This window comes from Taudactylus pleione, unplaced genomic scaffold, assembly GCF_031769625.1.
Source record: "Taudactylus pleione unplaced genomic scaffold, aTauple2 ptg000460l, whole genome shotgun sequence".
Classification (NCBI taxonomy): domain Eukaryota; kingdom Metazoa; phylum Chordata; class Amphibia; order Anura; family Myobatrachidae; genus Taudactylus; species Taudactylus pleione.
Genome location: NW_028284862.1, coordinates 1,443,890 through 1,515,978, shown reverse-complemented (window position 1 = coordinate 1,515,978; position 72,089 = coordinate 1,443,890). Strand labels below are relative to the sequence as shown.

Genomic DNA, 72,089 nt, shown 5'->3' with positions numbered 1-72,089 from the left:
CTTCGTAGAAACAAAGATAACAAAGGTAAGTTCTTACCATATCTCTTGTTTTAAAAAAATAAGGTTCCTGTTGTACAGTATAAGTGGTTGGAGATAGAATTCCAAGAACCCTTTATACTGACTGATAGTGAGTCCCGAGACGAGATTGTCAGTCCACCCGGGGGATGGGTTGGGGGGGGGGGGGGGTACAAGGTTTTTGTGAATCTTGGGCAGTGAGCACAGAAGAGGGACCACAGGATGTTCTATTGTAAGCGCTGACTTGGGGTTTTTCAGTAATGTACCTCAATTGAACTGCTTCATGGAGAATATCGTCCAGCTCTTGCCTGTATGTCCATGCCGGATCAGATGGCAGGCATTTGTATACATTGGGGTCATTGTCTGTATATTTCACTACTGTACGCAATGGTGTCTTGTAGGACGATAGCCCCACCCTTATCTGCGGGACGTATCACAATCTAATGATCTCCACTGAGTGATTTCTAGGCATGTTGGTGACACATTGGTAGATTAGGAAGATGGTCATAAAAATTATGGGATGCATTTAGCTCTTCTTAATACACAATACGGGAGAAACAGCTAATTGAAGAATTTGAGGATTGGGGTTCAAAAAATTATTTCTTTTTAACAGGACACTCTGGTGAAACCCCTGATAACATCATGTACATCAAAGTGTTCCTTTCATTTTACATTTCTATTGAATTTCCACCAATCTACTTTCCAATTAAATGCTTTGAATATATTTGTGGGTACAAAGATAAACCATAATGTAATAGGTCAGTCTCAGCCAGAGTGAGGACAGATTTACTACTAGCTTTTCTTTCTGTAGGATCTTTTCCTCCGATTCTGGCCCCCAGGTCTCGTATGTTGCCTCTTCCTATGCCACGAGTGGTAACCCCTAAAGGGAGCTTCTGCGAGTAGATGAAATAACCCCTATCAGCGACCAGGATACTATTCCATCTTGAAACATCAGTCTCAACTGTTTTGCAGTTTATTACACACAACCTAATTTATGGACATCTATGGTGTGATTTCTTTGCATGTGTGGATGGTATGGGTTTCTTCTGACATTTAGTGAAGATGTCATTACAATATCCCCATTACATATATATTCGCTGATAAAAATACGGATGTGTTCAATACTTTACCCGCTGTGTGTGTGTATATATATATATATATATATATATATGTGTATATATATATATACATACATACATACACACACACACACACACACACACGTGCATAAATATTGGGTCATTGACATAACTGTCATATTTTGGCCTCTAGTCACCACCACAATGGCTTTGAAATGAAACAAACAAGATGTGCTTTACCTGCAGACTTTCAGATTTAATTTGAGGGTAATTACATCCAATTCAGGTGAACGGTGTAGGAATTACAACGATTTCTATATGTTCCTCCCACTTTTTAAGGGGCCAAAAGTAATGGGACAAACTAAACAATCCTAAATCTAACTTTCACTTTTTAATACTTTGTTGCAAATCCTTTGCAGGCAATTACAGCCTGAAGTCTGGAACGCATAGACATCACCAGACGCTGGGTTTCATCCCTGGTGATGCTCTGCCAGGCCTCTACTGCAAATGTCTTCAGTTCCTGCTTGTTCTTGGGGCATTTTCCCTTCAGTTTTGTCTTCATCAAGTGAAATGCATGCTCAATCCGATTCAGGTCAGGGGATTGACTTGGCCATTGCATAACATTCCACTTTTTAGCCTTAAAAAACTCTTTGGTTGCTTTTGCAGTATGCTTCGGGTCATTGTCCATCCGCACTGTGAAGCGCCGTCCAATGAGTTCTGAAGCATTTGACTGAATATGAGCATATAATATTACCCGAAACACTTCAGAATTCATTCTGCTGCTTTTGTCAGCAGTCACATCATCAATAAATACAAGGGAACCAGTTCCATTGGCAGCCATACATGCCCACACAATGACACTACCACCACCATGCTTCACTGATGAGGTGGTATGTTTTGGATCATGAGCAGTTCCTTTCCTACTCCATACTCTTCTCTTCCCATCACTCTGGTACAAGTTGATCTTTGTCTCATCTGTCCATAGGATGTTGTTCCAGAACTGTAATGGCTTTTTTAGATGTTGTTTGGCAAACTCTAATCTGGTCTTCCTGTTTTTGTGGCTCACCACTGGTTTACATCTTGTGGTGAACCCTCTATATTCACTCTTGTGAAGTCTTCTCTTGATTGTTGACTTTGACACATATACACCTACCTCCTGGAGAGTGTTCTTGATTTGGCCAACTGTTGTGAAGGGGTTTTTCTTCACCAGGGAAATAATTCTTCTGTCATCCACCACAGTTGTTTTCCGTGGTCTTCCGAGTCTTTTGGTGTTGCTGAGCTCTCTGTTTGGAACATTCTTAAAAAGAAAGAACGCACCACTTGATTTGGCCACACCTAATGTTTTTGCTATCTCTCTGATGGGTTTGTTTGGATTTCTCAGCCTAATGATGGCTTGCTTCACTGATAGTGACAGCTCTTTGGATCTCATATTGAGAGTCGACAGCAACTGATTCCAAATGCAAATGTCACACCTAGCATCAACTCCAGACCTTTTACCTGCTTAATTGATAATGAAATAACGAGGGAATAGCCCACACCTGTCCATGAAATAGCTTTTGAGTTGATAGTCCCATTACTTTTGGCCCCTTAAAAAGTGGGAGGCACATATAGAAACCGTTGTAATTTCTACACCGTTCACCTGATTTGGATGTAATTACCCTCAAATTAAATCTGAAAGTCTGCAGGTAAATCACATCTTGTTTGTTTCATTTCAAAGCCATTGTGGTGGTGAATAGAGGCCAAAATATGAAAATTCTGTCAATGTCCCAATATTTATGGACCTGACTGTATGTGTGTGTTACTTTTCCCTGTACAGGTTTATGTTGTACATACACACATATATATATATATATGTGTGTGTGTTTATATAAGGTGTATATAGAACATAAATACAGTCTGTATATAAGGTGTATATAATACATAAATGCATTCTGTGTGTATAAGGTGTATATAGAACATAAATGCATTCTGTGTGTATAAGGTGTATATAATACATAAATACATTTTGTGTATAAGGTGTATATAGAACATAAATGCATTCTGTGTGTATAAGGTGTATATAGAACATAAATGCATTCTGTGTATATAAGGTATATATAGAACATAAATACATTTTGTGTATATAGAACATAAATTCATTCTGTGTATAAGGTGTATATAATACATAAATACATTCTGTGTATATAAGGTGTATATAATACATAAATGCATTCTGTGTGTATAAGGTGTATATAATACATAAATGCATTCTGTGTGTATAAGGTGTATATAATACATAAATGCATTCTGTGTGTATAAGGTGTATATAATACATAAATACATTCTGTGTATATAAGGTGTATATAATACATAAATGCAGGCTGTGTGTATAAGGTGTATATAATACATAAATGCGTTCTGTGTGTATAAGGTGTATATAATACATAAATGCATTCTGTGTGTATAAGGTGTATATAATACATAAATGCAGGCTGTGTGTATAAGGTGTATATAATACATAATGTATTCTGTGTGTATAAGGTGTATATAATACATAATGTATTCTGTGTGTATAAGGTGTATATAATACATAAATGCAGTCTGTGTGTATAAGGTGTATATAATACATAAATACATTCTGTGTGTATAAGGTGTATATAGTACATAAATGCATTCTGTGTGTATAAGGTGTATATAATACATAAATGCGTTCTGTGTGTATAAGGTGTATATAATACATAAATGCATTCTGTGTGTATAAGGTGTATATAATACATAAATACATTCTGTGTGTATAAGGTGTATATAATACATAAATGCAGTCTGTGTGTATAAGGTGTATATAATACATAAATGCATTCTGTGTGTATAAGGTGTATATAATACATAAATGCGTTCTGTGAGTATAAGGTGTATATAATACATAAATGCATTCTGTGTGTATAAGGTGTATATAGTACATAAATGCATTCTGTGTGTATAAGGTGTATATAGTACATAAATGCATTCTGTGTGTATAAGGTGTATATAATACATAAATGCATTCTGTGTGTATAAGGTGTATATAGTACATAAATGCATTCTGTGTGTATAAGGTGTATATAATACATAAATGCATTCTGTGTGTATAAGGTGTATATAATACATAAATGCATTCTGTGTGTATAAGGTGTATATAATACATAAATGCATTCTGTGTGTATAAGGTGTATATAATACATAAATGCATTCTGTGTGTATAAGGTGTATATAATACATAAATGCGTTCTGTGAGTATAAGGTGTATATAATACATAAATGCATTCTGTGTGTATAAGGTGTATATAATACATAAATGCATTCTGTATATATAGAACATAAATGCATTCTGTGTGTATAAGGTGTATATAATACATAAATGCATTCTGTGTGTATAAGGTGTATATAATACATAAATGCAGTCTGTGTGTATAAGGTGTATATAATACATAAATGCAGTCTGTGTGTATAAGGTGTATATAATACATAAATGCATTCTGTATATATAGAACATAAATGCATTCTGTGTGTATAAGGTGTATATAATACATAAATACATTCTGTGTATATAAGGTGTATATAATACATAAATGCATTCTGTGTGTATAAGGTGTATATAATACATAAATACATTCTGTGTATATAAGGTGTATATAATACATAAATGCATTCTGTGTGTATAAGGTGTATATAATACATAAATGCATTCTGTGTGTATAAGGTGTATATAATACATAAATGCATTCTGTGTGTATAAGGTGTATATAATACATAAATGCAGGCTCTGTGTATATAAGGTGTATATAGAACATAAATGTAGTCTGTGTGTATATAATACATAAATGCATTCTGTGTGTATAAGGTGTATATAATACATAAATGCATTCTGTGTGTATAAGGTGTATATAATACATAAATGCAGGCTCTGTGTATATAAGGTGTATATAGAACATAAATGTAGTCTGTGTGTATATAATACATAAATACATTCTGTGTGTAGAAGGTGTATATAGAACGTAAATGCATTCTGTGTGTATAAGGTGTATATAGAACGTAAATGCATTCTGTCTGTATATTTGGGTCCCATACACAATACATTTCATTATGATATACAAATATTGCAAAACACTGAATATTCCAATATACAAAATACCCCTGATCCCCAGCATTTTGGATATGGGAGACTCATCCTGTATCACATTCTGTGTGTATAAGGTGTATATAGTACATAAATGCATTCTGTGTGTATAAGGTGTATATAGTACATAAATGCATTCTGTGTGTATAAGGTATATATAGTACATAAATGCATTCTGTGTGTATAAGGTGTATATAATACATAAATGCATTCTGTGTGTATAAGGTGTATATAATACATAAATGCATTCTGTGTGTATAAGGTGTATATAATACATAAATGCATTCTGTGTGTATAAGGTGTATATAATACATAAATGCATTCTGTGTGTATAAGGTGTATATAATACATAAATGCGTTCTGTGAGTATAAGGTGTATATAATACATAAATGCATTCTGTGTGTATAAGGTGTATATAATACATAAATGCATTCTGTATATATAGAACATAAATGCATTCTGTGTGTATAAGGTGTATATAATACATAAATGCATTCTGTGTGTATAAGGTGTATATAATACATAAATGCAGTCTGTGTGTATAAGGTGTATATAATACATAAATGCAGTCTGTGTGTATAAGGTGTATATAATACATAAATGCATTCTGTATATATAGAACATAAATGCATTCTGTGTGTATAAGGTGTATATAATACATAAATACATTCTGTGTATATAAGGTGTATATAATACATAAATGCATTCTGTGTGTATAAGGTGTATATAATACATAAATGCATTCTGTGTGTATAAGGTGTATATAATACATAAATGCATTCTGTGTGTATAAGGTGTATATAATACATAAATGCAGGCTCTGTGTATATAAGGTGTATATAGAACATAAATGTAGTCTGTGTGTATATAATACATAAATGCATTCTGTGTGTATAAGGTGTATATAATACATAAATGCATTCTGTGTGTATAAGGTGTATATAATACATAAATGCAGGCTCTGTGTATATAAGGTGTATATAGAACATAAATGTAGTCTGTGTGTATATAATACATAAATACATTCTGTGTGTAGAAGGTGTATATAGAACGTAAATGCATTCTGTGTGTATAAGGTGTATATAGAACGTAAATGCATTCTGTCTGTATATTTGGGTCCCATACACAATACATTTCATTATGATATACAAATATTGCAAAACACTGAATATTCCAATATACAAAATACCCCTGATCCCCAGCATTTTGGATATGGGAGACTCATCCTGTATCACATTCTGTGTGTAGTCACTGATACGGTTTGGCTGTTGTTCCTGAGAGTGTCCGGTTCCCTTTACGTTTTCATCCCTCTGCCATATTCGTGTAAGTTCCTCCTATGAGGCCGGTCTTGGTAGTGATCGTCTTCTGCTCGAGCTTTTGTTATTCTCTCCGTAGGGGACACACAGGGATTATGCTGGGGTATAGGCTGATGTAGAGGAGTCCAGGCACCAACAAGTTAAGCTTTTTCTCCCAGCAGCCCCGGCTTCTCCTCCCCTATACCCCAGTGGGCAGCGCTAAATGTCCTATTGGACGCCCACTCTGCCACTCCACCAACCCCCTGTGCTGGAGGCTGCAGCACTAGCGAGTGGGTCAGTGTCTTCAGCCGACCCCAGCACACAGCAGGGACCCACAGCCAGACAGTGGCTCCCCGCTTGCAGAGAACCACGTCGCAGCTGTCACCGCCGGTGTGGGAGACCACCAGCGGTGCTGAGATCGGCCAGGCCGGCTGGTGCCTCTGCTAGACCACCAGGGCACCTGGGGGATCTTGTACAGCAGGGGGAAGTTGGCTCTCCCCATTAGCTCCTCCCCGCTCCCTTGGAGCATTCCCTCATTGATGGATTCTCTCCTCGCTCTCCACTCCCACACTAAGATGCTGAGCGGCCATTTTTACCTGTGCCTTCTTCAGTTAGTCTCCGGTGAGCAGTAAAGAGCTCCCTGCCTGCCCTCCTTCCTGCCTGCCTGCCTTCCCTCCTTCCTGCCTGCCTGCCTTCCCTCCTGCCTGCCTGCCATCCCGCCTGCCTGCCTTTCCTCCTTCCTGCCTGCCTTCCCTCCTTCCTGCCTCCCTGCCTGCCTTCCCTCCTTCCTGCCTCCCTGCCTTTCCTCCTGCCTTCCTTCCCTCCTTCCTGCCTCCCTGCCTGCCTTCCCTCCTTCCTGCCTCCCTGCCTGCCTTCCCTCCTACTTACCTGCCTTCCCTCCTACTTACCTGCCTTCGCTCCTTCCTGCCTGCCTTCCCTCCTTCCTGCCTGCCTTCCCTCCTTCCTGCCTGCCTTCCCTCCTTCCTTCCTGCCTTCCCTCCTGCCTGCCTTCCCTCCTTCCTTCCTGCCTGTCTGCCTTCCCTCCTTCCTTCCCTCCTTCCTGCCTGCCTGCCTTCCCTCCTGCTTGCCTGTCTGCCTTCCCTCCTTCCTGCCTGATTTCCCCTGTACATGTACCCCAGTACTTTCTCCTCAGGCTCCGGACCACCATGGGCTCTGTGTCCGGTGATTCGCAGCCAGATTGTCAGTCAGCCGTGACTTCCACCTGGAGCCGGCCTGGGCTACCTCTCACACACAGGTATTGTGGCATTTGGCTAATAGACTGGAATCCCTAGGGTCCGGTAGTACAGGGGCACAGTTGTATCATCTCTGGGCAGCATACTGCCTTAGACCCTCCATGCCATGGATGCAGTCCTTCTTGCATTTAGCGCTGGTATCTGCATCTTTCCAGCACCGCACTAAAGTCACAGACCCTCCAGACAAGATGGTTCTATGCTCCTGTCCGGTTATGATTAGGACTCATGAGAACCTTGTGCCCAATGTTTCAGATGCTGAGATCTCCTCTATCCCGGAGGACTTTCTACCTGCAGATAGATGTAGCTGTCCTAATTATGGCGGTTGTGGTGGTTACGGCTGTCCTCCATTATCAAACCAGGTCCCTGAGGTTAGCGCTCCGGTTTCTTCTTCAGGGTCCATATACAGTAGATAACATAAGTATTGAACACATCGACATTTTTCTCAGTAAATATATTTATAATGGGGCTATTGCAATAAATTTTCTTCTTCGGGTCCACAGGGATACCATGGGGGGGATATTATGGTTGGAGACCAGGCACCAAGCAGTTAAAGCTTCTGCTCCCAGGATGCCTCGGGTCCTACTCCATATATACCCCGCCCCTGGCCATAGGACTCAGTTGTTGGCTTGGTGCGGCAGGATGAAGACGCAGCTGTGTAACGGGAACGCTCAGGCACACCTAAGCTTTTATTTATGTGTTATTTTATTTTCTATGTGTTTGGGTTGGCAGCACTGAGCGTCTGAATTAGAACGTATATACTGCGACTGCATCTACCTCTGCCGGGCCCAACATCAGTAACTGGGCTGGTGATTCCGGCGGGTCGCGGCTTAGCTTGCTAGCAGTCCTCCTGCGACCTGGACCACAACAGGATGCACGGAGAGGTCAGGTAAGGCGATTCCTCGCTTACGGGGAATCGCACGCGGCAGTCCTTGCATTTGGTGTCAGACGCACCAGAAGCCGCTGCAGTCAGGGCCGGGATTGTCTGCGTTCTCATTACACCAGCCGGGGCCTTATCGTCTCACGCCGGGGACCAGCAGCAGATGCTTCTGCCACGAGGCCAGTGTACCCGGCTGGTTAGCGCAGCTTAGGGGAGGTAGGTGCTCCACCGGCCACTCCAACCCAGACACAGGACCTAAGGGTTTTGCACACCTGTTTTGCTCTGTATACCCTCCACGTGTAATGAGACGCTCACGGTCCACGCTCAGTGCGCCCTGTAAGTGTTGGTCTCAGGAGGGTTTTGGGTCCGTCGCTCCAGGGCTCACTACAAGACGGGGCGGCTGTCGATATTGACAGCTTGCCCCTTTATGTGGGCGGGGAGGGGGGTTGGCTGGACAAACGTAGGCGTTCCTGAAGGAACGCCTGCCATTTGTGGGCGGCCCTACTGACATCACCAGTGATGTCAGTAGTTAGCTTCCAGGTCTATTAGAGCAGGAAGCTCACTGGGGCTTGCGGCAGATGAGGTCCTACCACAGGTCTTGTCTCAAGCCCAATGGCAGAGACCATCGCGACCATCACTTGGCCGCTCGTAAAAGCTGTGGGTGGTCACCCACAGCTTAGCGAGCGGCCAAGAGGCCGGCTCCAATTAATAAAAAAAAAAAACGCCCAGATTCAGAGCTAGCGCTCTTCAAGAGCGTCCGGCTCTGAATCATATCCTACCATTCCTGGTGTTTGTGTAGTGCAGAGGTTCTCAAACTCGGTCCACAGGACCCCACACAGTTCACTTTTCCCAGGTCACCCAGCAGGTGCACAGGTGTGTTCATTACTCACTGACATGTTTGAAAAGCACTGTTTAGGGTCCTGAGGGCCGAGTTTGAGAACCTGTGTAGTTGATTTAGAGCCGATTGTTATTATATTACATATGCAGTGTATGTGACTGCTAGCTGCTGTAATGACACTGGACCTGATTCAGACCCGCTCGCAAGCGCTATGCGCTCTCAAGCGGGTCGATGGTTGTGCAGTGCGCATGCACGCCGAGCATGCGAGATCACTCGCTCTGGTGCTCGCATCCAGAAGGGGCGACTGTCGATGTTGATCGACAGCTCGCCCCATTTGGTAGGCTGGTCAGGGTGGCTGGCTTGCCAAACGGAGGCGTTCTATTAGAGCCAGAAGCTCACTGGGGCTTGCAGGAACGAGACCCTACCACATGGGTCTCGTTGCAAGCCTGATTGTCGCGACCATCACCTGCCGCTCGCAAAAGCTGTGGGTGGTCACCCACAGCTATGCGAGCGACCAGGAGGCCGGTTTTAAAAAAACATGCTGCCGCCCTGATTCAGAGCAAGCTCTCGCTTTTTGCGAGCGGCTGTGAATCAGGCCCACTGTCTGTTATATCTGTCTGTTATATCTGTCTGTCAGTATATCACTGTTTTCTCTCCATCCTCTTAGGGTGGAGGTTTCTCTGAGTACTTCACATTCATTAGATTGTGTGAAGGCTGTCACATAACATTGCGTTTATTACCTTTACTGACCATGTGTAAATATCAAGGTATACAGGAGGGAGAGCAGGGAGCCGCCTGTGCTGGTTATATATAAGTCATGTACGGCCTATGTGTCCTCTCAGACAGCACACAAACCATCCGTTACATCCTGTTATATAGAGTCACCTCACCAGTCCGGGTTACCTGTCCCTGTACAGGAGCCATCTTGGGTCTCCTCTCTGTCCCAGGTAATGAAGCAGTGTGTGGATGGTATGGCTGCTCCCACGCTGCCTCCTTGGATGGGGTGTACACAGCATGCTATGTAAGTCACGTACGGCCTATGTGTCCCCTCAGGATGTAACGGATGGTTTGTGTGTTATATAGAGTCACCTCACCATTCCGGGTTACGTGTCCCTGGGTGTGTGTGTATGTATAGTTGTATGTATGTATATGTGTGTGTGTGTGTGTGTGTGTATATATGTATATATGCCACAAATTATTAAAAATATTGTATAAAATTACCTGCAGGCTTTGTATATATAATACATAAATACATTCTGTGTGTATATTTGGGTCCTATTCCCAAGATATTTAATTATGGTATTCAAATATTCCAAAATATCCGATATCCAAAATAGCCCTGGTGCCAAGCGTTTTGGATATGGGAGACTCAACCTGTATATGTATGTGTGATATATATATATAATAATATAGCCGATCTCTCTCCTTTCCCCACTACTCTAGGTAGGTACAGTATGTAAATAATGGAATATTGCCGCGTCTCAGGGAAACGCCGCGTCCCGTATCATTGCTCTGATGCAGTGAGGGAGGACATGGGAATCACTATTATTTGGCTTTGCATGAGTGCAGACCCCCCTGGCAGTGTACCCTTGCTGTACTCTATTAGGGAGGCACTGAGCTAACATAGGCCAAGATCAGGCAGCTGGCCTGGCGACGATTGCAACGCCCATGGGAAACAGACCATTTACACACCTCCCTCACTGGCTTTCATCAATCTGAGTCTGCTCTCAGCCATCTCCGCTACATCGGGGGGATTAGAGCAGGCGCTCTGTTGGCAAGGCTTCATTATAGTCGTACCCTGGCGTCTGCCAGCTGTCAGGGGATCTCTGTATGACACATGCGGTAACACTACATCGGGGGGATTAGAGCAGGCGCTCTGTTGGCAAGGCTTCATTATAGCCGTACCCTGGTGTCTGCCAGCTGTCAGGGGATCTCTGTATGACACATGCGGTAACGCTACATGGGGGGGATTAGAGCAGGCGCTCTGTTGGCAAGGCTTCATTATAGCCGTACCCTGGCATCTGCCAGCTGTCAGGGGATCTCTGTATCACACATGCGGTAACGCTACATCGGGGGGATTAGAGCAGGCGCTCTGTTGGCAAGGCTTCATTATAGCCGTACCCTGGTGTCTGCCAGCTGTCAGGGGATCTCTGTATGACGCATGCAGTAACACTACATCGGGGGGATTAGAGCAGGCGCTCTGTTGGCAAGGCTTCATTATAGCCGTACCCTGGTGTCTGCCAGCTGTCGGGATCTCTGTATGACGCATGCGGTAACGCTACATCGGGGGGATTAGAGCAGGCGCTCTGTTGGCAAGGCTTCATTATAGCCGTACCCTGGCGCCTGCCAGCTGTCAGGGGATCTCTGTATGATGCATGTGGTAACGGTTACATCGCAGCTCCCCTTAGCATCGCCCTACGTACATTTTCCTGACACTATTTATGTAATACGCCATATCTATGTACCCCTGCATTGCGTTCTCAGGGACAGGGGTAGATACAGCATCACTCCGGCACGCCATATCAGGGGCCGACGTTACTGCATATTTATGCCGATGCCGCAAATGATAGGCCGTTCCCTGCGGTGTGCTAGTAGTCGCACCATCAAGCGGACATCGACTGCACCACCGGACATTACAGGTTCTGAGAATGGCCGTCGGTGCCAGTGGAACTGCCCCTTCTGACGCAGTTCCTGGCACAGATGAGCCACACCGCCTAGGAACACACATCCGGAATGGCGTTTATCTCCATGTAGTTCTGATCTGCGGTAACTATGGGAACGCATGCGCCCACCTCTTTATCAGGCACTTGGTATGTTTGACTTGGATGCAGACAGACACTATGGGAACCTCCGGTTCTCTTACACCTCCTACCCTCACGGCTGCTGAACTCTCCTCTTGCCAGAGCTTCAGGAGATTGCCCCTGGATGATGGAGCTGATCATTAACTGGACCTGCAGGCTTTATTACCCCATGGCAGTGGTTCCCAACCTCGGTCCTCCTGGGCAAAATAACCAGTCCTGGTTTTGGTGATACCCATGCTAAAGCACGGATGGTTTAATCAAAATAGCTGCGGTACTAATTAAGTTGCCTCTGCTCAAGTATGGCTATCCTTAAAACCTGGACTGTGAGGACCGTGGTTGGGAACCCCTGCACCATGGGGTCCTTGCGGAATACAGTCAAAATGCAGATGGACGGGAAGCCATCTGACTAAATCCCGGCATCTAAATACTGACGCGTGACTAAAGACGGCAGGGGGGAGGGTTAGGTTTAGGCACCCCTGGGGGGGAAGTCAGGGTTAGGCACCATCAGGGGGAGGTTAGGGTTAGGCACCATCAGGGGGAGGTTAGGGTTAGGCACCCCTGGGGGGGAAGTTAGGGTTAGGTACCCCTGGGGGGAAGTTAGGGTTAGGCACCACCGGGGGGAGGTTAGGGTTAGGCACCCCTGTGGGGAATTTAGGGTTAGGCACCCCTGTGGGGAATTTAGGGTTAGGCACCACTAAGGGAGGGTTAGGGTATTTTGCAGGCCCAGTCGGGATCTTCAGCATTTGGGCATGTGGCGTCAGGATTTAGTCAGACTGCTTCCCGACCGTCGGCATTTCATACCCAACCCGGTCCTTCCCTGTTGTGGGGACACTGGTCATTTAAACCAGGTGAAAGAAGTCGGTGGTCAGACTACAGCTGTCCCATTAAAGCTGTCATTGCCTCACTTCAGCTTCTGCAAGGTCACATCCATAAAATGAGCTGAGCACATTGTGGGTTTCATGTCAGTAGGTCTAGGGCAGGTTTTCTCCCGGCCAGTAGAGCTTATGTAAGAACTGCTCACGTGTTTGTCCTCTCCAAAATGCCTCCACATAAATGAGAATGTGCCACTACTGTAGCACCAGTGATGGCTGCTGCCCCCTCTCCCCGTGCATTATACTAACTCAGCACAACAAGCCGTAATACCGTGTGTCCCTAGCAGGCTAAAAGACGTCTCTACCTCACTGACCCGTCTCCCGGGTCTATATACATTTGCTAAGGTATTATGCAGAGTTCTGTAAGGGGATCAGTCCTAGTATAAGGTCCGTCCTCTAGTCCTGCTGCAGCCAACAGTGTCCCCGCCATGGTCTCTTCCAACAGGACAGTGCGGCTTCTCTTGATGCCTTCCCCATGGTTTATGTTCCCCATGTTAGCGTTCTGGAATGGGCAGCGCCTTCACACCAGTGTCCTCTTTCCTTGCTCATGGAGGAAAGTCTCGCCCAAGATAAGGGTATGTGGTAGCCTTGGCACTATGGCGGCTCCTGCCTTGACTGTTTGCCATAATGGGTAAGTGGGTTCTGTCATGCAGGAAAGTGGTTTTGTGTATACAATGAACTGGAAGCTTAGAAAACTGTAAACTCGCCAACACTAGTAGGGCTATGGACGTGAACTCGCCCTGGTCCCCAGCACATTGCACGTAAGTAGCGTGGCTAAGAATAAGACAGGCGCTGCAGACTGGGTGATGAGAAGAACAGGTGGTGCCACTGGCCAGGACGGACAGCGGCAGAATAAATTAGATGAGGACAGGAGAGTGCTGCAGGTGGTGGGGAAGCAAAGAGCTAAATGAAGCTCCACAATGCAGCCTCTCCCAGCTTACCGGAAGGTGGCCTCTGCCACCGGTAATTCACCCCAAACCACCAGCTGTTGGGCATTAGGCCCATGGGTGCACCGTGCAATAGTGCTGCTAGGTGGCTGAACTGTAAAATCCATTAAAGGGTATTATAGCCCCATCTAGTGACGGAATGTGGCATAACTGCAACTAGCTTCTAGTGGAAACCAGCCCTACCCCTGGAAAAGTGTATATATATGTATATGTGTGTGTGTGTATATGTATATATAATTATAGGGACATAAGGAAATGCAGCACTAGCCTGGCTTATAGGACAGAGCATAAGCTTAGCAGGGATGTGACACTATCATTTCTGGATATGGAATGGTGAAGGTGGAGAGAGCCAGATATACACAGATAGGTGACATCGGGATACGTACAGCTGTCACAGCACCGAGGAGGAGACGCAGCCCTCGCCATCTCTGGGAGCTGGATCGCTGCGCTCTGTATTGGACCTGCGCTTTCAGCCATTTGTTACAGAATAAATCTCAGAGCATGAACTTGGCCACATGGGAAAGACTATTGTAGTCACAATATGTATCTTATGTAGCTATTTACGGAGCCTGAAGTTAGTTTACAATTTTAGAGGGGAATTATACAGGGAATCACAATATCTCCAATAATAATAAACCATCTGTTATTTGCACCCTCTTGAACGAAGTCGGAAGTAAAATTACTTTCTAATGAGAAGTCCCAAGTGTGATGTAAGTGGTAATTTATACGCGAGAGGTTCACTGATCTACTGCTTGATTTTTTGGGACAGAGGATTCTTCTACCAGAAGATAAGATTGTGGCACTACAGTATCATGTGTGCAGTCTTCTCTGCAAGCAAAGAGTGTCAGTACACTTGGCAATGCAGGTGCTTGGCTCCATGGTATCCACATTCGACATGGTGGCTTATGCCCTGTTCCACTCCAGGTCCATGCAGACTTGGATTCTGGCTCATTGGGATGGTCAGTATCATCAGATAAAGTCTCAGATGATCTGCATCTCACCAGAAGTTTGGCTCTCCCTTGCTTGGTGGCTGGAGACATCATGGATCGTCCGTTATGGGTCCTGGATTGGGTTCTCCTCACCACACATGCAAGTCTACGAGGATGGGGAGCAGTGACAGGTCATCACACCTTTCAGGGAAGGTGGACGGTTCAGTAAAGTCTCCTACCAATAAATATCTTGGAGATTTGTGCAGTGCACAGAGCACTTATACTGGTGCGGACCTCCTACAAGGCAGGCCTGTCCAGATTCAGTCTGACAATGTGACAGCAGTGGCCTACCTCACTCATCAGGGAGGCACACGAAGTCTGGCAGCCATGAAGCTGTGGGCAGAATGCCATCTCTGCAATATTCATCCCAGGTGTTCTCAACTGGGAAACGAACTTCCTAAGTCGCCAGGACATACACGCCGGAGAATGTGCGCTTCTTTTTGATGTCTTTCAACTGCTGGTGGACAAGTGGAGAGTACTGGACGTAGAACTCATGGCATCACAATCACAAAGTACCCAGGTACGGGTCCAGAACAAGGGACCCCTCAGCCGCCTTTGTGGATGCTCTGACGGTGAGATGGGCATACCTGTTTCTTCCAATCTCCCTACTCTCAAGGGTCATCAGAAAGTTCAAGCAGGAAGGTGGCAGGATAATACTAATAGCCCCAGCCTGGCCCAGGAGGCATTGGTTCTCCGACCTGACTTGTCCATCCATAGACAGTCCACTTCCACTCCCTCTACGGCCGGATCTGCTAGTGCAGGGTCCTTGCTTATATCATGATTTGCCTTGGCTGGCTTTGACGGCATGGCTGTTGCGGCCAAGGGTTTTTCGTCCTCTGTGATTCAGACAATGTTGAGGGCAAGGAAGCCTGCTTCTGCCCGCATCTATCACAGAATTTGGCATTCATTTTATCTTTGGTGTGCTCACAGAAAATATGACCCTAAGATTTTCAAGGTCTCAAGAATACTTTCTTTTCTTCAGGTGGGATTAGACTTAGGTCTTCGCCTGGCAACCTTGAGAGTTCAGGTTTCTGCATTGTCAGTTTTGTTCCAAAACAGAATTGCCCCTCTGCCGGATGTTAGAACAGGGGGTTTTCCGGCTGCAACCTCCATTTGTCCCTCCGGTGGCACCATGAGATTTGACTTTGGTTCTCAGGGCATTGCAGGCGGCTCCCTTTGAACCTTTGAATATGGTGGACGTAATATGGTTGACAGCGAAGACACTTTTTCTCCTCGCTATCGCCTCAGCTCGTAGAGTTTCTGACTTGGCAGCTCTGTCCTGTTGCTCTCCATATTTGATTTTCCATCAAAATAGAGCTGTCCTCCATACTAAGGCGGGTTACCATCCAAAGGTGGTTTCCCATTTCCATATGAATGAGGAGGTTGTAGTTCCACTTCCCTGGATGTGTTTTGAGCCCTTCGTATCTATGTAGATCGTACCGGCTCCATCAGGAAATCAGATTCGCTCTTTGCGTTATAACGAGGCTGGCCAGCAAACAAGCAGACTTTGGCTCGCTGGCTGCATATGACTATTTCTCAGGTCTATCCACAGGCTGATCTCCCTGTCCCAAAAAAGATGACCGCACATTCTACTCAGTCTGTGGGACCATTGTGGGCGGTTAGACATGGCGCCTCGGCTGAACAGCTGTGCAAGGCAGCCACTTGGTTTTCTATCAATACTTTTATGAAATTCTATGCATTTGATACTTTTGCCTCCCAGGATGCTTCCTTTGGGCGGCAGGTTCTCCTCTCTGCGCAGGAGCTTCCCCACCCCTAGGGAACTGCTTTAGGACATCCCCAAGGTAGATTCTGTGGACCCTGAATAAGAAAATTAGAGTTATGATATAACCTAAATTAGATAACTCCTTTTCTTCAACGTCCATAGGGTCCACAGAGCACCCATCCTGACGCACCTGGCCTCAGTTGGGATCGGTTCTTTGGCCTTTTCATATCACTGATTCCCTCTTCGTATGTTGACTGTTTCTTGTGTGCGTTGTACTTCCTTCTTCACTCTGTCTCTTGCCATTAGGCTTGTTTACAAACAATGTCTGTGGCTGGGGGCGGGGTCTATAGGGAGGAGGACCGATGCATGCTGGGAGCTGTTTGGTGCAATGGATCGTTTCCACTACATACCCCAATGTAGATCCTATGGACAGCGAAGGAAAAGAGTTATCTAAGGTATGTTATACCATAACTCTGATTTTCCCAAGTAATCCCATCTGTCTATTACTACACGTACTTGGGTAGAGACACTGATATAAACCAGGCGCACCACTTACCGGGAGGGTGGATACATTATAGACACCAAGGTGATTGGTAACCTGGAGCCCCTTAAGAGGTTAAATGGGGAGGGGGGTTACATATGCTGACATTAGGAGGGAGATTTATCATAGCTTGGAGAGAGAAAGTACCAGCCAATCAGCTCCCAACTGTCATATTTTTGAAAAATGACAGAGGAGCTGATTGGCTGGGACTGATCTTTCTCCATTTTATCTCGCTCCATGAGAATAGACCCCAAAGTGCCAACCAACCAGCTCCTGTCATTTTTCAAACACAGCCTGTAACATGACGGGAGCTGATTGGTTGGAACTTATATTTCTCCATTTTCTCTCTCCAAGGCTTAGTGAATAGACCCCTTTATCTATCTCCAAGCTTTGATACATCCCCCCTCATGTTACATGTCAGACAGGGGGATCTCTGGGTGCGGCGTCAGACAGGACCCGCACATTTGTACACGTGTGATATAAACGCCGATGTTACAAATCACTGGATTCATTGCTGAAATTACTTTTATTAGCAGAATGGACAAAACTTAGTAAATGAAAGGACAGAAGAGAAAAGTGATCTACTTATATTTCTATGATACAGTTCCCCCTATAAAGACATAGGGAGCGGTGAGGTCCCCACTGTTACCGGGAAGCCACAAGTCCCTCCCGGCCTCGGTACCAGGTAAGTTTTGCCTGGAAGTTGGTGTTGCAATCTGAAGCTCCTGTCTCTAGATGATTTGATCTCACTGCAGAACCCAACTGGATCCAAGGTCAGGACAACTCCAATGTAGGTTCCAGACCCATGGGTGGGGTGGCATCTGTAGAGGTAGGAAGCCCACCATTGTATCAATGAGGGTGGGGAATCCAGATATAATTACACTGAGGGTCCCAGAATAACTGACTAAATAGAAACTGTGCATAGGTGCTTGGTGAGGCAGTGGTCAGTGAGGAGGTGCTTAGCTGACTCGGTGAGGATGTGCTTAGCTGACTCGGTGAAGAGGTGCTTAGCTGACCCTGTTAGAAGGTTCTCAGCAATCAGCCTCTCTCAGCTTCAGGCTTCGTGCTTTGGAAATCATGCTTTATTATGGCTGAAATCACTGCTGTAAACATGGTACCATGTGTTCAGGGAGCCAGCTCTACACTTTGTGGGGTCTTCACAATCTACATAGCTGCAGCTGGACTAAAGTATTAACTGGGTGAGAGGTACAGGAAGCAGGAGGGTCTGAGGTACATGTAGGGGTAAGGAGAGTTCTTGTGAGTTCATTTTCTGGCTAAAACAGAAAGAGAGAGAGATCAAACACTGATAGGATTATACCCAGCACCTGCACACGCTCCCTGCACTCCTGTAATAGTGATAGGTCTAACACTGATGATAGGATTATACCCAGCACCTGCACACGCTCCCTGCACTCCTGTAATAGTGATAGGTCTAACACTGATAGGATTATACCCAGCACCTGCACACGCTCCCTGCACTCCTGTAATAGTGATAGGTCTAACACTGATAGGATTATACCCAGCACCTGCACACGCTCCCTGCACTCCTGTAATAGTGATAGGTCTAACACTGATAGGATTATACCCAGCACCTGCACACGCTCCCTGCACTCCTATAATAGTGATAGGCCAGACACTGGTAGGATTATACCCAGTACCTACCCACGCTCCCTGCACTCCTGCAGTAGTGATAGGCCAGACACTAGTAGGATTATACCCGGCACCTGCACACGCTCCCTGCACTCCTGTAATAGTGATAGGTCTAACACTGATGGAATTATACCCAGCACCTGCACACGCTCCCTGCACTCATCTAATAGTGATAGGCCAGACACTGGTAGGATTATACCCAGCACCTGCACACGCTCCCTGCACTCCTGTAATAGTGATAGGCCAGACACTAGTAGGATTATACCCAGCACCTGCACATGCTCCCTGCACTCCTGTAATAGCGATAGCCCAGACACTGGTAGGATTATACCCAGCACCTGCACACGCTCCCTGCACTCCTGTAATAGTGATAGGTCTAACACTGATGGGATTATACCCAGCACCAACACACGCTCCCTACACTCCTGTAATAGTGATAGGCCAGACACTGGTAGGATTATACCCAGCACCTGCACACGCTCCCTACACTCCTGTAATAGTGATAGGCCAGACACTGGTAGGATTATACCCAGCACCTACCCACGCTCCCTACACTCCTGTAATAGTGATAGGTCTAACACTGATGGGATTATACCCAGCACCTGCACACGCTCCCTGCACTCCTGTAATAGTGATAGGCCAGACACTGATAGGATTATACCCAGCACCTGCACACGTTCCCTGCACTCCTGTAATAGTGATAGGCCAGACACTGGTAGGATTATACCCAGCACCTGCACATGCTCCCTGCACTCCTGTAATAGTGATAGGTCTAACACTGATAGGATTATACCCAGCACCTGCACAAGCTTCCGGCACTCCTGTAATAGTGATAGCCCAGACACTGATGGGATTATACCCAGCACCTGCACACGCTCCCTGCACTCCTGTAATAGTGATAGGCCTGACACTGGTAGGATTATACCCAGCACACGCTGCCTGTGCTCCTGTAATAGTGATAGGTCTAACACTGATAGGATTATACCCAGCACCTGCACACGCTTCCTGCACTCCTGTAATAGTGATAGCCCAGACACTGATAGGATTATACCCAGCACCTGCACATGTTCCCTGCACTCCTGTAATAGTGATAGGCCTGACACTGGCAGGATTATACCCAGCACCTACCCACGCTCCCTGCACTACTGTAATAGTGATAGCCCAGACACTGGTAGGATTATACCCAGCACCTGCACACGCTCCCTGCACTCCTCTAATAGTGATAGGTCTAACACTGATAGGATTATAAACAGCACCTGCACACGCTCCCTACACTCCTGTAATAGTGATAGGTCTAACACTGATAGGATTATACCCAGCACCTGCACACGCTCCCTGCACTCCTGTAATAGTGATAGGTCTAACACTAGTAGGATTATACCCAGCACCTGCACACGCTCCCTGCACTCCTGTAATAGTGATAGCCCAGACACTGATGGGATTATACCCAGCACCTGCACACGCTCCCTGCACTCCTGTAATAGTGATAGGTCTAACACTAGTAGGATTATACCCAGCACCTGCAAACGCTCCCTGCACTCCTGTAATAGTGATAGGTATAACACTGATAGGATTATAACCAGCACCTGCACACGCTCCCTACACTCCTGTAATAGTGATAGGACTGAGACTGATAGGATTATAACCAGCACCTACACACGCTCCCTGCACTCCTGTAATAGTGATAGGTCTAACACTGATGGGATTATACCCAGCACCTGCACACGCTCCCTGCACTCCTCTAATAGTGATAGGCCAGACACTGGTAGGATTATACCCAGCACCTGCACACGCTCCCTGCACTCCTGTAATAGTGATAGGTCAAACACTGATGGGATTATACCCAGCACCTGCGCACGCTCCCTGCACTCCTCTAATAGTGATAGGCCAGACACTAGTAGGATTATACCCAGCACCTGCAGACGCTCCCTACACTCCTGTAATAGTGATAGCCCAGACACTGGTAGGATTATACCCAGCACCTACCCACGCTCCCTGCACTCCTGTAATAGTGATAGGTCTAACACTGATTGGATTATACCCAGCAACTGCACACATTCCCTGCACTCCTGTAATAGTGATAGGTCTAACACTGATGGGATTATACCCAGCACCTGCACACGCTCCCTGCACTCCTGTAATAGTGATAGGTCTAACACTGATGGGATTATACCCAGCACCTACCCACGCTCCCTGCACTCCTGTAATAGTGATAGCCAAGACACTGGTAGGATTATACCCAGAACCTACCCACGCTCCCTGCACTCCTGTAATAGTGATAGGTCTAACACAAGTAGGATTATACCCAGCACCTGCACACGCTCCCTGCACTCCTGTAATAGTGATAGGTCTAACACTGATAGGACTATACCCAGCACCTGCACACGCTTCCGGCACTCCAGTAATAGTGATAGCCCAGACACTGATGGGATTATACCCAGCACCTGCACACGCTCCCTGCACTCCTGTAATAGTGATAGGCCTGACACTGGTAGGATTATACCCAGCACCTACCCACGCTCCCTGCACTCCTCTAATAGTGATAGCCCAGACACTGATAGGATTATACCCAGCACCTGCACACGCTCCCTGCACTACTGTAATACTGATAGCCCAGACACTGGTAGGATTATACCCAGCACCTGCACAAGCTCCCTGCACTCCTCTAATAGTGATAGGTCTAACACTGATGGGATTATACCCAGCACCTGCACACGCTCCCTGCACTCCTGTAATAGTGATAGGTCTAACACTAGTAGGATTATACCCAGCACCTGCACACGCTCCCTGCACTCCTGTAATAGTGATAGGTCTAACACTGATAGGAATTTAACCAGCACCTGCACACGCTCCCTGCACTCCTGTAATAGTGATAGGCCTGACACTGGTAGGATTATAACCAGCACCTGCACACGCTTCCTGCTCTCCTGTAATAGTGATAGCCCAGACACTGATAGGATTATACCCAGCACCTGCACATGCTCCCTGCACTCCTGTAATAGTGATAGGTCTAACACTGATTGGATTATACCCAGCACCTGCACACATTCCCTGCACTCCTGTAATAGTGATAGGTCTAACACTGATGGGATTATACCCAGCACCTGCACACACTCCCTGCACTCCTGTAATAGTGATAGGTCTAACACTGATGGGATTATACCCAGCACCTACCCACGCTCCCTGCACTCCTCTAATAGTGATAGGTCTAACACTGATTGGATTATACCCAGCACCTGCAGACGCTCCCTACACTCCTGTAATAGTGATAGCCCAGACACTGGTAGGATTATACCCAGCACCTACCCACGCTCCCTGCACTCCTGTAATAGTGATAGGTCTAACACTAGTAGGATTATACCCAGCACCTGCACACGCTCCCTGCACTCCTGTAATAGTGATAGGTCTAACACTGATAGGATTATACCCATCACCTGCACACGCTCCCTGCACTCCTGTAATAGTGATAGGTCTAACACTGATGGGATTATACCCAGCACCTACCCACGCTCCCTGCACTCCTGTATTAGTGATAGGTCTAACACTGATGGGATTATACCCAGCACCTGCACACGCTCCCTACACTCCTGTAATAGTGATAGGCCAGACACTGGTAGGATTATACCCAGCACCTGCAAACGTTCCCTGCACTCCTGTAATAGTGATAGGCCAGACACTGGTAGGATTATACCCAGCACCTGCACATGCTCCCTGCACTCCTGTAATAGTGATAGGTCTAACACTGATAGGATTATACCCAGCACCTGCACACGCTTCCGGCACTCCTGTAATAGTGATAGGTCTAACACTAGTAGGATTATACCCAGCACCTGCACACGCTCCCTGCACTCCTGTAATAGTGATAGGTCTAACACTGATAGGATTATACCCAGCACCTGCACACGCTTCTGGCACTCCAGTAATAGTGATAGCCCAGACACTGATGGGATTATACCCAGCACCTGCACGCGCTCCCTGCACTCCTGTAATAGTGATAGGTCTAACACTAGTAGGATTATACCCAGCACCTGCACACGCTCCCTGCACTCCTGTAATAGTGATAGGTCTAACACTGATGGGAATATACCCAGCACCTACCCACGCTCCCTGCACTCCTGTATTAGTGATAGGTCTAACACTGATGGGATTATACCCAGCACCTGCAGACGTTCCCTGCACTCCTGTAATAGTGATAGGCCAGACACTGGTAGGATTATACCCAGCACCTGCACATGCTTCCTGCACTCCTGTAATAGTGATAGGTCTAACTCTGATAGGATTATACCCAGCACCTGCACACGCTTCCGGCACTCCTGTAATAGTGATAGGTCTAACACTAGTAGGATTATACCCAGCACCTGCACACGCTCCCTGCACTCCTGTAATAGTGATAGGTCTAACACTGATAGGATTATACCCAGCACCTGCACACGCTTCCGGCACTCCTGTAATAGTGATAGCCCAGACACTGATGGGATTATACCCAGCACCTGCACACGCTCCCTGCACTCCTGTAATAGTGATAGGCCTGACACTGGTAGGATTATACCCAGCACACGCTGCCTGTGCTCCTGTAATAGTGATAGGTCTAACACTGATAGGATAATACCCAGCACCTGCACACGCTTCCTGCACTCCTGTAATAGTGATAGCCCAGACACTGATAGGATTATACCCAGCACCTGCACACGCTCCCTGCACTACTGTAATAGTGATAGCCCAGACACTGATAGGATTATACCCAGCACCTGCACACGCTCCCTGCACTACTGTAATAGTGATAGGTCTAACACTGATGGGATTATACCCAGCACCTACCCACGCTCCCTGCACTCCTGTAATAGTGATAGGTCTAACACTGATGGGATTATACCCAGCACCTGCAGACGCTCCCTACACTCCTGTAATAGTGATAGCCCAGACACTGGTAGGATTATACCCAGCACCTACCCACGCTCCCTGCACTCCTGTAATAGTGGTAGGTCTAACACTAGTAGGATTATACCCAGCACCTGCACACGCTCCCTGCACTCCTGTAATAGTGATAGATCTAACACTGATGGGAATATACCCAGCACCTACCCATGCTCCCTGCACTCCTGTATTAGTGATAGGTCTAACACTGATGGGATTATACCCAGCACCTGCAGACGTTCCCTGCACTCCTCTAATAGTGATAGGCCAGACACTGGTAGGATTATACCCAGCACCTGCACATGCTTCCTGCACTCCTGTAACAGTGATAGGTCTAACTCTGATAGGATTATACCCAGCACCTGCACACGCTTCCGGCACTCCTGTAATAGTGATAGGTCTAACACTAGTAGGATTATACCCAGCACCTGCACATGCTCCCTGCACTCCTGTAATAGTGATAGGTCTAACACTGATAGGATTATACCCAGCACACGCTGCCTGTGCTCCTGTAATAGTGATAGGTCTAACACTGATAGGATAATACCCAGCACCTGCACACGCTTCCTGCACTCCTGTAATAGTGATAGGCCAGACACTGGTAGGATTATACCCAGCACCTACCCACGCTCCCTGCACTCCTCTAATAGTGATAGCCCAGACACTGATAGGATTATACCCAGCACCTGCACACGCTCCCTGCACTACTGTAATAGTGATAGGTCTAACACTGATAGGATTATAACCAGCACCTGCACACGCTCCCTGCACTCCTGTAATAGTGATAGGCCTGACACTGGTAGGATTATAACCAGCACCTGCACACGCTCCCTGCACTCCTGTAATAGTGATAGGCCTGACACTGGTAGGATTATAACCAGCACCTGCACACTCTCCTTGCACTCCTGTAATAGTGATAGGTCTAACACTGATGGGATTATACCCAGCACCTACCCACGATCCCTGCACTCCTGTATTAGTGATAGGTCTAACACTGATGGGATTATACCCAGCACCTGCACACGCTCCCTACACTCCTGTAATAGTGATAGGCCAGACACTGATGGCATTATACCCAGCACATGCACACGCTCCCTGCACTCCTGTAATAGTGATAGGTCTAACACTGGTAGGATTATACCCAGCACACGCTCCCTGAACTCCTGTAATAGTGATAGGCCTAACACTGATAGGATTATACCCAGCACCTGCACACGCTCCCTGCACTCCTCTAATAGTGATAGGACTAACACTGATGGGATTATACCCAGCACCTGCACACGCTCCCTGCACTCCTGTAATAGTGATAGGTCTAACACTGGTAGGATTATACCCAGCACCTGCACACGCTCCCTGCACTCCTGTAATTGTGATAGGACTAACACTGATGGGATTATACCCAGCACCTGCACATGCTCCCTGCACTCCTGTAATAGTGATAGGACTAACACTGATGGGATTATACCCAGCACCTGCACACGCTCCCTGCACTCCTGTAATAGTGATAGGCCAGACACTGGTAGGATTATACCCAGCACCTACCCACGCTCCCTGCACTCCTCTAATAGTGATAGGTCTAATACTGGTAGGATTATACCCAGCACACGCTCCCTGCACTCCTCTAATAGTGATAGGTCTAACACTGGTAGGATTATACCCAGCACACGCTCCCTGCACTCCTCTAATAGTGATAGGTCTAACACTGGTAGTATACCCATCACCTACACACGGTCCCTACACTCTTGTAATAGTGATAGGTCTAACACTGATAGGATTATACCCAGTACCTGCACACGCTCCCTACACTCCTGTAATAGTGATAGGTCTAACACTGGTAGGATTATACCCAGCACCTACACACGCTCCCTGCACTCCTGTAATAGTGATAGGCCAGACAGTAGTAGGATTATACCCAGCACCTGCACACGCTCCCTGCGCTCCTGTAATAGTGATAGGCCAGACACTGGTAGGATTATACCCAGCACCTGCACACGCTCCCTGCGCTCCTTTAATAGTGATAGGCCTAACACTGATGGGATTATACCCAGCACCTACACAAGCTCCCTGCACTCCTGTAATAGTGATAGGCTTGACACTGGTAGGATTTTACCCAGCACACGCTCCCTGTGCTCCTGTAATAGTGATAGTCCTGACACTGGTAGGATTATACCCAGCACCTGCACATGCTCCCTGCACTCCTGTAATAGTGATAGGTCTAACACTGATGGGATTGTCTCCTCCAGTCCTGTAATAATGATGGGCCAGACACTGGTAGGATTATACCCAGCACCTGCACATGCTCCCTGCACTCCTGTAATAGTGATAGGCCAGACACTGGTAGGATTATACCCAGCACCTACCCACGCTCCCTGCACACCTCTAATAGTGATAGGTCTAACACTGGTAGGATTATACCCAGCACACGCTCCCTGCACTCCTCTAATAGTGATAGGTCTAACACTGGTTGTATACTCAGCACCTGCACACGCTCCCTGCACTCCTGTAATAGTGATAGGCCTGACACTGGAAGGATTATAACCAGCACCTGCACACGCTCCCTGCACTCCTGTAATAGTGATAGGTCTAACACTGATGGGATTTTACCCAGCACATGCTCCCTTCACTCCTGTAATAGTGATAGCCCAGACAGTGGTAGGATTATACCCAGTACCTGCACACGCTCCCTACACTCCTGTAATAGTGATAGGTCTAACACTGGTAGGATTATACCAAGCACCTACACACGGTCCCTGCACTCCTGTAATAGTGATAGGCCAGACAGTGGTAGGATTATACCCAGCACCTGCACACGCTCCCTGCGCTCCTGTAATAGTGATAGGCCAGACACTGGTAGGATTATACCCAGCACCTGCATACGCTCCCTGCGCTCCTTTAATAGTGATGGGATTATACCCACCACCTACACAAGCTCCCTGCACTCCTGTAATAGTGATAGGCTTGACACTGGTAGGATTTTACCCAGCACACGCTCCCTGTGCTCCTGTAATAGTGATAGGCCTGACACTGGTAGGATTATACCCAGCACCTGCACATGCTCCCTGCACTCCTGTAATAGTGATAGGTCTAACACCGATGGGATTGTGTCCTCCAGTCCTGTAATAATGATGGGCCAGACACTGGTAGGATTATACCCAGCACCTGCACATGCTCCCTGCACTCCTGTAATAGTGATAGGTCTAACACTGGTAGGATTATACCCTGCACCTGCACACGCTTCCTGCACTCCTCTAATAGTGATAGGTCTAACACTGGTAGGATTATACCCAGCACCTGCACACGCTCCCTGCACTCCTCTAATAGTGATAGGTCTAACACTGATAGGATTATACCCAGCACCTGCACACGCTCCCTGCACTCCTGTAATAGTGATAGGTCTAACACTGATGGGATTATACCCAGCACCTGCACACGCTCCCTACACTCCTGTAATAGTGATAGGCCAGACACTGGTAGGATTATACCCAGCACCTGCAAACGTTCCCTGCACTCCTGTAATAGTGATAGGCCAGACACTGGTAGGATTATACCCAGCACCTGCACATGCTTCCTACACTCCTGTAATAGTGATAGGTCTAACACTGATAGGATTATACCCAGCACCTGCACACGCTTCCGGCACTCCTGTAATAGTGATAGGTCTAACACTAGTAGGATTATACCCAGCACCTGCACACGCTCCCTGCACTCCTGTAATAGTGATAGCCCAGACACTGATGGGATTATACCCAGCACCTGCACACATTCCCTGCACTCCTGTAATAGTGATAGGTCTAACACTGATGGGATTATACCCAGCACCTGCACACGCTTCCGGCACTCCTGTAATAGTGATAGCCCAGACACTGATGGGATTATACCCAGCACCTGCACACGCTCCCTGCACTCCTGTAATAGTGATAGGCCTGACACTGGAAGGATTATACCCAGCACACGCTGCCTGTGCTCCTGTAATAGTGATAGGTCTAACACTGATAGGATTATACCCAGCACCTGCACACGCTTCCTGCACTCCTGTAATAGTGATAGCCCAGACACTGATAGGATTATACCCAGCACCTGCACACGTTCCCTGCACTCCTGTAATAGTGATAGGCCAGACACTGGTAGGATTATACCCAGCACCTACCCACGCTCCCTGCACTCCTCTAATAGTGATAGCCCAGACACTGATAGGATTATACCCAGCACCTGCACACGCTCCCTGCACTACTGTAATAGTGATAGGTCTAACACTGATAGGATTATAACCAGCACCTGCACACGCTCCCTGCACTCCTGTAATAGTGATAGGCCTGACACTGGTAGGATTATAACCAGCACCTGCACACGCTCCCTGCACTCCTGTAATAGTGATAGCCCAGACACTGATAGGATTATACCCAGCACCTGCACACGCTCCCTACACTCCTGTAATAGTGATAGCCCAGACAGTGGTAGGATTATACCCAGTACCTGCACACGCTCCCTACAGTCCTGTAATAGTGATAGGTCTAACACTGGTAGGATTATACCCAGCACCTACACACGCTCCCTGCACTCCTGTAATAGTGATAGGTCTAACACTGATGGGATTATACCCAGCACCTGCACACATTCCCTGCACTCCTGTAATAGTGATAGGTCTAACACTGATGGGATTATACCCAGCACCTGCACACGCTCCCTGCACTCCTGTAATAGTGATAGGTCTAACACTGATGGGATTATACCTAGCACCTGCACACGCTCCCTACACTCCTGTAATAGTGATAGGTCTAACACTGATGGCATTATACCCAGCACCTGCACTCGCTCCCTGCACTCCTGTAATAGTGATAGGTCTAACACTGGTAGGATTATACCCAGCACACGCTCCCTGCACTCCTGTAATAGTGATAGGCATAACACTGATAGGATTATACCCAGCACCTGCACACGCTCTCTGCACTCCTCTAATAGTGATAGGCCAGACACTGGAAGGATTATACCCAGCATCTGCACATGCTCCCTACACTCCTGTAATAGTGATAGGTCTAACACTGGTAGGATTATACCCAGCACCTGCACACGCTCCCTGCACTCCTGTAATAGTGATAGGTCTAACACTGGTAGGATTATACCCAGCACCTGCACACGCTCCCTTCCCTCCTGTAATAGTGATAGGACTAACACTGATGGGATTATACCCAGCACCTGCACACGCTCCCTGCACTCCTGTAATAGTGATAGGACTAACACTGATGGGATTATACCCAGCAGCTGCACACGCTCCCTGCACTCCTGTAATAGTGATAGGACTAACACTGATGGGATTATACCCAGCACCTGCACACGCTCCCTGCACTCCTGTAATAGTGATTGGCCAGACACTGGTAGGATTATACCCAGCACCTACCCACGCTCCCTGCACTCCTGTATTAGTGATAGGTCTAACACTGGTAGGATTATACCCAGCACACGCTCCCTGCACTCCTCTAATAGTGATAGGTCTAACACTGGTAGGATTATACCCAGCACACGCTCCCTGCAAACCTCTAATAGTGATAGGTCTAACACTGGTAGGATTATACCCTGCACCTACACACGCTCCCTGCACTCCTGTAATAGTGATAGGCCAGACAGTAGTAGGATTATACCCAGCACCTGCACACGCTCCCTGCGCTCCTGTAATAGTGATAGGCTAGACACTGGTAGGATTATACCCAGCACCTGCACACGCTCCCTGCGCTCCTTTAATAGTGATAGGCCTAACACTGATGGGATTATACCCAGCACCTACACAAGCTCCCTGCACTCCTGTAATAGTGATAGGCTTGACACTGGTAGGATTTTACCCAGCACACGCTCCCTGTGCTCCTGTAATAGGGATAGGCCTGACACTGGTAGGATTATACCCAGCACCTGCACATGCTCCCTGCACTCCTGTAATAGTGATAGGTCTAACACTGATGGGATTGTCTCCTCCAGTCCTGTAATAATGATGGGCCAGACACTGGTAGCATTATACCCAGCACCTGCACATGCTCCCTGCACTCCTGTAATAGTGATAGGACTAACACTGATGGGATTATACCCAGCACCTGCACACGCTCCCTGCACTCCTGTAATAGTGATAGGCCAGACACTGGTAGGATTATACCCAGCACATACCCACGCTCCCTGCACTCCTCTAATAGTGATAGGTCTAACACTGGTAGGATTATACCCAGCACACGCTCCCTGCACTCCTCTAATAGTGATAGGTCTAACACTGGTAGGATTATACCCAGCACACGCTCCCTGCACTCCTCTAATAGTGATAGGTCTAACACTGGTAGTATACCCAGCACCTACACACGTTCCCTGCACTCCTGTAATAGTGATAGGTCTAACACTGATGGGATTTTACCCAGCACATGCTCCCTTCACTCCTGTAATAGTGATAGGTCTAACACTGGTAGGATTATACCCAGCACCTACACACGATCCCTGCACTCCTGTAATAGTGATAGGCCAGACAGTGGTAGGATTATACCCAGCACCTGCACACGCTCCCTGCGCTCCTGTAATAGTGATAGGCCAGACACTGGTAGGATTATACCCAGCACCTGCACACGCTCCCTGCGCTCCTTTAATAGTGATAGGCCTAACACTGATGGCATTATACCCACCACCTACACAAGCTCCCTGCACTCCTGTAATAGTGATAGGCTTGACACTGGTAGGATTTTACCCAGCACACGCTCCCTGTGCTCCTGTAATAGTGATAGGCCTGACACTGGTAGGATTATACCCAGCACCTGCACATGCTCCCTGGACTCCTGTAATAGTGATAGGTCTAACACTGATGGGATTGTCTCCTCCAGTCCTGTAATAATGATGGGCCAGACACTGGTAGGATTATACCCAGCACCTGCACATGCTCCCTGCACTCCTGTAACAGTGATAGGTCTAACACTGGTAGGATTATACCCAGCACCTGCACACGCTCCCTGCGCTCCTCTAATAGTGATAGGTCTAACACTGGTAGGATTATACCCAGCACCTGCACTCCTCTAATAGTGATAGGTCTAACACTGGTAGGATTATACCCAGCACCTGCACACGCTCCCTGCGCTCCTGTAATAGTGATAGGTCTAACACTGATGGGATTACACCCAGCACCTGCACACGCTCCCTGCGCTCCTGTAATAGTGATAGGTCTAACACTGATGGGATTATACCCAGCACCTGCACACGCTCCCTGCGCTCCTGTAATAGTGATAGGTCTAACACTGATGGGATTGTCTCCTCCACTCCTGTAATAATGATGGCCCAGTCACTGGTAGTATCATACCCAGCACCTAGACATGTTCCCTGCACTCCTGTAATAGTGATAGGCCAGACACTGGTAGGATTATACCCAGCACCTGCACACGCTCCCTGCACTACTGTAATAGTGATAGGTCTAACACTGATAGGATTATAACCAGCACCTGCACACGCTCCCTGCACTCCTGTAATAGTGATAGGCCTGACACTGGTAGGATTATAACCAGCACCTGCACACGCTCCCTGCACTCCTGTAATAGTGATAGCCCAGACACTGATAGGATTATACCCAGCACCTGCACACGCTCCCTACACTCCTGTAATAGTGATAGCCCAGACAGTGGTAGGATTATACCCAGTACCTGCACACGCTCCCTACAGTCCTGTAATAGTGATAGGTCTAACACTGGTAGGATTATACCCAGCACCTACACACGCTCCCTGCACTCCTGTAATAGTGATAGGTCTAACACTGATGGGATTATACCCAGCACCTGCACACATTCCCTGCACTCCTGTAATAGTGATAGGTCTAACACTGATGGGATTATACCCAGCACCTGCACACGCTCCCTGCACTCCTGTAATAGTGATAGGTCTAACACTGATGGGATTATACCTAGCACCTGCACACGCTCCCTACACTCCTGTAATAGTGATAGGTCTAACACTGATGGCATTATACCCAGCACCTGCACTCGCTCCCTGCACTCCTGTAATAGTGATAGGTCTAACACTGGTAGGATTATACCCAGCACACGCTCCCTGCACTCCTGTAATAGTGATAGGCATAACACTGATAGGATTATACCCAGCACCTGCACACGCTCTCTGCACTCCTCTAATAGTGATAGGCCAGACACTGGAAGGATTATACCCAGCATCTGCACATGCTCCCTACACTCCTGTAATAGTGATAGGTCTAACACTGGTAGGATTATACCCAGCACCTGCACACGCTCCCTGCACTCCTGTAATAGTGATAGGTCTAACACTGGTAGGATTATACCCAGCACCTGCACACGCTCCCTTCCCTCCTGTAATAGTGATAGGACTAACACTGATGGGATTATACCCAGCACCTGCACACGCTCCCTGCACTCCTGTAATAGTGATAGGACTAACACTGATGGGATTATACCCAGCAGCTGCACACGCTCCCTGCACTCCTGTAATAGTGATAGGACTAACACTGATGGGATTATACCCAGCACCTGCACACGCTCCCTGCACTCCTGTAATAGTGATTGGCCAGACACTGGTAGGATTATACCCAGCACCTACCCACGCTCCCTGCACTCCTGTATTAGTGATAGGTCTAACACTGGTAGGATTATACCCAGCACACGCTCCCTGCACTCCTCTAATAGTGATAGGTCTAACACTGGTAGGATTATACCCAGCACACGCTCCCTGCAAACCTCTAATAGTGATAGGTCTAACACTGGTAGGATTATACCCTGCACCTACACACGCTCCCTGCACTCCTGTAATAGTGATAGGCCAGACAGTAGTAGGATTATACCCAGCACCTGCACACGCTCCCTGCGCTCCTGTAATAGTGATAGGCTAGACACTGGTAGGATTATACCCAGCACCTGCACACGCTCCCTGCGCTCCTTTAATAGTGATAGGCCTAACACTGATGGGATTATACCCAGCACCTACACAAGCTCCCTGCACTCCTGTAATAGTGATAGGCTTGACACTGGTAGGATTTTACCCAGCACACGCTCCCTGTGCTCCTGTAATAGGGATAGGCCTGACACTGGTAGGATTATACCCAGCACCTGCACATGCTCCCTGCACTCCTGTAATAGTGATAGGTCTAACACTGATGGGATTGTCTCCTCCAGTCCTGTAATAATGATGGGCCAGACACTGGTAGCATTATACCCAGCACCTGCACATGCTCCCTGCACTCCTGTAATAGTGATAGGACTAACACTGATGGGATTATACCCAGCACCTGCACACGCTCCCTGCACTCCTGTAATAGTGATAGGCCAGACACTGGTAGGATTATACCCAGCACATACCCACGCTCCCTGCACTCCTCTAATAGTGATAGGTCTAACACTGGTAGGATTATACCCAGCACACGCTCCCTGCACTCCTCTAATAGTGATAGGTCTAACACTGGTAGGATTATACCCAGCACACGCTCCCTGCACTCCTCTAATAGTGATAGGTCTAACACTGGTAGTATACCCAGCACCTACACACGTTCCCTGCACTCCTGTAATAGTGATAGGTCTAACACTGATGGGATTTTACCCAGCACATGCTCCCTTCACTCCTGTAATAGTGATAGGTCTAACACTGGTAGGATTATACCCAGCACCTACACACGATCCCTGCACTCCTGTAATAGTGATAGGCCAGACAGTGGTAGGATTATACCCAGCACCTGCACACGCTCCCTGCGCTCCTGTAATAGTGATAGGCCAGACACTGGTAGGATTATACCCAGCACCTGCACACGCTCCCTGCGCTCCTTTAATAGTGATAGGCCTAACACTGATGGCATTATACCCACCACCTACACAAGCTCCCTGCACTCCTGTAATAGTGATAGGCTTGACACTGGTAGGATTTTACCCAGCACACGCTCCCTGTGCTCCTGTAATAGTGATAGGCCTGACACTGGTAGGATTATACCCAGCACCTGCACATGCTCCCTGGACTCCTGTAATAGTGATAGGTCTAACACTGATGGGATTGTCTCCTCCAGTCCTGTAATAATGATGGGCCAGACACTGGTAGGATTATACCCAGCACCTGCACATGCTCCCTGCACTCCTGTAACAGTGATAGGTCTAACACTGGTAGGATTATACCCAGCACCTGCACACGCTCCCTGCGCTCCTCTAATAGTGATAGGTCTAACACTGGTAGGATTATACCCAGCACCTGCACTCCTCTAATAGTGATAGGTCTAACACTGGTAGGATTATACCCAGCACCTGCACACGCTCCCTGCGCTCCTGTAATAGTGATAGGTCTAACACTGATGGGATTACACCCAGCACCTGCACACGCTCCCTGCGCTCCTGTAATAGTGATAGGTCTAACACTGATGGGATTATACCCAGCACCTGCACACGCTCCCTGCGCTCCTGTAATAGTGATAGGTCTAACACTGATGGGATTGTCTCCTCCACTCCTGTAATAATGATGGCCCAGTCACTGGTAGTATCATACCCAGCACCTAGACATGTTCCCTGCACTCCTGTAATAGTGATAGGCCAGACACTGGTAGGATTATACCCAGCACCTGCACATGCTTCCTGCACTCCTGTAATAGTGATAGGTCTAACACTGATAGGATTATACCCAGCACCTGCACACGCTTCCGGCACTCCTGTAATAGTGATAGGTCTAACACTGATAGGATTATACCCAGCACCTGCACACGCTTACGGCACTCCTGTAATAGTGATAGCCAAGACACTGATGAGATTATACCCAGCACCTGCACACGCTCCCTGCACTCCTGTAATAGTGATAGGCCTGACACTGGTAGGATTATACCCAGCACACGCTGCCTGTGCTCCTGTAATAGTGATAGGTCTAACACTGATAGGATTATACCCAGCACCTGCACATGCTTCCTGCACTTCTGTAATAGTGATAGGCCAGACACTGGTAGGATTATACCCAGCACCTACCCACGCTCCCTGCAATCCTCTAATAGTGATAGCCCAGACACTGGTAGGATTATACCCAGCACCTACCCACGCTCCCTGCAATCCTCTAATAGTGATAGCCCAGACACTGATAGGATTATACCCAGCACCTGCACACGCTCCCTGCACTACTGTAATAGTGATAGGTCTAACACTGATAGGATTATACCCAGCACCTGCACACGCTCCCTACACTCCTGTAATAGTGATAGCCCAGACAGTGGTAGGATTATACCCAGTACCTGCACACGCTCCCTACACTCCTGTAATAGTGATAGGTCTAACACTGGTAGGATTATACCCAGCACCTACACACGCTCCCTGCACTCCTGTAATAGTGATAGGTCTAACACTGATGGGATTATACCCAGCACCTGCACACATTCCCTGCACTCCTGTAATAGTGATAGGTCTAACACTGATGGGATTATACCCAGCACCTGCACACGCTCCCTGCACTCCTGTAATAGTGATAGGTCTAACACTGATGGGATTATACCCAGCACCTACCCACGCTCCCTGCGCTCCTGTAATAGTGAAAGGTCTAACACTGATGGGATTATACCCAGCACCTGCACACGCTCCCTGCGCTCCTGTAATAGTGATAGGTCTAACACTGATGGGATTGTCTCCTCCACTCCTGTAATAATGATGGGCCAGTCACTGGTAGTATCATACCCAGCACCTAGACATGCTCCCTACACTCCTGTAATAGTGATAGGCCAGACACTGGTAGGATTATACCCAGCACCTGCACATGCTTCCTGCACTCCTGTAAGAGTGATAGGTCTAACACTGATAGGATTATACCCAGCACCTGCACACGCTTCCGGCACTCCTGTAATAGTGATAGGTCTAACACTAGTAGGATTATACCCAGCACCTGCACACGCTCCCTGCACTCCTGTAATAGTGATAGGTCTAACACTGATAGGATTATACCCAGCACCTGCACACGCTTCCGGCACTCCTGTAATAGTGATAGCCCAGACACTGATGGGATTATACCCAGCACCTGCACACGCTCCCTGCACTCCTGTAATAGTGATAGGCCTGACACTGGTAGGATTATACCCAGCACACGCTGCCTGTGCTCCTGTAATAGTGATAGGTCTAACACTGATAGGATTATACCCAGCACCTGCACACGCTTCCTGCACTCCTGTAATAGTGATAGCCCAGACACTGATAGGATTATACCCAGCACCTGCACACGTTCCCTGCACTCCTGTAATAGTGATAGGTCTAACACTGGTAGGATTATACCCAGCACCTACCCACGCTCCCTGCACTCCTCTAATAGTGATAGCCCAGACACTGATAGGATTATACCCAGCACCTGCACACGCTCCCTGCCCTACTGTAAAAGTGATAGGTCTAACACTGATAGGATTATAACCAGCACCTGCACACGCTCCCTGCACTCCTGTAATAGTGATAGGCCTGACACTGGTAGGATTATAACCAGCACCTGCACACGCTCCCTGCACTCCTGTAATAGTGATAGGACTAACACTGATGGGATTATACCCAGCACCTGCACATGCTCCCTGCACTCCTGTAATAGTGATAGGACTAACACTGATGGGATTATACCCAGCACCTGCACACGCTCCCTGCACTCCTGTAATAGTGATAGGACTAACACTGATGGGATTATACCCAGCACCTGCACACGCTCCCTGCACTCCTGTAATAGTGATAGGCCAGACACTGGTAGGATTATACCCAGCACCTACCCACACTCCCTGCACTCCTCTAATAGTGATAGGTCTAACACTGGTAGGATTATACCCAGCACACGCTCCCTGCACTCCTCTAATAGTGATAGGTCTAACACTGGTAGGATACCCAGCACCTACACACGGTCCCTGCACACTTGTAATAGTGATAGGTCTAACACTGATGGGATTATACCCAGCACATGCTCCCTTCACTCCTGTAATAGTGATAGCCCAGACAGTGGTAGGATTATACCCAGTACCTGCACACGCTCCCTACATTCCTGTAATAGTGATAGGTCTAACACTGGTAGGATTATACCCAGCACCTACACACGCTCCCTGCACTCCTGTAATAGTGATAGGCCAGACAGTAGTAGGATTATACCCAGCACCTGCACACGCTCCCTGCGCTCCTGTAATAGTGATAGGCCAGACACTGGTAGGATTATACCCAGCACCTGCACACGCTCCCTGCGCTCCTTTAATAGTGATAGGCCTAACACTGATGGGATTATACCCAGCACCTACACAAGCTCCCTGCACTCCTGTAATAGTGATAGGCTTGACACTGGTAGGATTTCGCAGCACACGCTCCCTGTGCTCCTGTAATAGTGATAGGCCTGACACTGGTAGGATTATACCCAGCACCTGCACATGCTCCCTCCACTCCTGTAATAGTGATAGGTCTAACACTGATGGGATTATACCCAGCACCTGCACATGCTCCCTGCACTCCTGTAATAGTGATAGGCCAGACACTGGTAGAATTATACCCAGCACACGCTCCCTGCACTCCTCTAATAGTGATAGGTCTAACACTGGTAGGATTATACCCAGCACACGCTCCCTGCACTCCTCTAATACTGCTAGGTCTAACACTGGTAGTATACCCAGCACCTACACACGCTCCCTGCGCTCCTCTAATAGTGATAGGTCTAACACTGGTAGGATTATACCCAGCACCTGCACACGCTCCCTGCGCTCCTGTAATAGTGATAGGTCTAACACTGATGGGATTACACCCAGCACCTGCACACGCTCCCTGCGCTCCTGTAATAGTGATAGGTCTAACATTGATGGGATTATACCCAGCACCTGCACACGCTCCCTGCGCTCCTGTAATAGTGATAGGTCTAACACTGATGGGATTGTCTCCTCCACTCCTGTAATAATGATGCGCCAGTCACTGGTAGGATTATACCCAGCACCTGCACATGCTCCCTGTGCTCCTGTAATAGTGATAGCTCTAACACCATTACTGTAAGCTCACGGTGGGGTTACACTCTCTGAATGATGAGTATAACTAATATCTGTTACTCAGTGGAGTGGTTACACAGGGAGATCTCTGATTATATATAGTATAACTGATTCTCTGATCTAGTCGCTGACTAATGTATGGCCAGGGTAACTGTTGGAGATTTGGGTAATAGGTACTAGGCAGGTTATTACCTGGGAGTGTAAACGCTTCCTCAGACTCCGGATCTTCATCTGAAAACAGAAGAAAATAGAAAATAAACGTTTGGATTGGTCGGGAACTTGTATCGGGTCTAGATTTGGGCCTCTCCTTTTCTTACTTTCTTTAGACTCCAGAGACTCTGCTGTGATGTCCAGAACAGGACCTACGTGAGACAAAGTGCGTTAGAACCTACGGCAACCCAACATGGAGCGATACACGGCCTGGTTCCTGCCGTGCAGAATAATAAGGTCTCCAGATCTGATCCCCTCCCCCCAGCAGCGCTTATACTGTGGAGACACCGCAAGAGATCAGGGACTCAGTGGTGCAAAGTGACCGATTGTGTTCTTTCTGCGCCATCTTTAGCCGACCTTGGCCGTTAGGCACTCAGACCACAACGTTCCTCCTCACCCCGCCACACTCATACGCCCGTGATCTGATCCTCTGCTCAGCCTCAGTGGTACCACTGGCCTAGGTGGGGCTTCTCCAGCCATCCAAGCCTGGCCCACCAGTCTGACCCCCTGGCACTGTGGAGGTGAGTTTGGCGCACACCAGCATGGGGCAGAGATGTTGGGAGGGTCCAGGCGGGACAGAATGAGGGGGACTGTAGGATTGGGAAGCTCTGGGGAAATACCGAGGGTGAGTAGGTGGGACAGATGGATAGTGTTGGTTTTGTCTTTGAAGTAGATGATGAATTTGCAAACTGGTTGGAATAAAAGGGGTGGGGCTCAGAGATGGGAGCTGTGATTGGCTGATTCATGCACCTGGGAGATATGTGGGAAAGGTGCGTCTACCTGTCAGGTGTGCTGTGTTATTCAAGCTCACCTCCCTGCATACTCTCCGCGTTTAGGCTGTCGCTGGCCTCACTGTTGGACGATTCGCTGTTTGAAGATGCAATTCCCAGAGCTCCATCCGTTTGCAGCCTTTCACCCCCATGGAAGCTTACCGGATCCTCTGCTGGAAACAACACAGTATGAGGGGGATACAGACACTTTTCTGTGGTCACTTCTGTGATTGGCAATTACAGTACCTGACGCCGGCGTCGTTGTCTGGTCTGCATCAGCTGTAAGAGAGACACGAGGATGTAAATGACTTACAGAACCCACCACTTATCCCTGCACGGGAGCCGCAGAACCCACCACATATCACCGCACGGGAGCCGCAGAACCCACCACATATCCCCGCATGGGAGCCGCAGAACCCACCACATAGCCCCACACTGGAGCCGCAGAACCCACCGCTTATCCCTGCACGGGAGCCGCAGAACCCACCACATAGCCCCGCACGGGAGCCGCAGAACCCACCACATAGCCCCGCACGGGAGCCGCAGAACCCACCCCAGAGCCCCGCACGGGAGCCGCAGAACCCACCACATAACCCCGCACGGGATCCGCAGAACCCACCACATAACCCCGCACGGGATCCGCAGAACCCACCCCATAGCCCCGCACGGGATCCGCAGAACCCACCCCATAGCCCCGCACGGGAGCCGCAGAACCCACCCCATAGCCCCGCACGGGAGCCGCAGAACCCACCCCATAGCCCCGCACGGGAGCCGCAGAACCCACCCCATAGCCCCGCATGGGAGCCGCAGAACCCACCCCATATCCCTGCACGGGAGCCGCAGAACCCACCACATAACCCCGCACGGGAGCCGCAGAACCCACCACTTATCCCTGCACGGGAGCCGCAGAACCCACCACATAACCCCGCACGGGAGCCGCAGAACCCACCACATATCCCCGCACGGGAGCCGCAGAACCCACCACATAGCCCCGCACGGGAGCCGCAGAACCCACCACATAGCCCCGCACGGGAGCCGCAGAACCCACCACATAGCCCCGCACGGGAGCCGCAGAACCCACCACATAGCCCCGCACGGAAGCCGCAGAACCCACCACATAGCCCGCACCGAAGCCGCAGAACCCACCACATAGCCCCGCACGGGAGCCGCAGAACCCACCACAAAACCCCGCACGGGAGCCGCAGAACCCACCCCATAGCCCCGCACGGGATCCGCAGAACCCACCACATAGCCCTGCACGGGAGCCGCAGAACCCACCACATATCCCTGCACAGGAGCTGCATAACCCCGCACGGGAGCCGCACAACCCACCACTTATCCCTGCACGGGAGCCGCAGAACCCATCACATAAGCCCGCATGGGAGCCGCAGAACCCACCACTTATCCCCGCACGGGAGCCGCAGAACCCACCACTTATCCCCGCACGGGAGCCGCAGAACCCACCACATAACCCCGCACGGGAGCCGCAGAACCCACCACATAACCCCGCACGGGAGCCGCAGAACCCACCACATAGCCCCGCACAGAAGCCAGAGAACCCACCACATAGCCCCGCACGGGAGCCGCAGAACCCACCACTTATCCCTGCACAGAAGCCACAGAACCCACCACAGAGCCCCGCACGGGAGCCACAGAACCCACCACAGAGCCCCGCACGAGAGCCGCAGAACCCACCACATAACCCCGCACGGGAGCCGCAGAACCCACCACAGAGCCTCGCACGGGAGCCGCAGAACCCACCACATAACCCCGCACGGGAGCCGCAGAACCCACCACATATCCCCGCACGGGAGCCGCAGAACCCACCACATAGCCCCGCACGGGAGCCGCAGAACCCACCACATATCCCCGCACGGGAGCCGCAGAACCCACCCCATAGCCCCGCACGGGAGCCGCAGAACCTACCTCATAGCCCCGCACGGGAGCCGCAGAACCCACCGCATAGCCCCGCACGGGAGCCGCAGAACCCACCCCATAGCCCCGCACGGGAGCCGCAGAACCCACCCCATAGCCCCGCACGGGAGCCGCAGAACCCACCCCATAGCCCCGCACGGGAGCCGCAGAACCCACCCCATAGCCCCGCACGGGAGCCGCTGAAACTACCCCATAGCCCCGCACGGGAGCCGCAGAACCCACCCCATAGCCCCACACGGGAGCCGCAGAACCCACCACATATCCCCGCACGGGAGCCGCAGAACCCACCACATGGCACGGGAGCCGCAGAACCCACCACATAACCCCGCACGGGAGCCGCAGAACCCACCACATAGCCCCGCACGGGAGCCGCAGAACCCACCACATAGCCCTGCACGGGAGCCGCAGAACCCACCAACAAACCCCGCAAGGGAGCCGCAGAACCCACCACATATCCCCGCATGGGAGCCGCAGAACCCACCACATAACCCCGCACGGAAGCCGCAGAACCCACCACATAGCCCCGCACAGAAGCCGCAGAACCCACCACATAGCCCCGCACGGGAGCCGCAGAACCCACCACATAGCCCCGCACAGAAGCCGCAGGACCCACCACATAGCCCCACACGGGAGCCGCAGAACCCACCACATAACCCCGCACGGGAGCCGCAGAACCCACCACATAGCCCCGCACGGAAGCCGCAGAACCCACCACATAGCACCGCACGGGAGCCGCAGAACCCACCACATAACCCCGCATGGGAGCCACAGAACCTACCCCATAGCCCTGCACGGGAGCCGCAGAACCCACCCCATAGCAACGCATGGGAGCCGCAGAACCCACCACATATCCCCGCACGGGAGCCGCAGAACCCACCACATAGCCCCGAACGGGAGCCGCAGAACCCACCACATATGCCCGCACGGGAGCCGCAGAACCCACCACATATGCCCGCACGGGAGCCGCAGAACCCACCGCATAGCCCCGCACGGGAGCCGCAGAACCCACCACATAGCCCCGCACGGGAGTCGCAGAACCCATAACACATCGCTGCACTTACTGCATATATTACTGAAATCATGGATATAGTGATTTTCCGGGTTTAAGGTAAATGTTATTAGACATTATCAGATGTTCTGTGTCTTACTTGGTTGTGGAGGGTCTGTCGTTTCCTCATTCTCTGAAAAATAGAGAAATAATATTAGCAGCAAAAGCACAAAATATCCAAATACAAAGCTGAGAAGTTACTGATAAATCCGCTATGATTATGTCATTCAGATCGGAGCTGCCCACAGAATGTATACGTAGGGTCTCCCCAAAATATCTGCTACTAGCCCTAGGTTATGACACTGGGCTGTGAGACTATAGCAGGGTCTCCGATGTAGTCGGCGTCCTGGTGTGCTGGATGCCGACGGTCAGAAGACCAGTGCCGAAATAACGATAGGACGAGTTCCCGGCTCCAGTATCCTGACCGTCGGCATCCCGAAGGTAAGTATCAGGGTGTTAGGGGGAGGTTAGGGTTAGGCACCAGGGTTGGTTAGGGTGTGGGGTTAGAAAAGTACTTCCTATGGGTGTCGGGATTCTGGCTGTCGGGATTTCATACCCAACCTCCCTGCCATAACATCACTAGATTATGGGGCTCCCAGGAAGTAACAGAATGTATAAGGAAGTTACATCACACCATACGCAGGAAGTAACAATGTATAAGGAAGTTACATCACACCATACGCAGGAAGTAACAGAATGTATAAGGAAGTTACCTCACACCATACGCAGGAAGTAACAGAATGTATAAGGAAGTTACCTCACACCATATGCAGGAAGTAACAGAATGTATAAGGAAGTTACATCATACCATACGCAGGAAGTAAGAATGTATAAGGAAGTTACATCACACCATACGCAGGAAGTAACAGAATGTATAAGGAAGTTACATCACATCATACGCAGGAAGTAACAGAATGTATAAGGAAGTTACATCACACCATATGCAGGAAGTAACAGAATGTATAAGGAAGTTACATCATACCATATGCAGGAAGTAACAGAATGTATAAGGAAGTTACCTCACACCATACGCAGGAAGTAACAGCATGTATAAGGAAGTTACCTCACACCATACACAGGAAGTAACAATGTATAAGGAAGTTACATCACACCATACGCAGGAAGTAACAATGTATAAGGAAGTTACCTCATACCATACGCAGGAAGTAACAGAATGTATAAGGAAGTTACATCACACCATACGCAGGAAGTAACAGAATGTATAAGGAAGTTGCATCACACCATACGCAGGAAGTAACAATGTATAAGGAAGTTACCTCATACCATATGCAGGAAGTAACAGAATGTATAAGGAAGTTACATCACACCATACACAGGAAGTAACAGAATGTATAAGGAAGTTACCTCACACCATACGCAGGAAGTAACAATGTATAAGGAAGTTACCTCACACCATATGCAGGAAGTAACAGAATGTATAAGGAAGTTACCTCATACCATACACAGGGAAGTAACAGAATGTATAAGGAAGTTACATCACACCATACGCAGGAAGTAACAATGTATAAGGAAGTTACCTCATACCATACGCAGGAAGTAACAGAATGTATAAGGAAGTTACATCACACCATACGCAGGAAGTAACAGAATGTATAAGGAAGTTACCTCATACCATACGCAGGAAGTAACAGAATGTATAAGGAAGTTACATCACACCATACACAGGAAGTAACAGAATGTATAAGGAAGTTACCTCATACCATACGCAGGAAGTAACAGAATGTATAAGGAAGTTACCTCAGGCTCATACCATACGCAGGAAGTAACAATGTATAAGGAAGTTTCATCATACCATACACAGGAAGTAACAGAATGTATAAGGAAGTTACATCACACCATACGCAGGAAGTACCAGAATGTATAAGGAAGTTACATCATACCATACGCAGGAAGTAAGAATGTATAAGGAAGTTACATCACACCATACGCAGGAAGTAACAGAATGTATAAGGAAGTTACCTCACACCATACGCAGGAAGTAACAATGTATAAGGAAGTTACCTCATACCATACGCAGGAAGTAACAGAATGTATAAGGAAGTTACATCACACCATACGCAGGAAGTAACAGAATGTATAAGGAAGTTACATCACACCATACGTAGGAAGTAACAGAATGTATAAGGAAGTTACATCACACCATACGTAGGAAGTAACAGAATGTATAAGGAAGTTACATCATACCATATGCAGGAAGTAACAGAATGTATAAGGAAGTTACCTCAGGCTCATACCATACGCAGGAAGTAACAATGTATTAGGAAGTTTCATCATACCATACGCAGGAAGTAAGAATGTATAAGGAAGTTACATCACACCATACGCAGGAAGTAACAGAATGTATAAGGAAGTTACCTCACACCATACGCAGGAAGTTACAGAATGTATAAGGAAGTTACCTCACACCATACGCAGGAAGTAACAATGTATAAGGAAGTTACCTCATACCATACACAGGAAGTAACAGAATGTATAAGGAAGTTACATCACACCATACGCAGGAAGTAACAGAATGTATAAGGAAGTTACATGACACCATATGCAGGAAGTAACAGAATGTATAAGGAAGTTACATCATACCATACGCAGGAAGTAACAGAATGTATAAGGAAGTTACATCACACCATACGCAGGAAGTAACAGCATGTATAAGGAAGTTACATCACACCATACGCAGGAAGTAACAATGTATAAGGAAGTTACCTCATACCATACGCAGGAAGTAACAGAATGTATAAGGAAGTTACATCACACCATACGCAGGAAGTAACAGAATGTATAAGGAAGTTACATCACACCATACGCAGGAAGTAACAGAATGTATAAGGAAGTTGCATCACACCATACGCAGGAAGTAACAATGTATAAGGAAGTTACCTCATACCATACGCAGGAAGTAACAGAATGTATAAGGAAGTTACATCACACCATACGCAGGAAGTAACAGAATGTATAAGGAAGTTACCTCACACCATACGCAGGAAGTAACAATGTATAAGGAAGTTACCTCACACCATATGCAGGAAGTAACAGAATGTATAAGGAAGTTACCTCATACCATACACAGGAAGTAACAGAATGTATAAGGAAGTTACATCACACCATACGCAGGAAGTAACAATGTATAAGGAAGTTACCTCATACCATACGCAGGAAGTAACAGAATGTATAAGGAAGTTACATCACACCATACGCAGGAAGTAACAATGTATAAGGAAGTTACCTCATACCATACGCAGGAAGTAACAGAATGTATAAGGAAGTTACATCATACCATACGCAGGAAGTAACAGAATGTATAAGGAAGTTACCTCACACCATACGCAGGAAGGAACAATGTATAAGGAAGTTACCTCATACCATACGCAGGAAGTAACAGAATGTATAAGGAAGTTACCTCATACCATACACAGGAAGCAACAATGTATAAGGAAGTTACATCGCACCATACGCAGGAAGTAACAATGTATAAGGAAGTTACCTCATACCATATGCAGGAAGTAACAGAATGTATAAGGAAGTTACCTCATACCATACGCAGGAAGTAACAGAATATATAAGGAAGTTACATCATACCATACGCAGGAGGTAACAGAATGTATAAAAGAAGTTACCTCACACCATATGCAGGAAGTAACAATGTATAAGGAAGTTACCTCATACCATACGCAGGAAGTAACAGAATGTATAAGGAAGTTACCTCATACCATACGCAGGAAGTAACAGAATATATAAGGAAGTTACATCATACCATACGCAGGAAGTAACAGAATGTATAAGGAAGTTACATCATACCATACACAGGAAGTAACAGAATGTATAAGGAAGTTACCTCATACCATACGCAGGAAGTAACAGAATGTATAAGGAAGTTACCTCAGGCTCATACCATACGCAGGAAGTAACAATGTATTAGGAAGTTTCATCATACCATACACAGGAAGTAACAGAATGTATAAGGAAGTTACATCACACCATACGCAGGAAGTAACAGAATGTATAAGGAAGTTACATCATACCATACGCAGGAAGTAAGAATGTATAAGGAAGTTACATCACACCATACGCAGGAAGTAACAATGTATAAGGAAGTTACATCATACCATATGCAGGAAGTAAGAATGTATAAGGAAGTTACATCATACCATATGCAGGAAGTAACTGAATGTATAAGGATGTTACCTCATGGTTGCCAACATTCTGGCTTCACCTTCCGGTAGGGAGCAGCCAGGTCGGCATTGCAGGGGGGTGTGGCCGGTATTGGGGGCATGCCTGGACAGTTTTGTGTTTCGGAAGCAGGGGGCATGTCCGCATGACTGCGAACGTTTTGGCTCTGCCCCCGCTATGCAATGCCGCGATTAGAGCATGGATTGTGTCATCAGCTGCCCCCATTGCGGGGGTTTCTCTCATAACTGTGTGTGTGTGTGTGTGTGGGGGGGGGCAGAAGGGTTGGCTTCTGCCGGGAGGCTTTCCTGCCTTTCTGGGGTGTCGGGAGCAGCACCAAGCTGAGTTGGGAGGGTAGGCAAGTATGGGTTACATAATACCATACACAGGAACATACTGGATGTATATACTGTTGGAAGTAGAATATTCCATGTATAGAAAGTCCCATACACAGGAAGTAACAATGTAAATAAGAAGTGACATAATATACACATGAAATATCAGAATGTATATAGAAAGAGATACATTACATATAGGAAACAACATATATTGGAAATGACAGGATGGATATTGGATGTACCATACCACACACTGGAAGTAACAGATTATATAAAGGAAATGACAGAATACATATATAGGAAATCCCACACACATGCAGTAACAATGTATACTGGAAGTGACACTAATTATATATATATATATATATATATATATATATATATAATGTCCCATACACTGGAAGTAACAGAATGTATATATGAAGTAATACAAGTCATATATAGGAAATATAATACACAGGTAGTAATATGATTACAATATATTATATTTAGCTAATATAATGTATAGTCCCATACAAAGGAAGTTACCTGCAATTGAACTCTCTATGGATGGAGTCAGGTCAGCATCTGTTACAGGTTCCTCTAAGGTGAAGCAGAATAATAACAACATGGTTAATGGAGATAATGGAAAATGTAAAGGACAGATGTATAATTTGACAGACTGCTCTACAGAGAGTTAGACAGTAATAGCAATGAAGTATTAGAGACTTACTGAAACAGAAACATCTTAGAGAGAGAGATCCTAACTCCTAATAATTTATATGAGACCCCTAGAGTCACACTAGGAAGGAATTCTGCCTTTAACAGCTGCCTGTTGTTACCTTAAAGTTACATGTACTCACCGGTATTTAGGATGCCACCAGGTCTTAACCTTCCAGACAGTAGGGGTTTATATAATTATCGAGAGATTCCAGTATAAGCTGGAGAATATGAATACAGGAATATAACCGATGCAAAATTGAGACTTCAATAGTAAGTGGTAATAGTATGACCACAGGGATACATGACAGGGCTAGACAGAGGTAACAATGGTAAAATGAGTAGTGATAGTCACATCTGCTGAGCACAGTAAACCTGGAGTAGCCTGCATGTGGGATAATAGCAGATGTAAATGGACTATAGGTAGCTCAGCCTTAATAGTATGCAAATAGCTATGCAGCAAGGGCAAGGCTGAGATATTCTGGAATAGATTGGGAAATGCAGGAAGATTCCACACAGTGGGACACAGGAAGGTAAGGATTGCAAGATGCAGAGTGTAACCAGTGGGTTTAATAATTAATTTCTACATAGGCATATAAATTGTAACACAATCTGTGCTGGGCCCCATTAAGGTTAGAAAACAGTACATTGTATTCATGTAGTTCTAGTCTGCATAGACTGGTCAGATCACCTTTGGGGTCAAACAAGACATAAATTGAGGGGCCAACTTGTACCTGTCATTAGTAGATGTATAAGGAGCCATTCATACCTTATATGGTGTTATAAGTAGACAGCCACATTCCAGTAGGATGACCATTGTACGTTGTGTAGAGATGCTAAGCATTATGGGTTACTGATAGTGATGTCCATATTCTACACAAAGGGGCTTTGAAACAGAGTGTAACTTCTAGACATGCTAGGATATGTCATCACTGTATTTCTTTGTCTGAGTATATCTTAGTGCTTACAGAGCATGTGCAAGAGATAAGAATGGTCCATGCTATGTTATACCAATCAGTCCTTGGTACCCAGTATGTAACTAATATGGGCTTAATATCTGGAAAGCTAACACCCAGACTATGGTATATAAATCAAGACCTAAACAAAGGCTCAGTGGCTAGTACATGGACTTGAGACTGCAGTAGAGTGCCTGCAATGTAAATTGGAAGACCTGGGCATTAACCCAATTGTTAAGAATAGTCCCCTTGTTTATTATGGCAACAGCTAAAGGCTGAGTATAGCTTGGAAGTTGTACTAGAGGGACAAAAGGCAGAGCTGTATTAAAAGATTTCTATTGTCAAAATGTACTACCTTATAACTTTTTCTTGGTAATAGTCCATGTTGCGTATTCATGTTATATTATAAAGTGCACCTGTTCTTTTCTCATAAAAGATTATCCCAAAATATTTTCACATCATGATAATTGAACATAGAAACATATTCTGCAACATGTTTTGGGCCCAGGCACAACTCCGAAGAAGAAAAGCATTTTTTCAGTGAAATCTGCAGAGTGTATGTGAATAACTCAACACTGTATTTCAAAGGGAGTAAAGAAGGAAAACAGCAGCTCAGATCTTTAGCTACTAGTAGTTTAACTTTTTAATTAAGCTGTGTAAATTTAATACTGAGATTCTATTATCTAGTGATTATTTTTGGAAATCCTTTACTATAGACAGACCAGAAGTTAAGAGAAGACAACATCTTGGTTATTATGTTTTAATACAAACTGAACAATCTGGTAATAAAGGGTTTGCTGTATGTTCTTAGCTTGGAAGGTGGACTCTTGCTGTGAACACACCTAAAGATTTATCTGTCCAATTGGAAAATCTGGTAATTTACAGTATGGGAGTAAAAAAAAATAGAAATTTGCTCCCAAACACTAGAAGACGGACAACATTTTTCTTCCCATTAGACAGATTGGACTGATATATCTTTAGGTGTGTACGCAGCCTTAGATGGCTAAAGAGATCACCATCACATTCCAGGATGAAAGCGTTAATCCTGAATGGAAGGGGATAGCCAGAGCCAATATGGCAAAACCATCTATCCTTCCAATATCACAAAGGAACATTAAGCAGAGGGCCTGATTCAGCAAGAGACGCGGCTGCTTATACACATGCAATTGGCTGATTAATTCACACTGCGCATGTGTATGCATCGCAGTGAGCGCGTACAAGCCAGATGCTGCTACCGCAGAAGTTTTGCAGAGTGATTGACAGGAAGCGCCGTTTGTGGGTTGTGACGGGGGGTGGTCGGGCGAACGCAGGCGCCCGTGTGCATTTCAATGTCATTGCTGGGGCATGCATAAATTATCTACTGTGATACCGGAAGCCATCAGAGGCGTCATAGCGTGCACTGAAGTAAGTCATTCCTGAGTAAGGTCTTTGCTTCCCTGACTGTCTGATATTACTCCACGTTACCGAAAGTTTCACTATATTGGTCAAGTATACGTATGTGAGTAAGGGGAAGTGGGCGTCCTTATGTCAGGCTGCGATCGCAATGCGAATGCAAACATTTACATGTCACCGCTGATATTAGCAACTGCGTTGTGTGCGTATAAGCACAATAGCGATCCATAGTAAATCAGGCGCAGAGACATAATTGCATTCATTTAGGGCACAGATGCCTGGAGGAAAGACACCGGTACAGCGTACAGCAAATACGGAACCCGACAATAGGTCTCATACTATCAGCCTGCTCAGCAACTAGAGGGTGCATAAAGCGAAAGCCGTCAGAGACACAATTCCTAAAATAAGCAGGAACAAAGCCTACAGGCTACTTGATAATATTATAAAAAGTGACGTGTGTTCCTAAGAACTAATCCACAACAGGACTTCACAGCCACCTATCAAATGAAGAGTAAATACAAATTATTGTATAAGTTACAGGTCTAGGCGACGATGAAGAACAACATGTTTCAGCAATATCCACTCAGTTTTCTAAGGGCTCTATTTATTAACATTATTTTTACTAAAATAAAGTGATAAAGGCTGTTTTGTGTTGTCACACCCTTCTCACATTATTTTAGTATCACCTATAGTTATTACAGGGAAATTGGAGGAGAATTCGTAAAATTCTACTCCAACCCCTAAGTATCACTTATTTTTAGTAATCAGATCACATTTCCCATAACTGTAATGGGAAATGTGATCTGACCAAAGTTACTAACAATAAATTGTAAAAAAATATCGGGGAAAGCCCTGTGATAATAACGTTACCTGGAGGTGGCGTTATCCAGGGTCAACCCCGGTTACCGGACTCCTACTCTGCTCTAGCATGCAGAGCAGAGCCCGGAGCCGGCCCAAGTGACCAGCTGTGTGGTCTAAACAGACCACAAGCTGATTACTGTAAAAAAAAAAAATTAAAAGAAATTGGTAAAAAAAAAAAAAATTACTTACCTGACTCCAGGGACCGGTGATCAGGCTTCCGGTGATGACTCCCCTCCGGTCAGCTGGTCTCCCATAGTGCACTGCTGCCCGGTCATCAGGTGATCGGGTCCCAGTGCAGTATGGGTGATCACCTGACCGGAGGCATGGAGAACATCACCGGAGGCCTGGAGCATGCAGGTAAGTGTAAGTAAGGGAGATGGGGGTCGCAGGGGATCTGTGATTGTGGGGGGCAGGGCTTAGCACTGGAGGTAGCATCAGCGGGCGGTTGGTGCATGCGTGGGCACTTTTTTGCGAAAAATACCGTGATAAGGCTCCGAAGGGGATTAGCAGGGACAGAGCTTTATTGCAAGCTCTGTCCCTGTAAGGGATTTGTAGTAAATCCCTGTGATATTGTCTGAATTCACAATGTAAATTCAGTCGTTAATATCACACTACAATCTGCATTACCAATGCGGATAGTAGTAAATAGAACCATAAGTGACAATGGAGGTGACTTTACAGAACATAAAATAGACAACATAAAAAACCTTCCGTATGCATCAGAGGAAAATTGGGGAACATGAAGGAAGAACAGAACCCTGACTGAAGTGATCAGACACACGCTAACAGGCTCTGGATTATTTGGGGTGAGGCAGCAATGACAACTATGTACTTGAAAAACAGATGATTCTCCGGAGACGTGAAGAAATCTCAGTATGATCTCTGGCATGGTGAGAAGCCTAGTGTTAAACGCATCAGAGTTTTTGGGTACAAAGCATTTGTATATATTCCTGAAGACTACAGAATGGAGCAGGAGAAGAGCATACAGTGAGAATTGTGTTTGTAGAGAAAGAGGCTGCACTGTATAATAGGATCAATATACACTAAAAAGGGGTCTGCTAGAAAAAAGCAGACCCCCCCCCCGTCCGCATGGTAAAGACTGGAAGAAAATAGATACTTTCCAGCACTCACCCAAATGTGACACAATAACATTAATATATTATAGTCAAAAAGTATGTAACAAATGAAGTAAGTAAAAAGTATTTATTTATTTAGACATGAAATATAACCAATTGGTTAAAACAAACACGATATGAAATGACAGCTCCAAAATTGTGCTGATTCCACGACACAGTTGTAGGTGTGCGTATACTACCAGGTAAAGGTATGTGATAGTTATCTGAATGTATCGCCTAATACCGGTATTACAACATCAATATGACAATACAGGACACAACAAAACACGATGTAGATGAAGTATATAGACTCCGGTGTAAGATGAAAGATTTCTGCTAAACTTCCTTATATGAGAAGCAGCATGTTCCCAATAGTCATTAGAGTCCTGTTTTTAACAAGTCTGTATTGCCAAGGTGGGCACAGTACAAGCAATCTGCAGTATAACAATGGGCGATACGCCTGACCGGCCTTTTACTCACCCGATGAAGTGGAGAGCGGGAGGCTGTTTCCGTGTCCTCCATGCTGTGAAATGGTCTGTATAGATGGTCCGGCTCAGGTATTAAGCAGGCAGCTCTTATGGTTTCCTCCTGTAAGGATCGCGGAGATCCGTTTATACCTTTACTGTTGTCCAGACAGAGAAGGGATTGGCTATTCGCTCATACGTCTCAGGCGCAGTCAGTGCAGGAGGCAAGTGTTTAGGACAAGGAGGTCTGCCGGACGACTTACACTAAGTGGTGTATGCGAGAGTGTCGGTGTCCAGAGGTTCCCACAATGCAATGCGTTTCACTCGCCGTGCCATGCTTCATCAGGCTTTGGTTGGGATAACTATTGTCTGCACTGAGTAACCCCTTTATTGGCAGTTAATTGGTAATCAATTAATGGTCAGGTGCCATGTGCCCCCAGGCCGCAGTGTCATGCGGGCCACGGGCCGCGGGCAGTCTGTGTCACTGTGACACAGACTGCACCGCGTGTCAGCTCCGGCAGCTGTGTGTTTGTTTTGATCAGCAGCCAATGAGAGTCTGTCAGACTCTCATTGGCTGCTGCTGCGCCCACTGCAGGAGCCGCTCCATCTTCCGGCTCCCGCAGTGGGCAATGGGAGAGCGTCATGACGTCATATGACGTCTCTCCCATAATGCAGAGCGGCCCGGGAAGGACAGACGGAGGAGTGGATGGCGACAGCGGGAGCGGGGATTCAGGTAAGTGTTTTTTTTTTATTACATGTGTCTACTGGGGGAGGGGCAGGCACTACAAGGGGGAGACTACTACTGGGGGCACCACAAGGGGGGAACCACTACTACTACTAGGGGGACTACAAAGGGGGAACCACTACTGGAGGCACTGCAAGGGGAGACTACTACTACTACTGGGAGCACTACAGGGGGAGGGACTACTACTACTAGGGGCACTACAAAGGGAGAACCACTACTGGAGGCACTGCAAGGGTGTGACTACTACTACTGGGGGCAATACAAGGGGAAGACCATTACTGGGGGCAATACAAGGGGGAGACCATTACTGGGGGCACTACAAGGGGGGGACTACTACTACTGGGGGCACTACAAGGGGGGAACCACTACTGGGGGCAATACAAGGGGGGGACTACTGCTACTGGGGGCAATACAAGGGGGGGACTACTACTACTGGGGGCACTACAAGGGGGAAACCACTACTGGAGGCACTGCAAGGGGGGGACTACTATTACTAGTGGGGGCAATACAAGGGGGGGACTACTACTACTACTGGAGGCACTGCAAGGGGGGGACTACTACTACTGGGGGCAATACAAGGGGGGGACTACTACAACTACTGGAGGCACTGCAAGGGGGGGACTACTACTGGGGCAATACAAGGAGGGGGCTATTACTACTAGGAGCACTACAAGGGGGGACTACTACTACTACAAGGGGCACTACAAGGGGAGGGGACAACTACTAGGGGCACTACATAGAGGGGAGGGGACTACCACTGGGGCACTGTATCGAGGGACCACTGCTGGGGGTGCAATAAAAAGGGCAATACTGGGGTTCTGCACAGGGGGTAGACTACAACTGGGGCCACTATTTAAGGGCACTGCATAAGGGTTACCACTATTGGGGGCACTGCATGGTGGGGTGGACTGCTACTGGGGGCACTATATAAGGGGCACTGCATAGGGGGTACCACTACTGGGGGCACTATATCAGGGGCTTACTACTGGGGACACAAGGGGCACTGGCACTGCACAGGGGCAACCACTACTGGGGGCACTGTATAAGGGGCACTGCATAGGGGGGATCACTACTGGGGGCACTACTGGAGGCCTGCATAAGGGGGTCCTCTTCTGGGGCACAGGGGGGCACTGCATATGGGCACCATGACGGGGCTGCCCCATATCTTTATTTTTACTTTACTTTAATCCCATATGGACCCGCCTCCTTCCTGGAACACTTGAGAGGGGGTGGGGGGGTCGCCATAGCATGCACGTTCTTCGGGCACCCTGGCTACACACTACTCCTCTGCCAGGGCCGCCTGCATGCATTTGACCCCCAGGCTAAAAGTTCCTGCCAGCCCCTGTCTATGCATCTTATTCTATGATTGGAACGATCAGTCGTACACCATTTGACCACATGTTATGAAAAGTTTCAAGGGAAGAATTTCAAGGGCAATCGTACAACTCATCTTACCAAGTCTGAATCGCACCGGGTATGGGGGCCTTAAGACTCAACTGTTCGGTGTGCTGGTGTAGGGCAACAGCTGTAGGCTGTATTACTTTGAAAGCTGTACTGGTAGAGTGAGATCCTCATCAGACAGATCATCTGGTAGAGTGAGATCCCCATCACACAGATCATCTGGTAGATTGAGATCCCCATCAGACAGATCACCTGGTAAAGTGATATCCTCAATCAGACAGATCATCTGGTAGAGTGAGATCCCCATCAGACAGATCACCTGGTAAAGTTAGATCCTCCATCAGACAGATCCCCTGGTAGAGTTATTCCCCATTAGACAGATCCCATGGTAGGGTGAGATCCCCCATCAGACAGATCCCCTAGTATAGTGAGATCCCCCATCAGACAGTTACCCTAGTAGATCATCTGGTAGAGTGAGATCCCCATCAGACAGATCACATGGTAAAGTAAGATCCTCAATCAGACAGATCATCTGGTAGAGTGAGATCCCCATCAACAGATCACATGGTAAAGTGATATCCTCAATCGGATAGATCATCTGGTAGAGTGAGATACCCATCAGACAGATCAGCTGGTAGAGTGAGCTTCCCATCAGACAGTTCACCTTGTAAAGTTAGATCCTTCATTAGACAGATCCCCTGGTAGAGTGAGATCCCCATCAGATAGATCATCTGGTAGAGTGAGATCCCCATCAGACAGATCCCCTGTAAAGTGAGATCTCCCATCAGACAGATCCCCTGTAAAGTGAGATCCCCCATCAGACAGATCCCCTAGTAGATAACAGGGATAGATTCCCTTTCAGACCAATCCACTGGTAGAGTGATATATCCCATCAGACAGATCATTGGTAGAGTGAGATCCCCATCAGACAGATCACGTGGTAAAGTGAGATCCTCTACCAGACAGATCATCTGGTAGAGTGAGCTCCCCATCAGACAGATCATCAGTTAAAGTGAGATCCCCAATCAAACATCCCCTGGTAGAGTGAGATCCCCAATCAGACAGATCCCCTGGTAGAGGGAGATCCCCCATCAGACAGATCCCCTAGTAGAGGGAAATCCCCCATCAGACAGATCCCCTAGTAGAGTGAGATCCCCCATCAGACAGATCCCCTAGTAGAGTGAGATCCCCCATCAGACAGATCCCCTGGGAGAGTGAGATCACCCATCAGACAGATCCCCTAGTAGAGTGAGATCCCCCATCCGACTGATCCCCTGGTAGAGTGATTTGTCCCATCAGACAGATCCCCTGGTAGAGTGAGATCCTCACATCAGACAGATCTCTTGGAATAAAGAGATCTCCTGGAAGAGAGAGGCCCAATCCAAAAAGACTTACCCTGAGCTGCCACAATAGAGGTGAGCAGAGCCACAGCGAGGAAGAGGAGCAGAATCCTATGAAGAAAGAAGATTGATAAGAATATATACAGTATAAAACTCTCTCCCATATGGTTCTGTACCAGAAGACTCGACTCTCAGCCCGACAACCACACACAACAAACTCAGCCAACATGTAGCATGATTCTGTGACTCAGCTCTTGGGTCCAATGATAGTTGTGTGTATCCTGCCTTTAGCTTCCTACCTCCATTCTCACCTTCCATCCTGACACAATCACACTCTCCACAGGAGCAGGACACATTCCCTGAAATACTCTGTGAGCTGTGAACATTGTCATCTGATTGGCTATACATGCATCACACTGAGGTTATCCTGGATGGACAGGAGATGAAGGGTGATAACAATAAGGCTTCCTGTACCTGGTTACCTTAGATTTAATAATAAAACATCATATTTAACAATGACCCAGATAAGCCTCTCGAAAAAGTAAAAGTTAGGACCAGTTGCTTTTCCACATTTAAAAAACGGGCAGGGTGGAGCGTCCTGCTAAAATAGCCTAGCAGGAACTTTATGGAACAGGAAGACGCCAAAGTCGGAGTCTCCTAGTCCGTCTATTCTGATGATTTGACAAGCTTCATGTTGCGCCAACTGCGATTAGGTCGGAGAGAGACATCCACACCATATTAGCTGGGGCGCATCCTGCGAGACCCCAGCTAACAGGTATTCACGGGGGTGGATCATCGGCAGTCGGAAGGCTTGCCTGCCTTTACGGGGGGCGGGAGCTGCACCCGTATATCAGGAGGCTCCCGGCCAAATCGGGAGGGTAGGCAACCTTATTGCAGTCTCTGGCAAGATATGATTGGTATATCACTGCCATACATAATGGTACATTAATAGTATACATACTGTTATATGACCAGCAAAAGTGGTCCGGTGCACATCTCTAATATATATATATATATATATATATATATATATATATATATATATATATATATATATGTATACAGGCATAGTTTTGGTATATACACAGGTATATTACTGGTATATACACAGGTATATTATTGGTATGTACACAGGTATATTACTGGTATGTACACAGGTATATTATTTGTGTTGTTTATTAAAATCAGAATGCAACCATATTACATAAATATAAATTATAATTAGGGATGTGCAGGCTCGGATTAGTATGGATTTTCCATCCAAATTTGGATTTTTCTCGCCAAAAATCGGGTATCAGAGAGAGGCAAAACGTCATCTTTCATGGACTTTTGTCCAGGAATGGCGGGAAAATCTGAACTAATCCGAGCCTGCACATCCCTAATTATAATACATATATACATTGCACATTGTTGCATAATAAACAATATTAATTCATACCTTCTTTATCCTCACACGTCACCTCACACTCTAACCCCCTATTTGACACACACCATATAACAAACACCACCCTACAAAACCTTCCATATCTCTCGTATGCCCGATAAGCCCATTCAGGGTAACTGCCGAAAGGCACGCATTGCACAAAGCTCTGGAAACCTTTTTATAAACCTTTATGTTAAAGGGACACTCGCAGAAAAAGTAGTCCATGGTCTCCTCCTCCCCTTGACACTCCTCCCGTGGGCAACCATGATCATCGGCATTCTTCCATACGAAATTCCCTCTCACATAAAGCCTTCCATGAAGGAGAGCCAGGCGATGTTTCTACACTTCAGGGGGATCCTCTGAAAGTTAATCAGAATCAACCTCTCTGACCATCTCATCTGGGCAGCTCTTTAGCGACAGCGGGACATAAAAATAGGCACACAGAATATTCAACCCCAACTTCCTCCTGGTTGAGTTTCTCACATCACCCATCTCCAGTCCCCACCGTCTTATCAATTTCAGGCACAGGATCGCGTAGATCGGGAGGTATCCATGACAGACTCGAAGGGTCTTAGCTTGACCTCCCTTTATCCAATATTTGAGAAAGGGCAACACCCATTCTCCAAAACCCTCTACCCATCGAGGGGGAGTCTCTAAAACAAGATGCCCAAGGATGAGTTTCGAAAAAAGTTGTTACAAAAAAAAACAAAAAAAAAACGCAGGGTTGACCATACTCAGGCCCCCCTCTTCCATCGATCTGTAGGTAATGCCTCTTTTAACTATATTCATCCTGTTTCCCCAAAACATGAGGAAAAACAATGAATTTATCCTGGACCACAGTGATTGAGGCAAAAATCAGACATAGCTAATATACAAAAACATTGGAACCAAATAGACCTTGCACAAATCCACCCTTTCCCTATAAGAAAATTTATATTTTCTCCAACACGCTACCTTCCGATATGCAATCTCCAGCTTCTTCTCCCAATTTAGGGTGCCATAATCACTGTGATCGAAATAGATTCCTAAGATTTTGATCTGTGAACTGGCCGTGGGAAGGCTGTCCGGAAGGTCAAATTCACCACCTTCCTCCCCCATCCAGAAAGCTTCACACTTTTCTTGGTTTACTTTGGAGCACGAAGCCTCGGAGTATTCACAGATGAATTGTTGCACCTGCTGCACCTCTGCCCCAGTGGACAGAACCACCATGACATCATCTGTGTAGGCCACTACCTTCAGTGCTGGACCCGGACCCAGCTGCACCCCCCCCACAGTGCCACTCTCTAGCCTTCTAATGAAGGGGTCTATCTCAAATACATACAGGAGGGGGCTCAGTAAACACCCCTGAAGAACTCCAGAACCCACACAGAGTAGGGCCCACCCAACCATTCACAAGTGGAAAACTTTCAGCCATACTGTATATTACTCTCAACCAATTCACCACCCACTCTGGAAACCCATACCTTTCCAGTACAGCCCATAGGTACCCGTAATTGACTCGGTCAAACACCTTTGATTGGTCCAGTGCCAACAAATACTTTCCCCACTTCTCAGCACGACACCGCTCAATAGCCTCCCAGACCCCAAGGACAGCACTAAATGTACTGCTGCCTTTCACCGTACAATGCTGAGAAGTGGAAAGCAGTTGTTTAGAAAATTCAGCCATTCTGTTAAAAATTATTTTTGAGAAAATCTTCCTATCTGTGCCGAGAAGGGCTATAGGGCACCAATTCTAAACACACAGGGGGTCCTTACCCTTGGAAAGTAATATAAGGGCAGATAATCTCATGGAAGGGGGAAGACATCCCTCTTCCAGGCTAGTATTAAACACATCCACTGAGTGAGGAGCCAGGATGTCGGAAAAGGTCTTATAAAGTTCGGAAGTTAACCCATCCGGGCCTGGAGATTTCTTGACAGATAACCCGTCAATCGCTCTCCTGATCTCCTCCACCGATATATCACTCTCCAAAGATTTAATCAAAGCATCAGATTTTATGAGCCTGGGTGTCTCCCTCAGAAAACCGCCATCCTCTCCCTGATGAGTGACTTCTCTCTCAGATAACAGATCGGAGTAATAGTCCACAATGACATCCAAGACACCCTCCTTCACCTCCTGAAGGACACCCTATCATGCAGACCTCTAATCTCCCTTGTCTCAACTGTCCTCCTACAGCTCTGGTAAGGATCCGGTGAGTGGTAATAATCTCATAATCTCTCTCCAGAACCAAGGAGGCCAGCTGGCTATACTGGCAGCACTTTCATCTGAGCTTTCACTCGGGAGATTTTCCCATCCTCTCCCTGCTCAGAGATCAAGAAGTCCAATTTCCTTCTCAAAGAATAGTAGGGGTTTCTTTTTCTCAAGCTTCTTTTTGCTACTAATTGGCGAAGGAAACTCAGAGCCCTTTTCTTGACCTCCTCCCACCACTCTGACCTACTCCATCTGGCTTCCAACAGCATTTCCTGTGCCTGAAAAAAATCCCTAAAAGATTGTCTAACCCCCTCCTCCTTTAGGAGGTCAGAATTCAATTGCCATACGCCCCGTCCTTTCTGAAGGAATTGTGCAACATTCAAGGTAAAACGCAGATAATAGTGATCGGAGAACTCCACCAACCTTGCCTGAGGAGGCAAGGTCTTCAGAGTCTCCTTAACAAAAAAAAATCTATCTATTCTAGACCTACAACTACCTCTGAAGTATGTGGAACCCGTGAGATTTGGATTATGGCGAACATGCACATCAACCAGACCAGCCTCCCTAATCATCCTAACTAAATAATTTGAATCAAAGCCCAGCATTGTCCTGGAGCCTCCCCTGTCCTTTGGCCGAATTACGGTGTTAAAATCACCTCCAAAGACAATTTGCTGGGCTGTGAAGAGAAATGGTTTTATCTCTCTGAAGAGGCACTTCCTGTCCCAATGAGTCTGTGGCCCATAGATATTAATTAGCCTCAGGTTATGGGATCGGTACGAATGACCGCCAGACCCATGTCAACTCCCGACGCCGGAAGACCGACAGCAGTGAAGATCCCGATAGGTAAGTAAACTAACTATACCTAACCCTCTCCCCACCCTAACCCTACCTTGGGGGTGCCTAACCCTAACCTCCCCCCCTAGTGCCTAACCCCCGTATGTGCCTAAACCTAACCCCCCCATCCCCGCAGCCTAAACCTAACCCTCCCGGGGGGTGCCTAAACCCTAACCCCCCTCTTCCCCTAGCCTAACCTTCCCGGGGGGGGGTGCCTAACCCGAAGGCTCCCCCGGAAGCCCTTAACCTAAACCTCCCCACAGCTGTCCGCACTCACCGCCCGGCTTACCTTCGTTCTGTATGCCAGGTGTCGGGCTCCCGCCGTAGTGATAATTAGCCCCTGTTGGGACTGCACAGTCGGGAAGCCGGCGGTCAGCATTTTGACATCAGCTTTCTGACTGCATACCCAGGTTATGCCCCCTCAGAGTGACATCCAAAATCATACATCTACCCACTTGTAATTCTATACCCTTGTGCACGGTTACCATACCAGTAAAAAGCACTGCCACCTAACCGTACGGCTCAGCCGCAAGAGACCAGTAAGATGGCCCCTTCTTCCACTCCCTCTTAATCCTGTGAAGGGCGGACAACTCACTTATCCTGGTCTCCTACAAAAATAAAAAAAATCAACCTCAATCATGTTGAAAAAATCAAAAGGTCATAAAATGAGCACGTTCGGAAATAACGGAAGCCACATCGAATGGATCCATGGGCCTGATTCAGACCCACTCGCGAGCGGCTGTACGCTCGCAAGTGGGTCGATGGTCTGCACTGAGCATGCGCACGACGGAGGGAGCTCCGTCGTGCGCATGCGCCAGACACGACGAGCGAAGGACTTTCCTTCGCTCGTTGTGTCCGATCAAAGGGGGCGTGCTGTCAATGTTGATTGACAGCACGCCCCCTTTGGTGGGCGTGCCGGGGGCGTGCCTCCCTGACGGGGGCGTTCCCACGGGAACGCCTCCCGTCAGAAGCCGGCCCACTGACATCACTAGTGATGTCAGTGGGAGTGATTTTGGCTCTGATAGAGCCAAAATCACTCCGGAGCTTGCGGTTGAAAACCTCAACCGCAGGCTCCGGCTCGCAATTTCGATGGTCGCGATGGTCACGACCATCGCGGCCATCAAAATGCACGCTCGTATAGCCTGTGGGTGGTGACCCACAGCTATACGAGCGTCCAGGAGGACGCTCCATGAAAAAGGAGCCCGGCCCTCATGCAGAGCGTGCGCTCTGCTCAGAGCGTACGGCTCTGAATGAGGGCCCATGTCTCTAGATGATAGAAAATTGATTTATTGACTTCCTTGTCAATGAGGCACTTGTATAGGTGTCGTTTTTCCTGCTTTTTTCAGTGCCGCTTGGCCCGCCCCCGTTTTATCTCCTTTACTATTCTCAGCGGTAACAAATTTGACTCTATTTCCACTGTAAAAATTATTAGAATAATAAGTATCAAAAGTGTCATAAGTATCTTATTTGTATTATTTTAATCATTAATGACAGGCTCTGCCTCCCCTGAATGCATGTCCCTGGCATATAAATAGGTATATTATTGGTATATACACAGGTAAATTATTGTTATAAATACACAGGTATTTTATAGGTATATACATAGGTATACTATTGGTATATAAACAGGTATATTATTGGTATATACACAGGTAAATTATTGTTATAAATATACAGGTATTTTATAGGTATATACATAGGTATACTATTGGTATATATACAGGTATATTATTAGTATATATTCAGGTATATTATTAGTATATATACACATGTATATTACTAGTATTTATACAGGTAAATTATTGGTATATATACAGGTATAGTAATGGTATATACAGAGGTATATTATTGGTGTAAATACAGTATATGGTTATATTATTGATGTAAATATTCAAGATTATTATTGGTGTAATTATACAGGTATATTATTTATATACACAGTTATATTATTGGTGTAAATATACAGGTATATTATTGGTATATTCACATGCAAATTATTGGGGTAAATATACAGGTATATTATTGGTGTTTATATGGGTATATTATTGGAATATTATGGTGTAAATATACAGGTATATTAGTATATATAATACAGGTATATTTTTGGTAAATATACAGGTATATTATTGGTGTTTATATGGGTATATTAATGGAATATTATGGTGTAAATATACAGGTATATTATTAGTATATATACAGGTATATTTTTGGTAGATATATAGGTATATTATTAGAACTTATACAGGTACATTATTGATGTAAATATACAGGTATAATATTGGTATATATACACGTATATTATTGGTACATATACAGATATATTATTGATGTAAATATTCAGGAATATTATTGGTATATATACAGGTATAATATATTATTGGTATCCACATAGGTATATTATTGGTATATATACAGGTATATTATAGATGTAAATATACAGGAATATTAATGGTGTACATATACAGGTATATTATTGATCTAAATATACAGGTATATTATAGGTGTAAATTGACAGATATATTAATGGTATGCACACAGGTATATTATAGGGATAAATATACAGGAATATTAATGGTATATATACAGGAATATTATTGATATACACACAGGTATATTATTGGTATATACAGTATACAGGTATATTATTGGTGTGTGTGTATATATATATATATATGTATTTTATTGGTGTAAATATACATATATATTATAGGTATATATACACAGGTATATTATTGGTACATATATAGGTATATACACAGTTATAATATTAGTGTAATTATACAGGTATATTTTTGGTGTAAATTTACAGGAATATTATTAGTATATATAGAGGTATATTATTGGTATAGACAGAGGTATATTATTGGTGTAAATATATAGGGATATTATTGGTATACACAGTTTTATTATTGGTACAGATACAGGTATATTATTGATGTAAATATACAGGTATATTATTAGTATATACAGAGGTATATTATTGGTGTAAATATACAGGTACATTTTTGGTATATACAGGAATATTATTGGTGTATATATATACAGGTATATTATTGATGTAAATATACAGGTAAATTATTGGTACAGATACAGGTATATTATTGAAGCAAATATACAGGAATATTATTGGCTAGATACACATGTATATTATTTGTATATATACACAGGTATATAATTGATATATACACAGAATTATTATTGGTACATATATAGGTATATACACATGTATATTATTGGTAGATATACAGGCATATTACTTGTATATACACAGGTTTATTAATGGTGTAAATATATAGGTATATTATTGGTATATACACATGTATATTATTGGTACATATACAGATATATATATATATATATATATATATATACACACACACACACACACACACACACGTATGTTAGTGGTATATATACTGGTATATACACAGGTTTATTATTGGTACATATACAGGTATATTATTGATATATTTTCATGTGTAATATTAGTACATATCGCAATATATTATTGGTATATATACACAGGTGTATTTTTGCCATATATACAGGTTTATTTTTAGTATATTTACAGGAAATGTATCAGTATACATACAGGTATACTATTACTATATATACAGTTATAGTATTAGTATATATACACACAAGTATATATAACATACTTGTATATATATATACATATACATGCACATACACAGAGGTATATTACATTATTGACATATATATAGGTATTTTATAGGTATATAAACATATATATATATATATATATATATATATATATATATATGTTATTGGTGCATCTATCTATATATACATGCACAAGTATATTGTCATTATACATATATTTGTACGCCTTTCATTGCTGAACCACACACACGCACACGCGAGCACACTGGGAATGTAGGTGATACCTGGAGACAGGTGAGTGATAGAAACCAAAAGAGGTTTTTATCTATTAAACCCCACAATTTGCCAACATCAGACCCAAGATAGGGACAATCATGAAGAAATCAGGACCAGGAATAAATGTCTTCCATGGAGGATTTAGAGGGAACTTGTCTCTATTTCATAAATCTCCAACCCAACAACACAATGGAAAATGACAGGATCCCAGGTATAGTGAGCACCTGTGCAGTCAGCACCTCAGGCTTGTGCACAGGCAGGTACGTACCTTGTGAATGTTCTCATTGCTGCAGAAGCAGATGGAGCAGGTTGGTCTGAGATGCATGGTCTGGGGTCACTAAATATACAGGGGACCGCCCCGTCCATCCATCCATCCAGTAACTGCCCACCTCTCCCTACAGCCCCCACCCTCACTTCCCAACATTTAACTCTTCAACCTCCAGACTCCATTCCCACAAGGCACATTTCAGCCATTGTAGGGTTTTGTGTAATGTCATACAATGTGTATGTAACACTGAGACGGCGGATTGGGGGGCACTGTATGTAGAGGTGGTTGGGTGTATCCAAGCTCCTCATCTTACATCTATATGGAAAACAAAGATTATAATTTTATAGCAATAAGAAATATTTTATATCAGGGTAGATTGTCTGCTCATCGCAGTTATGGGAAATCTTCTCTCATCGGCATTTACCAAGTGATGCCCAGTGCCCGGCTGACAGCGGGAAGAAGACTCTTACTGCGTCGCCATCTTGGCTTGGGGCCTTTTGCGCGGGTTGGGTATGAAATCTCGGCGGCTCAATAGCTGCCGGGATGAAATACCAACTCCAGAAGCCCGATAGGAGAATCCTGACAGAGCAGGTAAGTACAGAAACAAACAGATCACAGGTGCAAAACTCCAAATTACTAATTATATATAAATACATTATGCAATCAAATTTTGCAATGAATAGAGGTTTTTAGCATAATCATGGCCAAGGTTATGGGCCTACCCACCATATCCAGGTAACCTCTGCAGGGTAGGTCCCTAACATACTAGGGTTCAAATCCAGAGCGCAGGACCCCCCAAAAAATGCCCCAGCCAAGCTGCCCCAGGGCACCGCCATAGTAAGAAAAGTGCAGTGTAAAGAGATAGTTAGGAGCAGCTGCATATCAAGAAATGAAAATAAAATGTGAAGTACATGTATAATAAACACACACAGTGAAGGGTTAAAATGTGTTATAAAGGAAAATGTGTTATAATGCGGTGCCCTGAAACAGATCAACCAAAGCAATCCAGGGGGACTCACGCCCCAAAAATGAACCAAAAGTAGCACTACAGTATATAACTTGTAGGACTTACCTAGAATTGTACCTAATACAGTGTGCATATCTATTACCAGACTCCATGCTTTTAAACCAATAAGGGAGGGGTGCTAGTCCAGGCTGAAAGCGTCTCCTTTCCTTCAGGTGTGCAATAAAGCACATTAATGGAGTCCAGGAATCTTTCCTATAGAGCAGGTAAGTACCTTAACCCTACCCTTCTCCCCCCCTAACCCTCCCTTAGGGGTGCCTAACCCTAAAACTCCCAGAGTGGTGTATAACCCTAAGTCCCCCCGGGGGGGTGCCTAACCCTAACCTCCCGTCTCTAGCCTAACCCATCCCAGGGGGGTGTATAATCGTAAGTCCTCCCGGGAGTGTCTAAACCTAACCCCCCTCCCCCCCACAGCTAAGTTCTAAGGACGGCCGGACTTACCTCGATCGGTCCAGCGTCCTTCGGCATTCCAGCGTCGGGATTAAGATGGGCGTCAGTATTTCAACGCCTATCTTAAATGCCTTGTCAGGCTTCTGCTGTCGGGATATAGACTAGCGGTATTTAGTCTGCCGGTCTATAGACTACATCCTCTTTTGCACATGAGTAGGGAAATGTAAAGCTAAACTTATTTTTTCTGCGAAGGTGGAACCGGAAACTTAAATTATTAGGATAAATATAGAAAAATATAAAGAGAATTATATACTGTATACATTTTTTTGATAAACATATTTTGTCTTATATAACTAATAAAGTATTTTCCCTGAATGGGACCTCTGCAATCATTATCACGTGATGGCGATCGCGATTAGAGGATCGCGGCATAGCGTACATACAATCCTTCTTATATGGGATTTCATCACTGTCCCCGGCCGTGGGGCTTGTTATATAGGGAGAAGCTCATCTCTGAGGAACACTGCCGGGATCATCTCCCTACAATAAATATAAACCTTATTGTGCAGGATGTGATATTTATATGAGATACGAAGGGTGAGGGGGGGGGAGATATTTCTTGTGTCTCCCCTGACCAGCAGCAAAGACTTCGGAGCCGGGTAACCTGACCTCCGATTATTCCTGTCTGACACCTTGCACAGGGAACCGAATGTCTACCAGCTTGTTCTGACATCGGGGCCAGCTGGTACTTGTAGTTCATCAAAGAAGAAAAAAACAGACACAATTTATTTATTTTTTTACATTAAAAAATAAATAAAGACAAGACACAAAGTGTAATTTCAGCCTCTATGTATCTTCTCTGACTCTGTCTTTATTTGCTACAGCTGATGGTTGACCCTGGTGACAGGCCATGCTGGGACCTGTAGTGCATGAAAGACAAATTGCATTGGCTCTAATATTAACTATTTCATTATCCCCATATTTACCATCCTGGAGTAGGGGGATTTTGCAGGCCTGGCCGCCCTGAGAAAGATACCACTAGTGTCAGCTGGGCTGTAGCGGTGTGTAGCCATGAAGGGAGGACCCCCACACTGTGTGTAGCCATGAAGGGAGGACCCCCACACTGTGTGTAGCCATGGAGAGGACCCCACACTGTGTGTAGCCATGGAGAGGACCCCACACTGTGTGTAGCCATGGAGAGGACCCCACACTGTGTGTAGCCATGGAGAGGACCCCCACACTGTGTGTACCCATGAAGGGAGGACCCCCACAGTGTGTGTAGCCATGGAGAGGACCCCCACACTGTGTGTAGCCATGGAGAGGACCCCCACACTGTGTGTAGTCATGAAGAGAGGACCCCCACACTGTGTGTAGTCATGAAGAGAGGACCCCCCACACTGTGTGTAGCCATGAAGAGAGGACCCCCACACTGTGTGTACCCATGAAGGGAGGACCCCCATAGTGTGTGTAGTCATGAAGGGAGGACCCCCACACTGTGTGTAGTCATGAAGGGAGGACCCCACACTGTGTGTAGCCATGGAGAGGACCCCCACACTGTGTGTAGCCATGGAGAGGACCCCCACACTGTGTGTAGCCATGGAGAGGACCCTCACACTGTGTGTACCCATGAAGGGAGGACCCCCACACTGTGTGTACCCATGAAGGGAGGACCCCCACACTGTGTGTACCCATGAAGGGAGGACCCCCACACTGTGTGTAGTCATGAAGGGAGGACCCCCACACTGTGTGTAGCCATGAAGGGAGGACCCCCACACTGTGTGTAGCCATGAAGGGAGGACCCCCACACTGTGTGTAGCCATGAAGGGAGGACCCCCACAGTGTGTGTAGTCATGAAGGAAGGACCCCCACACTGTGTGTAGTCATGAAGGGAGGACCCCCACACTGTGTGTAGTCATGAAGAGAGGACCCCCACACTGTGTGTAGTCATGAAGACAGGACCCCCACACTATGTGTAGTCATGAAGAGAGGACCCCCACACTGTGTGTAGCCATGAAGAGAGGACCCCACACTGTGTGTAGCCATGAAGAGAGGACCTCCACACTGTGTGTAGCCATGAAGAGAGGACCCCCACACTATGTGGACCCCCCTATGCTTCCAGCAATGAGAGCATGTAGAGATTATTATTACAAACACTCAAACATGCAGGTAGAGGTTATTATAGATCCCCCAAATAGTTGGTAGAGATGTTATTGCAGACACTCTGACACCCCTGGAGAACGGCGTGACACCTCAGTTAAAGTTAGCCATACTTGCCGACTTTAGATATTTCCTCTTCGGGGGAGTCCCAGAGAGGAGATGCAGATGGACGGGGGGGCCAGACTATCCGTGTCAATAGGCTCCACCACTAGCGGCAAACTGCTGTGAATCGTGCATATTTGAATAGGTGGCGGAACCAAATGATGCAATTATCATAGATTTACATCATTAGGCCCTGCCCACTCCTCACAGACTGCTTATTCCTGGTAAGATTGTGCCCATACTGCCCACCTCATTAGGAAGTGGGCAGGATGCAGGAGAAGTGTCTACTTTTCTGGGGGTGAGGGGGGCTTCCTGAAAAATGTGGAGCCAACCGCAGGTTCCGGGAAAGTGGGAAAGTATTTTATCAGCCACAATCAAATCCTTATTGTGAGGAGCATGGCCAGAATCAAACACATAATTCCCTCAGGGGATCTGCCTAAAGTCATATATTCATTATTTCATTACATCTAGACTACTACAACGCCCACTACCTGGGGCTCCTAGTAAAAGAATTGCACCTCTAGCAGATGGTACAGAATGCAGTTGCCGGGCTATTCACCAACCAGCTCGTTCCTGCCTCATATCACCCATTCTCTGCTCCCGTCACTGGCTGCCTGCAAGATGGTGAATTGTTTCCAAGATTGGCTCACTGACGTCCAAAGCCCAACATGACCATGGCCCAAGGTACCTGACCCAGCTTCTGACCCCTTCCTGCCCCACTCACTTACTGTGAACTGTAGATGAAGGACTATTAGCAGCACCTAGAATCTCCCGGAATTCATCTGGGGGTCGAGCTTTTAGCTTTGCGGCTCAGACTCTATGGAACTCACTTCCCCGCTCAGTCAGAGAGGCCTCTGCTCTAGAATCCTTCAATAATAGACCCAAGACACCTGTGACCTCACGCATTTCACTAATGTCCCCTCACTAATGTCCCCTCACTAATGTTTCTCTTTTCTGTTCAGCTTATTTTCTATTTTGTGCTTTAAATGCAAATGTAGAGTCCTATTAGGAGAAAAGTGCTATATAAATAACTTATTATTATCATCATCATCCTCCTCCTCCTCCTCCTCCTCCTCCAGGTATAGGTTATTGCAGACCCCCCAACAAGCAGGTAGAGAGGTTATTACGGACACGCCAACATGTAGGTAGAGGTTATTGCAGAGCCCTCAACAAATAGGTTGAGAGGTAATTAGGGATACCCCAAAAGCAGAGTGGGGACTAAGAGTAAACTCTAGACAGGGCCAAGTGCACAGCCAGAGAGCACTGCCAGGTACACATCACAAAGAGCAGGAACATGTCTGGATCTGTCTGTCTATTATGATGTCAGTGATAGCGAGAAGTGTGTTCTCGGCTACATCCTAGTCTGGAGCTGGCAGGGCAGGAGCAGCTAGCAGTGCTCTTTGTAATCCTCATACACTGGGGATGCTGACAGCGGAGTGTAGGACACAGGAATATAAGGAGACAGAGACATAGCACAGTCCAGCACTATGCACAGAATAGGAATCATGTTCCAGGATGAGGGTCTCTCACCTTCCCCCTCCCGAGTCCTGTGATGAATGGCTGATTGTGTCTATCAATGGCCCATTATCTGCACTCAACTAGGAACAACCCCCACCCACAACATATATTCACTTAACTCTCCCCGTAAGGTGATCTGGTTTACCTGTTCAGGTAACGGATACCCAGATCTCTCATCTACAATTTCAGTGTGTTTACTACAAGTGACCCCATTATCTTGTAACCCTTCTGGCACTGTGTAGCTGGTATGACGTGCTTCAGTAGGCAGCTCACCTCTAATGGGTCCCCCTCATGCAGGCTAAACAGCAAAGTGTCTCCTTCTGTGGACACAAATGATGTTACATGGGATTTGTGCAGTGTGAGTACAATAAGCTGGGCACCAGACCATTTCTATTCCACCATATATTCTCATTATTACACAACTCATCTAGCACATAAGTCAGTTGCAAAATTAAAATGATAAAGGAAAAATATCTCCTCTTTCCTCCTGTACAATACTCGGGTATGATAATAACAATGTATACAAATCTTTCTCCCCTCCTGCACAGCACTTGTAGAATTACAATGACAATATATACATCTTCCCTCCTGCACAGCACTTGTAGAAATACAATGACAATGTATACATATCCTTCTTCCCTCCAGCACAGGGTATGGGGTATGGGAAATACAATATATACATATAATTTTTCCCTCCTGCACAGGGTATGGGAAATACAATATATACATAAAATTTTTCCCTCCTGCACAGTACTGTGAGTATGATAAAACAATAAATACTTACTCTCCCCCCCTCCTGCACAGCAGTTGGGGTAGGACAGTATATACATTTAATTCTCCCTTCCTGCACAGTATTTGGTATTTGACAATGACAACATATATTTTCCTTCTCCCCTCCTGCATAGTACTTGGTATATGACAATGACAATATATACATCTCCTTCTGCACAGTACTTGGGATATGAGAGTGGCAATATATTCAACTCCTTCTCCCCTCCTGCATAGTACATGGTATATGACAATATATACATCTACTTCTCTCCTCCTGCAAAGTACTTGGGGTATTACAATATATATATATATCTCCCTGCTAGTGCTGTCATTTTACACATATTCCCCTTCTTTCATTACTCTCACTGATATAAAGGCACCAGCCATACATTCGGATCATATGCAGTTACTGCGCTCCACAAAATATTATTCAGAACTGCTTCTCTCTCTCACTCTGCATTGCTCCTCATAGAGCTTTATATAAGTTGGACTATCTTATTTATAACACACATCTTCAGTCTTTGGGGGTCCTCTGCAGCCTCAGCCATCCCTCAGCTTAGGCTGCATCTTCTTCTCACCTATTATGGGGCTTATAGGGGAATTCAATATGGAGCGAAAACTCAGTTTTTGCGTTAATATCGCACCTATGACGTCATTATCGCAGGTTTTAGTTTTACACTGTATTCAATTTCAAAGACTTTTCACAGGTTCGAAAAGTCTTTGAAAAAAAAACGGGGATAACTTTTCACCACTGAATAGGTGGCGAAAAAAAGTGCAGAATTGGGGTTTAGGGGTGCAGGCTTAAAAAAAAATAGCCTGCACCCCTGGGAATGACATTTTAAAAATAACTGTGTCAAAAAAAAAATAAAAAAATAAAAAATAGGGACACCCCAAAAAATTAATAAAAAAATTGGGGTGAAAAAAAAAAATGGGAAAAAATTGTTTAACAATAGGTAAATAGGTTCAGGGCTATTCTGCAAATATGCAGCAGGTGTTTTCTAGAATAGATTATTAGCGGCGGGTGTATTCTAGAATAGATTATTAGCGGCAGGTGTATTCTAGAATAGGCTATTAGCGGCAGGTGTATTGTAGAATAGGCTATTAGCGGCAGGTGTATTCTAGAATAGGCTATTAGCGGCAGGTGTATTCTAGAATAGGTTATTAGCGGCAGGGGTATTCTAGAATAGGCTATTAGCGGCAGGTGTTTTCTAGAATAGATTATTAGCGGCAGGTGTATTGTAGAATAGGCTATTAGCGGCAGGTGTATTCTAGAATAGGCTATTAGCGGCAGGTGTATTCTAGAATAGGTTATTAGCGGCGGGTGTATTCTAGAATAGATTATTAGCGGCAGGTGTATTCTAGAATAGATTATTAGCGGCAGGTGTATTCTAGAATAGGCTATTAGCGGCAGGTGTTTTCTAGAATAGATTATTAGCGGCAGGTGTATTGTAGAATAGGCTATTAGCGGCAGGTGTATTCTAGAATAGGCTATTAGCGGCAGGTGTATTCTAGAATAGGTTATTAGCGGCAGGGGTATTCTAGAATAGATTATTAGCGGCAGGTGTATTGTAGAATAGGTTATTAGCGGCAGGTGTATTCTAGAATAGGCTATTAGCGGCAGGTGTATTCTAGAATAGATAATTAGCGGCAGGTGTATTCTAGAATAGGCTATTAGCGGCAGGTGTATTGTAGAATAGGCTATTAGCGACAGGTGTATTCTAGAATAGGCTATTAGCGGCAGGTGTATTCTAGAATAGATAATTAGCGGCAGGTGTATTCTAGAATAGACTATTAGCGGCAGGTGTATTCTAGAATAGGTTATTAGCGGCAGGTGTATTCTAGAATAGATTATTAGCGGCAGGTGTATTGTAGAATAGGCTATTAGCGGCAGGTGTATTGTAGAATAGGCTATTAGCGGCAGGTGTATTCTAGAATAGATTATTAGCGGCAGGTGTATTCTAGAATAGATTATTAGCGGCAGGTGTATTCTAGAATAGATTATTAGCGGCAGGTGTATTGTAGAATAGGCTATTAGCAGCAGGTGTATTCTAGAATAGATTATTAGCGGCAGGTGTTTTGTAGAATAGGCTATTAGTGGCAGGTGTATTCTAGAATAGATTATTAGCGGCAGGTGTATTCTAGAATAGATTATTAGCGGCAGGTGT

At 46.3% G+C, this 72,089-nt stretch overlaps 1 protein-coding gene across 2 annotated transcripts; it reads right to left on the bottom strand.

Moving 5' to 3' along the window:
* Nucleotides 1–17,885: 17,885 nt before the first annotated feature.
* LOC148504702 (uncharacterized) lies at nucleotides 17,886–64,021 on the bottom strand. 2 transcript variants are annotated; one of them, XM_088448590.1, is made up of 9 exons: nucleotides 63,963–64,021; nucleotides 55,405–55,460; nucleotides 46,905–46,958; nucleotides 41,954–41,986; nucleotides 39,117–39,149; nucleotides 38,912–39,043; nucleotides 38,208–38,252; nucleotides 38,083–38,121; nucleotides 17,886–18,640 (listed from the first exon to the last, which is right to left on the bottom strand). In XM_088448590.1, exons 1-9 carry the CDS (start codon nucleotides 63,977–63,979, stop codon nucleotides 18,630–18,632), a joined length of 420 nt encoding a protein of 139 aa, XP_088304716.1. In that variant the 5' UTR covers nucleotides 63,980–64,021; the 3' UTR covers nucleotides 17,886–18,629. The 2 variants fall into 2 exon arrangements, with proteins under 2 accessions (XP_088304716.1, XP_088304717.1); XM_088448591.1 differs by having other exon boundaries at nucleotides 38,912–39,040.
* Between the last annotated feature and the right edge of the window lie 8,068 nt (nucleotides 64,022–72,089).

Excerpts from the sequence above, each read along its gene's own strand:
- LOC148504702 (XM_088448590.1), bottom strand. Across the intron at positions 39,044-39,116 it reads GACAACGACGCCGGCGTCAG|CAGAGGATCCGGTAAGCTTC; the intron begins GTACTGTAATTG and ends TGTTGTTTCCAG. Across the intron at positions 38,122-38,207 it reads GTCTCTGGAGTCTAAAGAAA|ATGAAGATCCGGAGTCTGAG; the intron begins GTAAGAAAAGGA and ends TTCTGTTTTCAG.